General features: G+C 42.6%; 5 protein-coding genes across 7 annotated transcripts in view; 2 read left to right on the forward strand and 3 right to left on the reverse strand.

Annotated features, from left to right (window-relative positions):
• Positions 1-5723: 5723 nt before the first annotated feature.
• On the forward strand, positions 5724-6908 carry LOC118106344 (uncharacterized membrane protein C3orf80 homolog). Its single transcript, XM_035154791.2, has one exon. It carries the CDS (start codon positions 6120-6122, stop codon positions 6783-6785), a length of 666 nt encoding a protein of 221 aa, XP_035010682.1. The 5' UTR covers positions 5724-6119; the 3' UTR covers positions 6786-6908.
• Positions 6909-12383: 5475 nt separating this feature from the next.
• Positions 12384-40883, reverse strand: ift80 (intraflagellar transport 80 homolog (Chlamydomonas)). The gene is made up of 19 exons (XM_035153865.2): positions 40399-40883; positions 39632-39853; positions 37627-37737; positions 37418-37486; positions 35257-35366; positions 33857-33946; positions 33609-33746; positions 23777-23956; positions 21827-21945; positions 20439-20513; positions 19739-19902; positions 19460-19524; positions 18329-18464; positions 18047-18194; positions 16120-16291; positions 14049-14138; positions 13747-13919; positions 13467-13590; positions 12384-12999 (listed from the first exon to the last, which is right to left on the reverse strand). The coding sequence occupies exons 1-19, from the start codon at positions 40433-40435 to the stop codon at positions 12889-12891; spliced, it is 2334 nt and encodes a 777-aa protein (XP_035009756.1). The 5' UTR covers positions 40436-40883; the 3' UTR covers positions 12384-12888.
• Positions 39778-58681, forward strand: smc4 (structural maintenance of chromosomes 4). Of its 2 annotated transcripts, none has more exons than XM_035153863.2 (24): positions 39778-39915; positions 42943-43100; positions 44105-44295; positions 44871-45062; positions 46100-46276; positions 48102-48266; positions 48778-48905; positions 49140-49280; positions 49498-49648; positions 51361-51525; positions 51621-51854; positions 52037-52222; positions 52341-52502; positions 52628-52853; positions 53258-53334; positions 53916-54068; positions 54210-54336; positions 55094-55283; positions 55724-55868; positions 56221-56394; positions 56849-57031; positions 57455-57687; positions 57778-57961; positions 58388-58681. In XM_035153863.2, the coding sequence occupies exons 1-24, from the start codon at positions 39908-39910 to the stop codon at positions 58550-58552; spliced, it is 3915 nt and encodes a 1304-aa protein (XP_035009754.1). In that variant the 5' UTR covers positions 39778-39907; the 3' UTR covers positions 58553-58681. The 2 variants fall into 2 exon arrangements, with proteins under 2 accessions (XP_035009754.1, XP_035009755.1); XM_035153864.2 differs by lacking the exon at positions 39778-39915 and adding an exon at positions 41234-41486.
• Positions 58682-59760: 1079 nt separating this feature from the next.
• On the reverse strand, positions 59761-65181 carry trim59 (tripartite motif containing 59). 2 transcript variants are annotated; one of them, XM_035153868.2, is made up of 5 exons: positions 64813-65181; positions 62810-63093; positions 62445-62666; positions 62126-62335; positions 59761-61426 (listed from the first exon to the last, which is right to left on the reverse strand). In XM_035153868.2, exons 2-5 carry the CDS (start codon positions 63062-63064, stop codon positions 60860-60862), a joined length of 1254 nt encoding a protein of 417 aa, XP_035009759.2. In that variant the 5' UTR covers positions 63065-63093; positions 64813-65181; the 3' UTR covers positions 59761-60859. The 2 variants fall into 2 exon arrangements, with proteins under 2 accessions (XP_035009759.2, XP_035009758.2); XM_035153867.2 differs by having other exon boundaries at positions 62810-63126.
• Positions 65182-65314: 133 nt separating this feature from the next.
• kpna4 (karyopherin alpha 4 (importin alpha 3)) overlaps positions 65315-70804 on the reverse strand; it is a 13776-nt gene continuing 8286 nt past the window's right edge. Inside the window, exons 10-17 of the mRNA XM_035153866.2 lie at positions 70469-70513; positions 70193-70324; positions 69649-69777; positions 68820-68924; positions 68638-68709; positions 68090-68252; positions 67907-68001; positions 65315-67628 (exon numbers count right to left, since the gene is read on the reverse strand). Coding sequence (XP_035009757.1) covers positions 67533-67628; positions 67907-68001; positions 68090-68252; positions 68638-68709; positions 68820-68924; positions 69649-69777; positions 70193-70324; positions 70469-70513 — 837 coding nt within the window. The 3' untranslated portion in view covers positions 65315-67532. The remainder of the gene's footprint in view (positions 67629-67906; positions 68002-68089; positions 68253-68637; positions 68710-68819; positions 68925-69648; positions 69778-70192; positions 70325-70468; positions 70514-70804) is intronic.

Here is a 70804-nt window from a genome sequence, read left to right on the forward strand (position 1 = left end):
GTGTTTTGGTGGGAGGGGACGCAACTGAAGGCCACAGTCTAGTCGCCTTCTGAGACGCAGACCCCCACCCCAGCCACCCCACCTCCTATTGGAGTGACTCAGCAGAGTACAGTGCGGAGGCAGGGGGTCAAAAATCCCCTGCCTCCGCCTCCATTCAAAACATGTGGGAATGGGAAAAACTTTATCCTATATTTAACCTCCAGGTGCCTGTCTGGTGTGAGTGTGTGTGTGTGTGAGACCCAGGATCTGAGTCACCTGCAGCTGGGAGTTGGTAGACATGTTATCTTATAGGGGGAAAATGAGGTCGTCCTTATTTTTTTGGCTGGATTTGGGGGGCTTTCAAACGTCTTGGAAATGCTGAGTGTGTACCCCCCCACCCCCACCCCCCGCCCCCAACATTACACACTCTGATGAGAACTTTCCCCCCCATAAAATCCGTCTGAGGGGGTTGTCTCAATTAGATCCGTGTAAAATGCAGAGAATTTAAAAACTTGAGAAAACAGGCGTGATAATGAAAAGTGTCAGTCGAGTATAATTGTGCAATTACGGGAGGTCACTGCGAATCTAACCTGTCAGCGAAATAAGAAGACACAGTTTAATGCAGCAGAAAAACAGCTCTCCCCTTTCCAAGACCACAATGTCTAAATTAACACTTAACTAATACATCATTTCTCACAGAGAGTGGTGTGCTGGGGTTGGTTATGTCCGGCAGTGTGGAAGAGCAGTGTTTCCACAAGGTTAAGAGAGGCTGTTTGATATGCAGTATAATGTATAAGATGTTTCCTGGCAACAGTATGTTCCCATTTGAAAAGAAAGCAATGCTGCTGAGTCAAATCACTTAGTGCTATTACCCATCAAACCTGTATTAATGATAGCCGGTGTATTACGGCCTAAGATCATCACATGGGCGAGCTTATACAGTTATTCAGCGTAATGTCAAAAAGCTCCACTCAGCACAAACCTCCAAAGTCATCAGATTTATGAAGAGCAAAGAGAGAGAGAGCGGTTCCCAGGAGACAGAGGATGGATTTTTACCTCTCTCACTTCGACTGAGGATTTTTTTTGGGGGGGGGGGGCCTTCAAGTGCAGTTTTTGACTCTTTCTTCTCGAAGGATTCTGATTCATCTGCAAGCCAAAAACAACACAGTACTGGGGGAACTGCGCATGAAGCTAACAAGCGCGCTCTTTCTTCCAAACATATTTGCTCGGAGTGAACACATCCACACTCTTGTTGAGTCCCACAGCCTTTTGTGAAACGTCATTCCTTCTCGTCTCCGTTTGTCCAGTCCCGCTCTGCCACATTTTGTCCCTGGAATGCTCAAATCTGAAGAGGGGAAAAAAAAAAGAAAACGCTTGAAACTTCACAAAGACGCCCACACAAACAAACTAAAAGATAAATATAGTCACGCATACTCTCAACGCACACGCACAATCCCGTACACTTAAAGGCCTCCGAGCCAACTGAGCGATAAGATTAGAGGAAGTACGTGGGTGTGAAATAGCTGCGGTGTGGGACTTTCTGGATTCACACAATCTACGCTGACTGCAGCCCCCTGCTTTTTATTAGAGCTCGAGCTGATGGGAATACACAGGCGCTGATGACACCCACGCACGCATCCTGCAAAATCTGGGCCTAAAAGCAGCATTTACACTCCGATTGAACAAGCACCGTTTCTCCAGCAGTCTGCAAACCACAGCTTCTCTTACACACGCTCCAGGACTTTCTCCATGTTATGGTGTGGACACTAAACGCTGCTGGGATACTGTACGCTGGATGGCCAGAGAGGCCGAGGTGGGTCTCGAGGCAGTAACCCTGAGGTTGTGACTCCTGCTCTGGTGCAAACAAAGCGAAACCGAGAACCATCAGTGGGTCCATTAACAAAGCCTGCGGCCCAACAGTGCTCTCTTTGTTTCATAATTAATGCAAACGTAATAATCGTGACATTGACCGTTGGGCGGTCCGTACATCAGCGGCACTGACAGATGAAAATGAACGCTGCCATTCATCATTGCACAGGACTAATGGACCCCATAAGACTGAATTATTAAGCACAACACAAGAGACCTTTGTGCTGAATTAATGGAAGCATACAGCACACGACATTTACTACACTGATATACTGTAGTCGGTGTGTTATCACTTTAACTGTCAGGAGGCTGCAACTTCTAATTATTGGGTTAAGTGCGTAAAGTTGCCTTTGTGTTGCGTTAACAGATGTGTTGTGTATAAACTTCTCATTGTTTAACCTGATTCTAGATCTAAGTATGGAGGTCTCCGTGCAGCAAAGACTCACAACTTCCCTTTCTGTAAATATACAATGCAATAAAAGAAAAGGGGGGGGAAATGCTGCTGTTTTGTTTCCTTGGAATGGAGTTGGTTTCCAATTAGTTGGCTGTGTTTTCCTGAAAGCTGCTCCTGCATGGACGGACAACAAGGAGGGTGGTGGCGGTGGTGGGGCAGCAAAGAGAGATTTTATTCAATCAATCCATCTCAAACAAGAACAGCACTTTGTGGTGTATTTCAGGGGGAAGAGGAGAAATGGAGGCAGGATGTGGTGGATTAGAAACAGACTTCAGACAGAGAAATATTCAGAGAGAGAAGAGAAAAAAGGAAGTGACTATTGCTTTTTTAAATATATCGTTGTTGAATCCTTTTGATCAGTGAAAATATGATGTACTTTCATTTAATCTTTCCATTTTCTTTGTGGAGAATAAAGTTCTTTATTCTATTCTATATTATCTAAGCTCATACGGGTTAGTAATTCATAAGAGAGGGGGTCAACCTTTACTGAAAGTGGATATTGTGGTAATTCTCTTCTGTGCGGGCTCTGTGGAGAGTGGAAGCTGTGAACAAAAATAGCAGTTGTTCTCTATGCATGTCAATAAGAGCAGCAGAATAGCAGAAGTGCTGGGAAAGTCTTGGCAACACTGGACTGAAAAAGGGTTTGTGAGCTCGACACTCAGAGCCCGAGGTCCACAGGTTATTGATTGTGTGTTTAGTTATTTGGTTTGAGAAGGGGGCCCTGCGATCATGTTTCCCTAATAGGGGTGGATGACAGAAAGAAATACGATGCTGCATAAATTAGTCTGCACGATGCTACCCTTCTGCTGAATTTAATGTCATAATGCGCCAGAAATTAGATTTGGAGAATTGTGCATTAGGCCTGGTTGAGGACACAAAGGGATGCACACAGGCAATTAGTGACATGAAGACGTTGGGGGATTCGCTACATGATTTACACCGTGAAGACTGTAAAACATGTATCTCATCCCCAACATCCCCTTTATTCATAAGACTTTAGCTGTAGGTTTCTCTGATCTGTCTTAATAGCATAAGTCCTATTAACAGAGGAAAAGAAGCCATTATCCATTCGGATCCAATGAGGAAATGTGGCTCTTAAAAGTGACCCTGGTCAATCTATACAACCACAGCAGAAATCTATTTATACAATCACGGATTCTTAGCAATACAACAAAGGAATCGGAAGGATTTAATCAATCACTTCATTTCCAGTACTTGTGGAGCAGTGCGTGCTGTCTGTCGTTCTTGGATCTCATCCAGAGAGACATCTTTAGTGTGAATTAACACATCGGGGCGAGGAGACAACTGGAGATTCAGTTTTACGGTTATGTTCGTCAGCGATGCAGACACACGGTTCTCCGGGACGTTGCCCCGACTAATGGGAATCCCGACACTCGTCTAATGGCGGCCATTACGAGCCGCACTGCAGGAACGATTCATTTTTTATGAGAGGGGTAGATCTCTTGGCGCCTTCCATCAGGGGCATTCACCCTTATTTATTGGTTACAGTGAGCACATGCAGGATTCTGTTTGAAGAACGGTTCGGCCTTTTGGGGACGATGATCATCAAGTGCACGGCAAAAAGTCCTGTGTTGAATTAACTCCCACAGAGTTGATCTGAACACTTTTTAAGGGTTTTTATAGATCCACACCTTTTTGAGTTAAATTGACATTTTCAAAATACTTAAACATTTAACACTATGCCAGAGTTTCCTCTTCAAAACAGAGTTAAAGTAACACTTAGCGATGAGACAAATAACACTGCAGTGAAATAAATAATTGTTTACTATTGGGTAGTGCCATTTCTTGGTTGTAGGCTAGGAAAGTGTCACGCAAACAATAATGACTATTACATAACCTTTCTTGGTATGTGGATCCTTAGAGAACGAGAACAGCATCACTATCGCAGGAGCACCCCTTTTTCATGGAACTGCAGAAGGTCAAATCATCAAACTACACATACTTCTGCTGTTGGCCGTATTTCACCTTCACCAGCATTTTACTGTGAAAGTTTGACAGAGTAAGTTAACTTTTAAAGAAAGACTAATAAAAACAACGTCAGTGTCACACAAACAACCGACAAGTGAAACAGCATGTTTTTAGTGGCCTCTGGAAATTCAACAGCAGTGATGAAAAAAAGAAAGCGTTTGCTGTGGCAGTAATTGTTAAAAAAACAACAACATAAAAACCTTATTTTTCAGCGCAACCAGCCTCCTCCTCCTCCTCCTCCTCCTCTTTTTGCAGGTAAGGACAGGCCTTGAGGTGAGGCCTTTGCAGTTTCCCTCCAAAAGTTACTTCCTTATTTACTTCCTAATTTCATAAACATGAATCTTTATAGTCGTAGACGTTAAATGCATCACAGTGAAATAGTGCTCTACGGAAAACACATGTGTCCCCTTCTAAACAATGACTGTTCATTCCTCATTGAGCTGTTTGTTTGACCTGATGCTGTGTGACACACTCCTCTCCACAGGGAGGCGCCCTCATGACTTTTACTCTTTCGTATTTAAAGGTGGAAAGGCGGGGTCAGTCCAGGGCACGACACAATCTGATTGGCTGAACAGAACCAGGTGATGGGGAGTGGGGGCGGGGCGTGTATTTTAAAAAAAGCATCAGATGACACCATATGACTAAGTATTAGGACTACATTGAAGGAAAAAAATGACATTTCTAGAATAAAGTCGTAAGTTTGCGAGAATAAAGTCGTAATCTGGAACTTTGAGTATTTTTCTTTTGTGCAAAATTACACTTGTGTTTGAGTCCACAAAACACTTTTGGAGCATCAGCGGTAAACAGCGTCCATAAGTGTCCATAAGCCCCGACATTCAAATTCGAGTGGTCGCCATTTACCTTCAATTGTATTGGATTTGGCTGCTACACTGTTTACCCCTGAAACTCCAGAAGTGTTTTGTGGACGCAAACACTTCACCCACCCCTCCATTGGCATCGTGGTGAGTAGATAATGAGTGAATTTTCGTTTTTGGGTGAACCATCCAATTAAAACTAAAGCTCTTTTTGTATACCTTTCCCCCTCCTGGTGGAAGGGGCAGTCTCCCATTATGCCCACATTGCTGTTGACTGGCATTTTCGGACTGGTCTTTGGACTTCTGTGAATTCCAGGTCGTACTTTTTGTCGCTTTATGCAGTGGAAGCATTTGTATTGTTTGTCTTGTTGTGAAAAAGTGCCAATAAAACAGTCCCCAATAAAGAGGGAAGCCATTAAATTAAAGAAGAACACCATAATGTGATGCAGTGGAGGAATAATAAACTTGTGAAGTACTTGGAAGTACTCGAGTAAACGCAGGTTACTCAGTTACTCTCCACCACTGGGAGTCACCCCCTCCTCCCACCTGTGCATGAATCGGAACTGACACCAGCACAGACCATGGGGCTCTGCAGCAGACTTTACACCCATCAGAGAAGAGGCTGTTGATGTGAAGCAGGACGGAGCTGGGTCAACGTGACAATGTCAACTGCTGGAGACCAGATGTGTGGGCTGATTTAAGGACATGCTGAGAAACGGATGCTAATGATGTGAGATTATTCATGAATCTCATCATTGCTCCATCCCATCATCATCCCATCAGCCCACAGACAGGTCCTCACAGGGGGGAGCACCTGCTGTCCCGCTCCGCGCTGCAGCGTCTGGGTGAGAGCAGATGATTAGTGCACATCTGGAGAGGAAGGCAGACCTGTGGGCTTCACACACACACACACACACACACACACACACACACACCCCTTATCGGACTTTAACAACATCACACGCACGGGGGAGACGTAACGCCCGTGACTTTCCATCCCGGGAGATCCAGACATGATGCCCAGTTTCCCGGGCGGCGGCAGGACAACGCGCGGGGCCACGGGCACCCTCCTGTCGGCGTGTCTGGTCTCCGCCTGTCAAGCGCTCCGGAGCTGCGGGGAGGTCCAGTGCGGCGACGGCCAGCAGTGCTGCCCGCCCATCGTGGCCGGGAACGGCAGCGCCAGCTCCGCGGTGCGCTGCTGCAAGCTCCCCATCCACATCTTCTTCGACAACGTGGGCTGGTTCACACGGAAGCTGTCGGGCATCCTGATCCTGCTCCTGCTCTTCGCCATGGGCTACTTCATCCAGCGGATCATCTGCCCGCGGCCCCGCCGGCACCCGCACCAGGACCGCAGCGAGGAGCCCTCCCTCTTCCACGGGCACGCGTCAGCGTCAGCGTCCCAGGACTCCCTGCTGGACCGGTACCCCGAGTACAGCCTGGGGGACTTCACCTCCCCCAGCCTGCCGGCCTACGACGAGGTCAAATACTTGCCCACGTATGAGGAAAGCATGCAGGAGATGCACAGGGACCGGTCGGATGATAACTTGCTGGCGGAACATGAGAGGAGCGGTCGGGGGAGAGTGAGAGCGGCGGGGCCGAGGGCTGCAGAGCAGAGGCGGGATGTCCTGGAGGTGTCAGGACCGCAACACAGCCCAAGGACATCACGGAACTCAGTGTGACGGAGAACGAGACAATATAGTATTCTTATTTTAATACCATCAGGGTGATCATCCTGCTGAGATACAAACTCAAGTGCAATTATAATCCTGAATGTCCAGAATAAAGGAGGAGGCTGAGAAAAATGTGCGTGTTCTGTAAGATTATAGGGGATTACGCTCCTTTTGTATGCAAATGACCGCTTGGGTTGAAGTGATGGAGATTATAAAATAAGCGAAGGCGCCTGGAATCGACGCTCTTTGTGTTTGGGGACAGCTAATTTGGCTCCGGTACAATCGCATTAAGTTTTACTTCAGCACCTCGATTTTAAGTGGCACCGTGAAACAGTTTTTCTTCTGTCAAATTCTCCTCCTTTCTTACTCTAAATATTCCGCTGAGCTCCGGAGACCTGCTATTCTTTATTTATTCTTTATTGAATTTGCATCCAAAAAGAAGAAGATTTAGATTTTTTTCTCTCTCAGTAACCTCAGTAACCCCTGACGTGGTGCTGAAAGTGGGGGAAGGAATGAATATCAATTTTAATACTTGGTCAGTCTGTTAATTTATACATTATCAGCATGGGAGTGTAACATTCTGGAGAAATTACGCATACATGCTCATGTTGGCTCCACCTAAGACAATTCTTAGACATTATTTGGCCAATAAAAAGCCACAGAACAGTGATTATGTCCATAAAAATGTTCCTAAAAAACACTGGTTCAGAAAATAAGCAAATATTTACATTTCAGAAGCTGGATCAAGTCCATTTTTTGGCAATTTTGCTTTAAAAACTAAACCAATCAATTATCAAAATAGCTGCCACTTAATTTTTTTGTCAATCAACTGAAAATGTTTGCGCTGTGTAACTTTATTTACTTCTCAAATGATGCATAAGACGGTGCTTATATCGTCCTGTGACACTGAATCCTGTTTCTACTGATTGTAGAAAGCTAATTTGTTATGGCGACATAATACCAGACAGCTTTTCAAAGCTTTCACAATAAGTAACATTTCCATTTCTGTCAGAATATACACAAGAAGATGCTTCCTGGGCTTCAGGATCCATAAAACGTTTGAGCTCCTCTAATGCTCCTGACTCTAAAAGTCTGAGTGAGATTGTGGTGGTGGCCTGTGTAATCCAATACAGGCCAGAACATGATGGCAGAGCCGACAGTCAACACTGATGGCTTTCCTTTCCAGAGGGACATTTGTGGGTGGGTGGAGTTTGCACTTAAAAGCATTAAATCCATGATTAGAACCCACTGATGGGTGGATGGGGTGTGACCCCAGGATGCAAGAAGCCATGTGTGGGGAGCTTCTTAAAAGAATGAGGGGTGTGATTGTTTGGTTTCGTGATCAGTGCAGTTCATAGTGAACCGGCTCCAATATCTAAACTGTAAAAGTGAGTCTGCGACTATGAGGGAAAACGTAGTCTTCTACATTTCCCAGAATGTAATACGATAACATAAAGCTGGGACATCCCCTGGCTAAAGGGAGAGGACGCTGGTTAAGTTGCAAGGACATACGGTGGAGAGAGAGAGAGAGAGAGAGAGAGAGAGAGAGAGAGAGAGAGAGAGAGACAGCCACACACAAATACAGTGCACACACATACACACAAAAATGGATTTGGTGTGAGCAACATCAGAATCTGCATCAACAATCCAGTTATTATATTACTCACTGGACGGATCAACTATATAAAAAAAGGTCAAATCAATGAGTATTATCCTCCTCATAAATTCTACATTATATCTGGGGAATTGAATTTATGGAGGAAGCTGCATTGTATGGCCGGAACATTTAATATATGAGACTTCGCAAGTCATCGAATGTGTGTATATGGCTCTGGGGTTTAATAAAAGTGAAATGTCTGTTTTGTATTTCCTAGCCTCAAAAACGTTGAATATTTACAGTCTAGAAATCTAAATGTGACTTTTCTATTCTTTATTTACGGATAAGGCTCAAAATGTCTGGTGTAAAGTGTGGAATGTAGTAAGAATACCCAGAATGGGTTAAATAAACACTAAACCCATCCAATAAATTGTTTTTCATTAGCAATACGTAAAAGGTTTATTCACATGACTAAATTTGGTTAGTATACGCTGTGATGTTCAAGCGGGAGTCCGAGGACAACACAAATATTAGTCCTCATTTTCCACCGTGTGTGGCCACTCTCAGAGGTAATGCATGTGCAACCCGACTCCTCGCTGATAAGTCTTAGCAAAGATTAATGATGTATGGTCTGGAGGACCATGGTTTATCACACTGTGAGCATAGGCTTAGAGAGAAGGGATGAATAGGGAATAAAATAAAGAGAAAGAAGTGGCTTAAAGTGCAGGAAAAACAAAAACAACAACAGCCTGGGAGAGGGAACCCATCAATAGGTTTTCCTACATCTACCGTTTACTTTCAGCACCGGTGTCCACTCACAGTTTCTTCAAGATTATGTTGATCACGTTCTACCGCATCGGTCCACATCATCGGGATATGGTCGAGGACACAGCCGCTGTCAGTGAGGGAAATAAAACCATGAAAGAGGGCATGTATTTCGTGGAGGATCTATGCACACCACTGCTGATCACTGCAGCACGACATCAGAGGATAATGTCAGTCTGGAATCTGTCCAACAGGAGCTGTTCTCCGGACTAGGGAAGATGGAGTACAACGTTGAAACCGGGGGCACAGCCTTTTTCCCTCTCCCCTCCCAGGTGCCTCACCATCCATCTCCAACCAAAAACTAAGGAAGAGCTGAATGGCATGGTGCTGAAAGGTGTTGTCTCAAAAGTGAAGAGGCCCTGGCACAAGAGTAAGATTATGCTCTGACCTCCCCAAGCGTAAAATAAATCAGTTTTCAAAGGTACATGCCAACACCGAATTTTTGGCAGATTCCTCCATCCCAGGAGTCCTCCCTTGTTACCACGTTCATCACCCCATTTGGTGGTATTCTTACAACCATCTGTGCTTTGGAATTTCGTCGGCCCCACAACACTTTCAGAAGTGCTAATTCTGGAGGGGCCTGGGAGGAGTTCGGTGTAAGATGGACGACTTGCTCATCTGGACAGCGACGAAGGTCTCCGGAGAGGATTGTCATGGCTGCAGGAGGCAGGAGTTCTCAAACAGGTCTCGGGTCGAGTAAACATGCGCAGAGAGACCTGCTGAGGAAGTCAAATATGTGGGCCCGGGTACTGAATGACCCAAATGCTGAAACACTACAGTCTCTGCGCAGTTGCACAGACGAGACAATGAGGAGTGGAAGTCAGTGGAGTATGTGTCAGGAGGAACTGCTGGTCTCCACATGGGCCTGTGAGAGGTTCCTCATCGGGACGAGTTTCTGGTCCCAATGCTTGGCTCGAGGAACATAGGTGAACTGCCTCCACGTATACAATGCCATTATACGTGATTAATGTGATTTTCCTACACCACATCCCATGTGGCTGGCAAAGAGATCGCAACTGCAGATGTGCTGTGCCGAGCCCCTGTAAACAGCACAACAGAGGGTCTTCAGGAGGAGGAGATCAACCTGGATGCTGGCTCATAGAACTTGGAACGCACCAAGACAATGATGTCATACTGCAGCAGCTGAAGTGGAACTGTGCAGTATGGCCAGACAAATATCAATTGGAAGAGTGTTCCAGACCGTGAGCTCACAGTTCAAGATGTTCTGTTAGGTTTTGGCAGCAGCGAAGTGAGCGGACAGCATCACCAACTGAGGTGGCCGGGCCCAAGCAGACAACAGAAAAAAATTCCCATGGAGTTCCCGTCAAGGCCATGGTCTACTGTGGGAGCAAAGCCGTTTCAGATGGGAGACAAACCGTACTTAGTCATCACGGACTATTTCCTGAGATTCTTTGAAGTAACCAGACTACTTCTGATGACCCACATCACCAGAAGCTCGGATCAAACACCGCAAATCTATCTTCGCACATCGTGGGATTCCCGAGGGGGTGTACTCAGACAACGGACCCGTCGTGTCTGAGTCATTCGAAAAGTTTGCACATGATTGGAGATTCAGACATGTGATATCCAGTCCACACTTTCCACAGAGCAACGGGAAGGTGGAGCGGGCTGTAAGGACAATCGAAAATCTTCTCAAGATGTCCACTGATCCTGATCTGGGCCTCATGGCCTATATGTGGCTGCTCCTCTGGCTAATGGACATAGTCCCATTCAACTACTTATGGGGAAGATTTGAACAGCAGTCCCTGCCAAGATACAGAGCACATGAAATGTGACGATCATGTCTGGCTCAGAGAAATGCACCAGAGAGGTACATTGGTGTCTTCAGTGGACATGTCCAGGTCATATATCGTCGAGATGCCCAGAGACAACCTGCAAAGTTACAGATTCCACCTCTCACCAACGTCTGTAGCACCACAAACACCGGGTGACTTTCCTGAAACATCACAGGAGAAGACAGCTCTACGAGAGTACACCTATCACACGTGACTCCAGCCAACAGACATCAGTGTGAGAGACCTCATCCTGCAGAGTCAGGGCCATTCCAGCATAAGTAAAGGACTATGTGAGGTGAACAGTGACCCTGAGTGAACTGATACACACACACGCTAAAGGAAAAGACACTTCAAAATAAAAAGAAAGGAAAGAGTGGTGGTGGCAGCTGACCATGGACTATGATTGCAGCAGGACTGCTTGATATGTAGTATTTCTCCTCAGATACTCGACCATTACTGACAATAGTCCATCAATTCAGTGACCTTCAGTTATGTTTCAAAATGTTTACCCTCATCAATGCTGCTAAAACCTTTATCTTGATGATGTTCTCCTTTACACTTGACATCTATTGCACTTCTGTCCGCCCTGGGAGAGGGATCCCTCACATGTGGCTCTCTCTGAGGTTTCTACCTTCTTTTTACCCTGTTAAAAGGTTTTTTTTGTAGTTTTTCCTTATTCTTGTTGAGGGTTAAGGGCAGAGGATGTCACACCCTGTTAAAGCCCTATGAGACAAAATCAAAAAGAAAATCTGGTTGTTACTGTCATATCTGTAAATGTTTGCTGAGGTTTACTTTTGTTGATGTTTACAGGGAAGTGTTTACAGAAGCATAGGGGAAGAAAACGTTTCATGGCCGTCCTATGCATAAGCTTATGAGTAAGTGGAAGGGGGAAGCCATGCATTCTTATTGAGGCTGATGATTTGTTTGTTGACAGGAGGCTATCTGCTAATAGCTTAGTATGTTACTTGAACTGTTAACTGCTACAGCAAAGAGTAGGGCTTTGCATTACTTATTTATGCATGTTGACAGGAAAGGAGCTTTACCCAGAAAGAGGGATGTTGTGATCGCTCTCAGCACGTCAGGCTGTGGGTCGGACAATAAAAAGGACGGTTGCCTAATGACAGCGAGCCAAGCGGCCACGTGTGTCTCTATGCTTCTTAGACGGTTTCATCATAGTACCGATAAACAATAGAACACATGGCGAGCAGTTGGTTTCACACCTCAGTAGAAAAGGAAATACAAGAATAACTCAGGGAGAGGTTCAGAGATATATTGGACCCAGAAACACATTTTGTGTCTATAAGCAAAGCTGAAAAAGAAACTCTGTATATTACTCTGTGAATAAAACCAGTGAAGCATCAAGACATTAAGGAAATAGAGGAAGCAATGTCAGAGATGATATTTGGGCTCAATATATACACCATCTGTTTTATTAATAGATTTTCTTTTTAGTGTTTACAGAAGGAAAAAACGTATACATTAACTACAAAAATATATTTTCATATAAAACACGACACCAAATATCAGTGACAAAACTAGAATGACTGCAGTGTGGTTGTATGCCTCCACCAACCAGTGCAGTTTCAGTCTACATACATTTTCTTCCAGACTCATATGAGGTCCCTGTGACCTTTGACAGCTGAAATCTAATCAGTTCATCTTTGAGTCCAAGAGACAACTGGTTAAAATATAGGAAAATAGGAAATTTCCTAACAGGCAGAATAGAGTTATCATGTTCAAGAGGCCAAAAACACACTTTCTGAGGCCACTGTGACCTTGACCACCCAAATCGTATCCACGAGTCTTTGTGAACATACATCTCAAGGCACTTCAGAGAGACAGAGAGAGAGAGAGAGAGAGAGAGAGAGAGAGAGAGAGAGAGAGAGAGAAGAGATTAACGTCGTGCTGCCACGCTGCTCCTCACAGAGGCGTTCGCAGCTTTCTCCCTTTCTTTGGACAACTCCATCTCGATCTTCGCCTGGATTTTCTCCCAGTTCACCTCAACCTGGCAGAGACACAGGGAGACAAAAGGAAATGAGCTACTCCACTTTGTTTTGATGAGTATGGGACTGATCATGCAAAGCAGCTAACTTGGCCGAATGACAACATAAGGCAGGGATCAAGCTGGAGGGCTGTGTTTTAATGTGTGGTACTGATGATGCTAGTTTTGTATTTTATTAAAGGCACCACACTGATGCTCATCCAAGAAATCTATGAGATTAAACATCAGTGGACAGCAATAACAACTTTAAAGCTTTCCACCATTTTTTTGTTTTTAGCTCCGCAGTCTATTGTGATTGAACAGCAGCAGTTTTTTTTCTTTTGGAGGAGTGTATAAGCAGCGTATAAAAAGCTAATGAGCTGAAACCCAACGACAACAGTTACAAAAAGAAAAAAACACCCTCTGCTGTTAAAAATGCATCATACCCCAAACCAAGTCTGCAGCACAGCAGACAAGCTGCCCTCACTTACCCCTCCAGCGTACTGCAGGAATCTCTTGTTGGTCTCCTTCCTGCCAAATGTCTGCAGGAACTTCTCCCTATAGGCCAGCACAGTGTCCACATGGGTCTTGTGTTTGACAGCCAACTCCAGGGCCCTGCACACAAGACGATTAATTGTAGATACACATCCAGCCTCTATGGACTTCTCACTTGCTCGTCCTCAAAACTAATGGTTGACACTCTCCTAAAGATAATCATCACTAAGCTGAGCGGACGCATCCCCGAAAACAACAGAAACACCTGAGTCTTACCTCTCCCAGTTGAAAAGGTTAATGTTGACTTGTATGGCCTGGTAGATGAGTCCTGCTTGTAGCAGAGTTGCCTCGGCCTCCTGGATGAGACCACTGAACAACAGCATGTGGGCCAAGGACGACTCCTTCGACGGCTGCGTCTTTATGAATTTGATGTACTGCACTCTTGGTAGCTAAAAGAAGAGAGGAGGAGAAAAAGAGCTTTGAGAATGAGACACCTGATACTTTCAATCTAAGACTTATGTCGGAATTGTTCGAGTTAACTGTTCTAGATTGAATCAGCCATTGACTAACGCCCTTACCTCTCCAATGGCAGCGTAGGCCATCTCTGCTGTGGTCAGCTCCCTGTTGGCCATTGACATACCAGCCAGACACGCCCACAGAGATTGGTCCTGTAGAGATGAGGAGCAGAGGCTGTGAGCACAATCTGCTGTTTTTCACACTATCCATGTTTTCTTTTCGGATATATATAAGTTATTGATTAATCGATATGAGTGCAGTATATACACATTACTACTACATTTTCTAATAAAAGCAAACCAGTTTTAGTGAGCAGTGATTATGATTACAGCAAAGAATCTATCTGATATTTCCAGAAATGCTTTTCTCGAGAACCGTTCTCTTTGCACCTTCAGTGCCACAAGCTGGTCTTTACTCGCCACGGCTCAATTACTGCAGGTCGCTTTTAAAGTTTCAGAAAGAAATCTGCAACCAGCATCACCATGGGTCAAGCAAACAGCCCATTCCAAAAAGGCAGGTTTAGAACGGTCACTGCAGTAGTGATGGGGACTGCTGATTTGCATTTGAGAGATATACAACATACACACATATGAGTGTGTAGGAGTCTGAACAGAGACCGGGTATGATGGTGTCTTTATTACATCCTGTTCATATCCTGGCAGACTTCACTGTAGTCACGCTCCGAGCCATTAAAAACATGGATGACACACATGAAAACAAACAAGAGATATTTGCAGTACACAACATCTGGTGTCACCACTTTATTCATTGCAGCTGTGTCCATCAAAGGGAATCTTTAATCACCTATTGAGCGACAGCTAAGCAGACTGGATTCACCACTCTGTAATTCCCCCTTTAATCGATGTCCATCACTGAGACAAACAGCTTTGATTGGAGACCACTCCTGGAAACAGCAAATAACTCTGACTACCACCACCTAAATAAACTTGATACAAAAATCGGACTCTGTAAATCTCCCTTCGTTGTGCCCATTACATAGTTAGATTAATGTGGTCCATTGTATGTTATATTCCTCTATGTGTGCACGGTTCTAAACCATTTCGTGTGTCAACTCTAATCAGCTGACAGTTTACCGACAACGTGGAGTGGGATTCTGGGAAAAGCCACGCTGCCACCAAACTTTTACCAGAAGTCGATGGGGGAGGAGTTGAGAAAAAAAAAATCTCTTTAAAAAAAAGTCTCCCTCTCGCTCTCGATCCGTTCTGTCCCACCCTTGTCTTGTTACTAGCGTCCATTTTTTATGGTTGTGGTTATTGCATCATCGCCCAAGCAAATGTAGTCTCATGCTGTGTTCATGTGTGTGTGTGTGTGTGGAGAGTTTTAGCATGCATATAGTGGAGTGTGTATTTATGAGTGAGGTCTAGGGGGCTAAATCCGGTAAATGGTGTCACCAGGCTAATTGAAGGCTAATTAAAGCCTGCTGCTCCGGTCCCATAAACCTGTCTACTACCTTCTCATTTCATGTGTGTGTGAAGGTGACACACGACACGGGATCCTGGACTGTTCCAGAGACTGCAGCACTAAGTCACATAGGGTCATACAGTCATATATATATTCTCAGTAGAAAAGACATTTAGTGAGAAGAAGCAATGGAAATATGTTGGGAAATCGAATGTAATGTAAAGAAATCATTTAAAACACTAAGATAAAAGATATAAGAAAGATTGAGTTCCTTCACTGGAACAATTAGTACACACTGTGACTTTTCTGAGAATGACTAATCATCATTTATTAGGAAAGACTTCTTGTAATGATAATCATATGATAACAGTGTGTATATTCATCCAACAATATTTAAATCCTTATGGGAATCATAATAGGAAAATTGGTATCTGGCCGCTCTGACCATCATTGTCTGTCTGTACCACCTTAGTAGGTATTAGTATTTTATTATTATAGTATTAGTATAGTGCTATAGTAAAAATTTGATATAACACAAAATTAAAAATGAAGCTGACTGACAATACTATTATTACGAGCAGTAATTATAACAATATTATTATTATTAAAATAAATCAATTGTGAATTATTTGGGCCACGACAATATTTAAGTGAAAATCCAATATCCTGACAGTCGTAACAAACATGAATAGAGATGTGCTGGTTATTGACCTTGGCAAAGCGGCAGAGGCGCAGTGCATCCTCCCAGCGTGAAGAGGCGCTGTATTCGTGAAGCAGGGCCGGGTAGGGAGGTACGATGCTGTACACCAGTGAACCGTCTCCCTGGCGTAACGTCACCTTGGTGCCAACGTAGTTCAGAATGTGGGGGGCTCGGCTGAACTCACTGTGAAGAGGGCAAACACACACACACACACACACACACACACACACACACACACACACACACACACACACACACACACACACACACACACACACACACACACACACACACACACACACACACACACACACACACACGTGAAGAAACGTATGTAACTACATCGTTTGTTCGCAGCAAGGAACTGTGTGACTCTTGCAAATATTTATTGTTACATTAAAAAAATTAAATGACTGAATATAACAAAATATCTATCATGATTACATATGCAGGATGATGGATTGTGCTAATTAAGAATACATTTATCAACTTATTTATCCCACAGGTATTGCCAGTTTGCATGTGTGCAAGTGCAGGTGCCAAAATGTCTGATACAAAGAGTAATTTGTGGGAGCTCACCACATACACTATTTGGCTGAATTGATGAAATAACACAGTGACAGTGGTGCTTTTGTAACGAGCACTGTACGTGGTCCAAACTGCCTTCCATCAAAGATATCCTCAAAACCTACACACATGGGTCAAAATGGAGCGTTTGTATTCATTTACTTATTTGCTTCTGCCATTTAGTATCTGGTGCATTTAAGCAAACTTTTAATGACTCCCGGGAAAACATTTGCTTGCAAGAGCCCTGATAAATTACAGGCAAAAAAAAAACTGCAACAGAAATGGAGGTTGTGTAAATGCAACCAACCCATAATTCCAAAACTTCCATCCAATAAATAGGAAATGTATTCCGACTTAAAAAGTCTGTAAAGTAAGAGTTAACAACAGTGAGCTATAAACCTCAGAGAGAGGCAAAAAAATCTACACCAAGTGCAATATGATCATAAAAACCCAAAACCCACTGCTCAGATCAGTGTAGCAGAGATGTGCAAAAGTAGTCCAGCGCTGCCTGTATTGATGTGCAGGCACTTTGCCTTAGCGCCTCCTGCACTGGCTGAAGCTGAGGACTTTTGGGAAGGAAGCATTGTGCAGTCTGACAGCCGCTGGCAGGGAGGAGAGCCTAAAGCGCTATGTGTTGTACCTTTGGGAATGAGCTGAAAGGTACTAAAAAAAAAACTGCCTCTATCGCTCTTTTCCTACTGCTGCTCGTCCATGACTGTTTTAAAATCACATGAAAGTTGTCATGGCAGATTTTGCGCTGACTGCTGAATGCTTGTAATTATGGTTTTGATTTTAATTTAAATCACTGCTTCTGTAGTAACCTACCCATCGCTCTGGAGAACAGTATGAGCTGTTTATGCTAAAATGCATCCGTAATCTCTAGGTTACACCTGTTTTACAGGTATACGCAGGTTTTTAAATGCTCAAAAAAGGCGATTGCTTCCTTTTACATTTCCCAAAGAGTCATGCTCGATGTCACGATCGAGCCGGATGCTGAGAAGCTCTCTCACCTTGCCGTCTTGCCAGTGTTGCATTTTGCACGATACGAAGAAAAGAAAATAGCTGTTGCATGCTGTTCCCAAGTACAAGGACACAAGCATTCATAGTTTTTAAGCGCCAACGCCCTGAAGCTCAATGCACGTCATTACATTGCACAGAAAAAGGAGCATCGTTAGCGTCTAGACTGCCAAAATAACAAAGAAGAAGAAAATGGCGTGTTCACCCGCCTATCGGAGCTGGACTGCAGAGTCATTTGACCCCGGAGTGAATGCTGATTGTATCCATTCCCATTCCAGACAAAAGTCAGGTGTTAGTGGGGTTTTTGACCAGTGGAAAAGGGGCTTTGAAGTGCAAGAGACTCTGAATATCTACCTGCAGTCCTTTGTGTACAGTGTTTTCGGCAGCAGCTCCTTGTCAGTGAAGACAACACTTGGGTAGTACCACACTGTTAACTGCTTGTCTTGGATTCCACACAGGAGGCTAGCAGTGTCATTCCATGCCATACTGTGAACCATGCTGCCTATGGGACAGGAAACACACACAACAGTCTTGTTCAGCCGGTGTTTTCTACAGTAATACTGGTGTATAGAAACAAAGAGAGTCGCTGCACTTTTTGTGACTTTTTTCGTGAGCCCTCCCTCCTCCCTGGCTCACCAATTTTGCAGATTTTGGGCTCTCGTCCAAGATGACGCACAGAAGTCAAGTAAAGGTCACGGTTCTTGTCTATGAAGGCGATCTTCCTCTCGGTGGATGGGCCACACTGGTTCAGAGCGATCTCCGCCACCTCCAGCTATGTACGCACACACACACACACACACACACACACACACACACACACACACACACACACACACACACACACACACACACACACACACACACACACACACACACACACACACACACACACACACACACACACACAAAGGTAAGAGGCAACAGAGTGAAAGATGGAAGTACGACAAAAGATCAGGAAAAGGGGGAGAGCAGTTTGTACCGTGACCCAAACGCCTTTCTGCCAAGTGTGTGCGTCTGTGTGTAGGAGAGAGAAAGAGATAGATAGACACTGAGGGGGTATATGTGTGCGTGAACCTGTGTCTGTGAGTGTCTGTGTGTATTTGGCCAGAGCCAGCTGGCCACGGTGCAGTGTCTTGGAGCGGTGGAGTCCTGGCAGACAAAGCCATGCTGACAAACAGTAACTACTGCTACCTCCACTTCTTTTCCTTCTCTTCTATTTCTTTCCTTCTTTTTGTCTCTTTCCCTCTAAGTTTGACCTCAGAGCCCTTCCCCCATTCTCTTTACTTCGTTTTTATTGTCCCTCTTCAATCTGGATGTGTGTTCGTATATTTTTAGCACAGTCAGTTGCTCTGAAAATAGTGTTTCCCTCAACTGGGTCTATTCAGATTCAACATCTTGAATAATCATGGCCAAAAAAACCCCTTGGCATCCTCACCATATGATTCATATAGAAGACATGGATAATGAGTATTAGCATCAATTTCATGATCATTTTGTCAACAATGTGCTTTAATTTTTAAGAAAAAAAGAGACTTGAGGAATAAAGATCATCTCGTTGAGCCTGTGCCGATTGGAGGGTTTTCAAATATAACCTCCAATGCTATAATACATATGCAAATTGTTATATTGCTGGTACTATGCTAATTACTAGACATACAAATACACATTTGCTCTGTGTTTTTTGGCTCTGGAAAAGCAAACCATGAAAAGAGTAGAGCGGCATAACTGGCATCTTCACTTCACTATAAAAAACAAAGGATTACACACCTTGTGGGTCAAGGGCTTCCCATCGTCGAGGGGTTTCCCGCTCAGCGCATCGAAGAGAAAGATGACTAGAGAGGAACAACGAAACAAGAGTTTAATAGGAGGCACAGTCGATGCTATTTATAAGACAGGGATTTGTTTTTAGACAGGGATTTGTTATTTAATATACCATACAAAAAATAATCAGTGATTGCAGCTCTGGAGAACCTCTCCCTGAAATCAAAATGGGTACGTGATGGTAAAATGTTGTAAACACTTTAGCTGTGACAGTGGTTCCCTCACCTTTTTCATCACTCTGGTCCCGGATGGCAATGGTGTCGTTACTCAGTGAGACACCCTGGGAGTTTAGGATGTCAGCTCTCATACCAGGGAACTTAGGGGAAGATATGAGTCGACCTTCATAGGAGAACACATACAACCCTGCTCCATCCACAAGCAGAAAGTGTCTTGGAGGAGGAGACAAGAAGATGTAGAGGATGAGAGCAGGGTGAGTATTTATAGATTCATGTTTTAATGTGTGGAGAAGTGGGATAGCGGAGAAGTGGGATAGCGTAATGTTAAAATGTTAAAAAGTAAAAGAATGAAGAGATGTTAACGTTTTAATGAACTGGCACAAGCAGGTAATTTAAACATGTATTGCACATAAAGACAGTATTAACTTACACAGAAAGACTCAATTGTGATGACAGAATGGCCAGTAATCCATTTAGTTCTATGCTGAGTGTTGAAGACGCTGCACTGGAGTATTGCACAAGAGCTTCTCCATATTAATCTAATTTCCCCCGGTGATTTCACTCTCAACCTTATTGTATGACAGCGCCGGCTAAGCGAGAGCACAGTGCCTGTGTGTGTGTGTGTGTGTGTGTGTGTGTGTGTGTGTTGGCTGCATGATGAGTGGTCAATGCAGAGTAATGAAGCATTAGTGAAGCTGATGGATGATCCAACAAACTCCTGTTGCTCTGCTCCTGGAATAGACACTCACTTCTCCGCTTGCAGGATGAGGCTCACTGTTCCCTCCTTCAGGTCAAAGATGAGGGGAGTGTTCCAGTTTCTCGAACTGCCACAAAGAAACAAGCAGCACACACAGCTAAATTAGTGAAAACACAGATGTCAAATAACAAAGTATGACATCTGTTCATAAAGTTTAAAAAAAATGTTGATGGAAAAGAAAAAACAACTTCCCGGAAACTTGAGCCGTTTTCTGACATGACCTGCTAATAAAGTCCGGACCTGATTCTCCGAACTTTATCCGCAGTTTGCCTTTCACATATCCACAATACAGCCAGACGTTTTCTGCACAGACTCATTTACAACAACAACTCCTCCGCACTATTCAGGCGAAGGAACCAGGAAGGAAGCAACATATTAATTCTGCTGTGGAGATCGCGTGATTTTTTTTTACAGCGATGTCAGCTCTTATCGCCACAAACCTTCCTGACATCTTCGTAGGTGTCTTCTACATTTATGGCAACGCTTTTTAACCAGAGATACCAGACTTCCTGCTGACTTCATACTAGGAGGCCAGGTGGAGAAAGTCCGAAGATTATCCAGAGGACCTCACTCTGACATTTCATACATGCACCTCCTCCGGAGAATGTGCGGAGAATCTTTGGACTTCAGTGCATGTCTGAAAGCAGCTTTGGTGGAAGGATGATGATATGAGTCAGGAAAAAAACCATTCGATTTTGGTGCAGATCTGGAACAGGAGTCGAAAGAGTTTTTTTTTTTCAGCGTCTTTAACATTGCAAGCGTTTTTCTATATTTCTTTGAATTTGTAAAGAAATAATTAAGAGATCTTGATGAAAAAAATCTGCTATATTTACAGTATAGGACTGATATATGGCTAGACTGAATTTAAGGAGACTGTCGGGCCTTTGCAGAGTTATGCGCTCCCTGAGTCCCATTCGAGTTTGTATTGTCTTCTCGCCATTTGTAGCAACTTTAGAAGTTGTCTGTGTGCTTGCAATGTTGTGCTTGAAATAGTGCAAGTTCATACATTCACTGAATTCTGGGAAATCTTCTGAAATAATCCAGTGGGGCTGTATATGAGAAAATGTCAGTAAGATGCTGTGGACATTGTCCAGAGTTTCTCCTCCCGGCCCCCTGATAAAAACTGCAGATAATGTCAGAGTGAGTTTACGTGAGAAAACAGCAGGTGATTGTCTTGAGGATTCACCGTTAGCAAGTGGGCGTGTTGATGATGTTTCACTTCGGAGTCTGACAGGAGAATCTCCTGCTGTGTTCTTCATATGTCAAAGTTGAGAAAGTCTGGACCCGATTGTGTGAACATTCTCCGGAGTTCATGTGTGAAAACGGCTCAAGTTACCTGGAATACGCCAAAACACACAAAAGTAGGAGTAGGCTACTGACTTGTAAACATAGCACTGGAGGGAGGTGGCGACCACCAGGTGACCACATGCCAGCGAGGCTTTGATGACTCGATCTCTGAATTCCAATATGTCCACCGCATCGTTTGTCACGTCCCTCACCTGAGAACAAACAAAGAAATGACGGGATAAGTTAATTAAAAATTAGAGAAGAATAAAGTTCTCAGAGTTACTGGATTAAACTTTTTACTGCCGAGCAAACGCTGCATTTAAATACACAAGCAACAAAGGGGAGACACTGACTTTACCAACAGAGGCTTGAACACACTCGCTTAGTGTATTCACATTCACAGAGTGTATTTATTCTTAATATACACAGGAAGCAGTCTACAGTGTGTCCAAGTATACGTAGGGCAACTGTGGTCAGAGAGACGTCTTTACTGCTTGTGCGAGCAGTGGTCGCTGCTCATTTTTTCACCTGCATAGATAAATACTTCCTTCCAGCTCTCTCTGCGATTGAATGAAAGGCCCTTTTCCAGCACCAGGTGAAAGGTGGGGTTATTTTTACAGCTTTACAAATCTTCCTCCTCCGTTCCCTCCAGTGAGCCGAATTTACATGCAACACAACCAGGAATAAAAAACATTGGACCGCAAGGTGGTAAATTTAGCTGGCTGATTCACAAACCGCTGGCAGATGTGCACTTTTTAAAACGGACTGCGAGGAGGAGAGGGGGAGGAGGGAGACAGAAAAGCGCCTGCGAGGCTGAAAATAAACGGATGATGATCCAACTTTGTTTGGCTTAGGAAAACTGCACTTGGTAAAGATGTCTATGACAAATGAGCACACATGCATGTGCACGACCTTGTTGCTGTAGGTGTGTGCGTGTGTATCCCTGTCTGAAAGTATACAAGTGTGTGTATGTGTGTGTGTGTATGTACATTAGGGTGTGTTAACCGCATTTAAACACTACCTTGTGGTTAGCATGAGTTTAAACAGTAGAGAATGGTGGATTGAGAGAGGCAGCTACACAGGCTAGTCATTGTCATTGCAGGGCTGCGCACTAGCACACTGGGAGGGTCCTACTACACAACGAGCCCAGGCCTGGGAAGTGTTTGCTTCTCTACATCACACAGTCACTAATACTCTTCTTAAGTAGTGTCATCAATCAAATCAGGTTGAGAAAACTTAACAAAGCATAGTTCTGTTAATATTTTTTCTGGTGAAAATCTGTTCTTTTTTTTCTCCCATACATGATTTCAGAGATCTTTGTTTAACGCTGATGCAACATATGCGTGTATATATCTTTAAGACTGGGTAAGACGTTTGTGTGCTTCTCCTGGGGCAGCAAAAGACGCATGCAGGTTTTATAAGATGTCTTTTTTTAGAAATACATCACGAATCGTTGAAATACTAGTTTGTATTTTAGTGCTCTTAGCCTGCAAAAAAAGTTTTCTAAGTTGCGGCTGCCGATCAAAGCGAGGGGAGCAATATTGAAGCAGATTACAGCAGTAATTCACTGACCTGAACAACAATGAATATAACAATGAAAAAGATTCTGCTGACCCACTGACCAAGGCTCAGTTGGTAAGAGAAATAGGTGGTGAGGAGGAAGAGGAGGAAGAGAAGGAGGAGGAAGAGGGGGGTCTCTGTGAGTTTGACAGCTTCAATGTTGTTTTTTTTAAGGCAATGGCAATTCTGTCAGCTCTATAGAAACCCCTCAGGTTTCAGGTGGTTGTTTGGAACAATGCTCAGGTTTTAGAGAGCTCTTTTATTTGGCACCTTAGGGTTTAATGGGTTATGGAGACCTTCAACCTTTCAAATGTTTACTCTTATGATAGACCAGGAATCAAGATGGGCTTCCATTGTGACCCTTTTAGTAAATGGATATAACAGCCATATACTTTAAATGAGATTTACTAAAAAGTTCTTACTTCCTCATGTTTCTGTCATTGATTTTGAAGTGTGTGTGTGTGTGGGCATGTGTCTTTTTACCTGCATGGCTCTCCTCTTCGTAAGAGTGACCACAAAGTTCTTCCACTCCCAGTGCTGCTCCACCACATGGGCAAAGATTACATGCCCATTGCCACAGGCCCCGGCCAGCTGGGTGCCGTCTGCAGACCAGGACACGTTCATCACACTGCCCGTGTTGGGCTTCTCCAACGCATAGGACCACTGGAGGGGGAGAACCGGAGAGAGACAGCGAGAGGAGAGGGAGAGAAACAATATGGTTAATGGCTACAGACATTTATCTACAATCTTAAAACAATTACCTGGGGGGGCAGCTTAGGGGCAAGAAATAACAAGAGGTTTAGAGAGGAGAAGCAGTGAGAGCGTATGAGTAAGTGTGTGTGTGTGTGTGTGTGTGTATATATATATGTGTGTATATGTGTGTGTGTGTGTGTGCACATAATGTAAACTCTGCAAGAAAGACAGGGGCCCAGTCAGTCAGTCATTGAGCTGTGATGACCTGTGAGAACTGTGAGACATTGAGGGAGTACTCGGCCCTGCCAAGTCCAGCACTCGCGCTCGTAAACATACACTCTGCTATCCTCATCTATTACATACACAGGGGGCAGGGGTGCATGGAAGAAAACGGAGGGTTTATATATGAGCCCCCAAACTGAAGCCAAAAGCTGATTAACAAGACCTCTCCCCCCTTTTTATAAGAAAGGGTTTAAAAGAGGTAGAGTCTCAAAGGGGGAGAGAGAGAGAGATAGAGGCAATAAGAGAGTAACAGACACACAGTAATAGGATTTTTCCCCCCATGTCCGCTGTGCTGCGTCAGCCAGACTCTGCACTGAGAGGTGGAAGACACAACTGAGAGGTGTGCGGCCCCTTCACAGTATCCAAGACAAGAACACTTCCCCCATCTTTCCTTAAATTATCCCTTTTCCTCTATATAACTCCTTTATTTTTCATCTGTTTCCAGCACTCTGTCCTTCTCCCACTATTGTCTTTCCACACCCCTGTCCCTAAATTATTCACTCAAGCATGACAATACCTCATACACAATAAATAAATAAATAAATAATAATACATTGAGGGATGAAAAAGTTTTTTCCTATATATCTACATGTATTTATTCATTTCTATCTACCAACATTTATCGATTTATGTATTTATGCATGTCTGTGTCAGTATGTTATTAGGTAGGTGGACTTAACTCCGTCCAAAGCTGGATTGGTTGTAGCAGTGTGATCATCGGATCTACTACTTCTGTCTTGAAGCACACAGGAACTTTATATTTTTTCATTTATTTAATTATTTGTTTCTGCAACTACTTATTTATTTATACTTATGTATTAGTAAACATGTATATATGTATTTGTCCATATACTGTGTTTCTGTTTCATACATATATAACTATATAATATTTTCATTATTATATATCTATTATCTTCTGTTATAACTAGCACTGATTTTCTCACACCCTCTTCCAACCTTCCTCATCCCATCCCATCCCCCCCCCCCGACCTACCCCTTGCCTTGGGTGCGAGTGGGCCGGCTGACCTGAGCTAGGCTAGGTGGTTTCTGTGTCGGGGGAGGGTTAGAGGGTCTTCCACATAAATGCGCCCATTCACACTGTAAACTGCTTATGAAGGAAGAAAATTGCTAATGTTAGCCTAGCGCTGCCTGCTTGCCCTGAGATGGAGAGACAAGTGTGGCACAACAGGCCAAGTGCTGCGGTGAAGCTCGGAGAAAAGGCCTCAGTGTGTTCGCTGCCTCGTGCACATGCAGCTGCGGGATGTGAGGTGTGGCGTTATTTGGGTAATTTGGGTATTTGACTGTGTTTTGGCATGCTATAAACGGCACAGCACATCAAACTCTTTACCTTAAAATGGACCTACTGCACCGGTGTAGGGAGGTCTAGAATAAACTGTATCACTTAGTTCATGTAAAGGTTTTCACACAGGTTGAAGGGTCTGAAAACGAGGATTGCAGCATTTCCAAACGTCTCTGTTTTAATGGTTCTAAAAATCGGGATAGAGTGGACGCCGGGCGTATCTACAGCACAGGTGATGGGTTTGAAACGAAAACTGAGTTATATGGATGTAGACTAAATGACAGAGCCCCCAAATAAATTGGACAATGACAAAGTGTAGCACCATTCTGATCCATGTGGAAGCCAACAGATGAGTGGAGGAACCCTGGGGTGCATCCAAAATGAAACCTTTTCAAATCCTCCTTTTCTAGACCTCGGTCCACTGCCTTCAGCCCAGCCCTCGTCGTCAACAGCCTTTAATGAACTCTGGATTGGCAGACTGGCTTCAAGTGATACCCCAGTTGCACACATGCTCTACTTTCTTTTTCTTTTTTTGGGGGGCATGCACAACCAACCAGGACCCTCTATTTGCGCCTTGCCTTCATCAGCCTCACTCCTCATTCCATTTTATCCCTCATTCTTCACTTTCTCCCTTCTTTCTCTCCACAAGTGTGACATGTTTGCCAAGCTGGTAGAGGTAGTGATTTAGTGCTGTTAAGAATGATGACTCTGCCAGAGGGGCTGGCAGGGCACTGTCTCACTGTCATATGCTTACTCCTGCTGGTGGGGGGAGGGAGAGATGGAGGGATGGCGAAGTAAAGAGGAGAAAAAGAAGGGAGCGGGAGAAGCGCAGAGCGAGAGAGTGAGAGACTTGAGGGAAAGAGAAACCACCGTCTTTTATGGAGACCAATACTCCAAGCCTCACTGCCCAGGCCAACTTTACAGGATATATTGGACAGTTCCACACTACCCCGCCCCCCACCCCTCCGATTGCTCTCTCTTTTCTCTGCTCTTTTTTCATGCTCCCCTCCTTTTGGGTTTCCAACAAGGCAAGCCTTTAGCCGAACTCTGGAGAGGTGTAAAAGTAATACCATGTCAACAAGTGCCTTCTACTCTAACCCACTTTACACACACAGACACCGGCTCGCACACAAACACACATGCGCTCACAAAAAAAGAAAAAAGAAATTGGGGTCAATCATCTGCAAGAAGGACCTCAGTATACACTGTTCCACAGAGTGTGCCTGAATAAGTCCGGCAACACAGAAAAGCAAAGCCTGTTCTGCACAAAGGGCCCAGAGTACAAAGGAGAAACCATTATCTTCACTTTCTGGGAAAGTAATGAGCTCCTTGGGATGATGGATTAAGTCTACATGCAAGTATTGCATCTAATAGTTTAACACGGTTTTGAGATTCTCACACTCTGAACTCCACCTCAATGGGCCAACAGGCAACCTCATCAAAATGTGTTATGAAGGAGTCAGTGAAAATATTCCTATGAGCACATGAAAGAGGTGAGGTAAAGAGAGCTCTACAGGGTGAGACAGACCCCGATTGCCCTTTTCAGAGCTCGTGCCCTTTCTACAAGTTCACAATGTACAGAGGGAGCACCCCCAATACAGCCAGAAAACAGCAAGGAAGAGAGCGAAGAGCAAGAAATAGCACGCAAAAGCACAGATTTTTAAGGAGAGGGAGGGAGGGAGGGAGGGAGAGAGGGAGAGAGGGAGGGAGGTAAAGCAAGTGGGAAAAGAGAGAGAGAAAGAGTGAGAGAGAGAGGGGGAGAGAGAGAGGAGTAGCCCTGCCCAGTTGCCTGGGGAGAAAACTGCTCTGCTGCTGACTCAGGACTCTCTTTGTTTGACAATGCTCCCTCGCTCTTACTCTCTCACTCCCTCACTCTCCCGCTCTCTCTCTCTCTGACACACACACACACACTCCCAGACTTACTCGTCTTTTTTCAAATGCTCAGTCACCATCTTTTCTGTTGTGCACATGCTCTTTCTTTGTCAGACTTTTGCCAATGATTTCACTTGGACTTACTTTTCATCTTGTCTCCTGTGTAACTCTCCTGTTTTTGTTTTTCCACCCCTACCCTTTATATAAATGTGTGTGCGAGTGTCCTACTTCTGCTGCCGTTCTTTTACTGTGACATTTTCCTCCATCTGAACTACAATGCACAAAACGTCACTCTCGTGTGACAAAAACAGATAGAGGCTCACAGTCTAATAAATATACATTGGTTTCTTTTGCCTTTTCATGCTCCACATAAGCAGTTCACGATCAGGACCAGAACTCTGTGCCGTTTCATTCTCTTCCAGCAGCGGCAATTTCCAGATGTTGGCCAGCCAGTGGTTGGCAGCAAACTGCCAGCACAGGCTCAGGTATACAGTATCATTCACTGTGATAGAGGGGGAGAACTATTAGAGGGACTCGTTGAGAATACAGGGAAGTCTAAAGTCTGACGATTAGACAGAAGGTGGCATGTCACAGAGCATAAGATTCTAGAGCGAAGAAAACACTGAAAAAGAGACTATGAGAAGACAGGCAGTCTAATGGATAGTCAGAAGTGATAGACTCTCTGAGAGAGAATAATGGTTGGCAGCCATGAGGATGGCAGACAAAGATCCTATAGAGAATGAGGTTGCACGTTAAAGAGGGAGGGGAGGAGAAAGAAACGGAGAGCAACAGAAGCTGTGGGGATTCCAGCTGGACATGGACCCATTCCCAGAGTGGCAGTGCTGAGCAAGACTCATATGGACCCTAAGGGAACACCCCCTCCTCCTCCAGACTCACTCAGAAAAAAAGAGAGGTAAAGGGGGCCCCGGGAGAAACACTGATAAGCACAAGGTAGTCCAACACACAGGGAGGAGGGAGCCAATAGCAGCAAAAGGTGGAAATATATACCCTTTTTTACACCAACATTAGCGGGTATATGCAGGTTTTTTTAACACGGGTAAATAGGTTGAAAAAAAGGAGTATGCCTTTCATTTTTTTAACCCTGTGTCTCATGTTCGACGTTGCAAACCAAGACGGCTATGTATGTATGCAGAAAGTTGAATGTGTGTAATTACTTCCCACTAGAAAAGGTGCAGCAGCAACGTCAAGACTGTCAAAATAAAGAAGCTCGCTGTGGTGTCATGTTTCCATCACTGCCAATCGAAGCCAGAGCCGATAAAAACCTGTGTCTGCTGCAGAGTCATTTGACCCGGGAGCGAATGCCGATTATATCAATTCCCATTGCAGACAAAAGCCAGATGTTAGCGGGTGTTAGTGGGTTTTTTGGCGAGTGGAAAAGACAATTATGAGTCAAATGTGGCTCAATCTCACACTTAAGTTCATTCAGATATACTGGCACAAAGTACTCGGGATGGATGGGTAGATAAAGAAAGAAGCAGTTTGTTCCAAAGACAGTGCATTTGGCAAAAAAAAGAAATCACAGCCAGAAATAATAAATGTATGATAGTCATGATTGAGGGGCCATTTGGCCACTGTTTAATAGGCGGTACCCACAAGTAGATACCAGTGGTTTTACACTTTTCCAAACCCTACTCTTGAAAACAATACTGCCATTATGAGGGATAAATTTAATACATGATTTATGACTACACATCTCCCAAAACTGTTTGAGGGTGACAGCTGTTATCAAAGTGTGTATTGAAAACTATAAGGATGTTGGTAGGAACCAGGGTTCAGCCTGGGGCAAACATTAAACCATCTGATGGTCCTGACTAAATTGACAGTGGTTAAGTATAACCTAAAACTAGTGGAGTAGAGTGAGGAGTGGCAAAGAGAAGAGGGGAATAGTATGACACGAATCTGGATCGCACCAGGACTAAGCACAATCACAACTTCAATAAGATGGAAAGCAGACCAAGAAACAGGGGGGAGTAATAATCGGCAAGTTCAATGAAGCCTGGTTCTGTGGCCACGTTTAGATTGACACTAGCCCTGCATGAAAAATACAGGCTGCTCATTCATTTGAATCCAGTCTGGCAAATTCGGAGGCATCAAGCAAAAAAAAACTGAGCCCGGCTCAACTTTTGCCACAGCGCAATGTGACGTCTTCTGGCCAGGCACTGTGTTAGCCTGTGTTGATTTAATGCAGGGCTGTTTTTCAGTCTGAACACCCGCTAAGTCCTGAATGATCTTCAAACCACGGAGGAAGAGTGGCAAAATAATTACGAAATTTGGCTTTGATATTTTGTTCAAGCTTTGAAATTTTTAATTTGAATAAAATCTTGTTCGAATACAAGATGTATCTATGTTTATAAGAATTATTAATAAAAATCAAAGATCTATTAGCTCTTGGGACAATGTCCTGCCGTCTGTCTTGTAAGAGAGGTTCAAGTTTTAACTGTAAGATTTCAGGTTTATGATCTAACCAATCAAGTTCCAAAAAATGAAAAGAAAACTATTATTGGACAAGAATTTGAAAAGCAAAACCAAGCAGCTATTGCATTCATACATGTGAGCATGGGTGTACAGTGGAGAGAGAAAAAAAACAAGTGCAGGGAAGAGAAGGGGGAGGAAAAGAGGGGGGAGAAAGGGGTGGGGAGAAAGCAGCGAGAGAGTGCTCGCCTGGCACAATGAGTCCTACTTGTTAGCCAGTGACAGTGTCAGGGATCGTGACAGGGTCCAGACGCTAGACACCAGCTGCAGCGCCTCGTAAATAGACTGCTGTCTCGCAGGCGCATTTGCACAGCAATGGTTGCACACACGCGCACACACACACACACACACACACACACAGGCATGTGGGCACATGCATATACGATGGCAGGCACACAGACAGACACTGACTTATTGTCTCTCCCAAATCTTGTAAAAGGGACAGTGAACCTCTTTGTGTCTTGTGTGCTGTTAAAACTCCTTCATACAGAACTCCAAACTCAACAAAATCACACCAAAATCCTTAAATATGTATTAATCACACAATATTGTATTTAGTAATTACTAAATGTTGATGCTTTGTGGAAAAACTAAACAGAACAAACTTGCTGGAACTGCTCGACTAATCTTTCCCAGTACGTTTGCCTCGATGTAAACTTTGTGCATGTGTGATTGTGTGTGTGCATGTGTGTATGTTGCCCCTCTCTCTACACTACATCTTCGCCGTGGTGTATGGAGGGAGAGAACGTTGAGGAGAAGAAGGAAAAGAGCAGGAGCGAGTTTTGAATTTTGGGTAAGAGGGGAGCCGAGCTGGACGGGAGGTGAAGGGGTTAAATGCGCGGGACTGATCCTGCTGAGCCAGCAACAATACGTTAAAGTGCAAGGTTTCATTGTAGCAGATACAGAATGAAACTCCTTCCTATTAGTCACGCTAGTAACTGAAAAGACTCTTTGCACTCCTTAACCCTTAGCGCACCGCAAACAAACCGCAGCGACAACACAGGTAAAGCCCCTTAATTAGTTAATGGGTCTTGTGTTTGTGTGTAAACTCAAATTGCACAGCAATATTACAGTAAGTGTAGTACATTGACCAAAGTGTGCATTTGTGTGTTCATAACACTTTTTCTAACTTGATGCGTGAGAAGAGTGTATGTCTGAATTCACACATATGATTCAGAGTGACCTTTGAGGGGGATTTTGTTTTTTTAAAGTCAACCCCCCCTCTCTTCTTGAGCAAGCCTCCCACGCCATGCTACAGTACACACTGTCTCTGAGGGGCTTAGGGAGGAGAAGGCAAGCATACCCTTCCTCCAGTTAGAGCAGGGCAGAACCATAATCATCATAATTATCATCATCATCACACTGCTATAACCAAGACACCACAGCAAAGCAAGTGGTGCAGTGAAGAAACAATGGAACAAACTAACTACGTAAACAAGCCCATAATGTGAGGGCGTAAGGTGAATCGGGTCGTTTGGTTCGGGTCTGTTACACTTTTACTAGCACAATAAATGTATTTTTGTTGACACAAAGAAAAAAGATGACTAAATAGATTAATTTGCATAATTTAATTAACTCACAACTATATTTTGGGAACTGCTCTGAAAACTACTGAAATCCCAGGTCAAGACAACCAAAAGGTAATGACAAAGGATTTCCCTTCAGATGATCGTACACTGCACTTTACATTAATGTAACCTTTCCAAAACACACACCCTAACCCTCTGGAGAAGATATATGTGTTGGCTCAGACCTCTCTACAGCCCATTTGGTTTAGTACTCCAGAAAAAAAGCCATTGGATCCTAATTAAATCAAAATGGAGCATGAAATGCCTGGTGATCAGCACACAAGAACCAGCTCTGACTGTTTGTTTTCACTACAACAGGCCTGATACAGCGATACACCGACAACTCCACGTAAACTCAAAGTGGCCCAATAAGCGTTCCATGAGGGCAGAGCGGGGAACTGGTAATATTGTTCCTGGCCAACGGCTCAGCAATAATAAAACACTTACAATTACCATTCATCATTCTCTCATTTCCCCTCTCATTACAACTCCAGTGACCGTCAGCGGCAGGTAGTAAGAACTTGTGGCATGCAGCCGCACATGGTTTATGAGACGAACAATGTGCAGAGAGCCAGTAGTACCGGTAGTTTGCAACACCAAATCAAACCAGAGAGTGGGGAACCTCTTTGGCAACGTGTGTGATGTCAGATGGTAATGATGGTGATACCACTCACCGCTGTAAACCAAAAGAACTTCAATGGTGATACTACGCATGGCTTGTAAGGACAGCAATTCTGCCTCCTATCAAACTCAGCAGGGATCCCAGAAACAGCAATGATGAGTTGTTTAGTCAGTTAATCCAGTTTAGCAGCCCATTTCCAGCTGTAATAATGGTCCAGATTGGACTTCACTGGGGTCGCTTCCTCACTAGACACACTGGCTTGTCTTTTACTTAAAAAAAAAATGTTTGTCCATTTCTCTTGGAAAGCCTGACATTCTGCATCTACTTTTCTTTTCTTGACAGTTGCCACGGTGCTTGTCGGTGATGACATGTAATAGCTACGTGTGTGTTTCCTTTACCCTGACTGTGACCTGCCAGGCATACAGCCGGAAGAGACCACCCTGAAGTACATGTTGGTCCACGATTTTATGTTATTTTCTTTAATCGACAAAAAAAAGGTAATTGCCGTCATGAGAATTGTTTTGTATTTCTGAGTTGCTTTTTTTGTATTCATGAATTGTCTCGCGGGCAGGATCAAATTCCAGAGGTTCCCCACCCCTGATATAAACCATACTGCACTGAAAAAGCTGACAGTGTACCACAGATACTGTATGTTTTAGGGAAAAGGACTTGACTGACCACAAAGCATAAATGTTATATTGGTATTTGAGAGTAAACAAAACCACGCTTACAATATCTACAGCTTCGTAGTCTCTGCAAAGGTCCCTTCAAAGGTTGTCAGAAACCGTAACTTATAACAGAGGTACAGGGGGTGCTGGGGTCAGAAATACACTGCTCAAGTGTATTTAGTCTGAAGTGGATAATCTTTCTATAGCTGCCTTTAGACATGCACTGGACTCCGCAGTTCCTCAGTATTTTCTCCGGAGAAGGTGCAGGTGTGAACGCAAATGACCCAGAGAGACGCTCCGTAGTTTCTGCAGACTTTATCTGCTGGGCCTCCTAGTATAATGTCTGTAGAAATCCAGAACACAGCAGGGGATGCCCCGCTGGATTCACCGCGAGCTGTGTGATTAAAAAACCTGTTAAGATAAGGGATTTGTTTAAGTTCAAAGTACTTATATCATTTAGAAGGATAGTCATCTAGTATGCTGAAAACAAAATGTTAGTGTAATTGCTTTTTATATTAAGTCATAGCCCCTAATAGCATTTTCAGACATGAGTTAGTTATTTAAAATCTCACTGAGCAACATTATTTTATAACCTAGTTCATCTACTCGCAAGATATTTTGGTTTCTTTTTTTTTCGCAAACACTTGCTTTTAGTAGTAAACTCCACTTCTCCGATATGTATAGTTTTGAGTTTCTACAGCTGCTAATTGTTCACATTCAATCTTAGCAATGGACTTACATCACATTCTATTGAGAGAGTCCTGACGAGACTCAACCACTAAGAAATAAAGTAGAGTTAGAGTCGTTTTTTTCTTACTCCGGTCTTGTCACAGAGCCGCAGGGTGTTGAAGGAGCCCACGGCAAACACCTCTCCATCTGGAGCCCAGGACAGGGAGGTGATCGGGTAGTCATGAGCTGACGAGGAGTAAAGCAGACGGCCAAAGCTGTCCCATACCTGTCAAGGGGCGAGGACATGTTTTCTGAGTTGTATCATGTTTTTTCTTTTAGGAAAACAACAACACACCACCTCAGGACATCCTAAGGTAACTCTCAAACAGTGCACACCTTATATTTACAGTCTTCTCCACCTGACAGTATCAGGTCATTGACTGAATTCCAGTCCACCTTCAGGATAACCCCATCATGAGCTTTCCACTGAGAGAGAGAGAGAGAGAGAGAGAGAGAGCAAGACAACTTCAGCACAACATTATGATGCTATCCATGCAATGAGTAGAGATCTATATTTTCCCATTTTAACTAGTCTAAAAAGAGAGCAAAAATAAAAATTAGCACAGTAAGAACCAGGAGTGGCATTTATTTTTGGACTTCTACACAGTTGTAAGTGTATGAACACCGACCTCATTGAGAGTTTACTCACTCCATTATGTGTCACAGTGTAACAAAGAGCAGAAAGCCTGTCACCAGCCTTATCTTACTGTGTTCCAATCTTGTTCCTGCTCACTCTACATGCCTACACTCTATTTTTTTCTACCCTACTTGCTCACTCCATGCGCCCAAGGGAAACGCACTTAAATACACGCACATGTGTTGTGCGTATGTGTCTATGTGTAAGCAATCGCAGAGGTCAAAGTGGGTCTTTTAGGGGCCCTTTACAAGTAGTTGATTTTCACACCCCACCTCATATCAGATAGCAATGCCAGGCAATGTCCAGCCCATGTTTAACCCGCGTTTCCTGACGCACAGTGTCTGATTCAGATTAGCCCCCCACACAGCTTCAACTCGCATCACTGTGCCGTTCTTCAGGCGTTCACAGGGAGAGTGGATGAAGTTTTTTGTGTGTGTGTGTGTGTGCGTGAGTGCACAGCTGAGGGAGAGCAAAGGGTTGAGAAGGCGCACATTAAACCCTCCACTGTTTATCTAAGGTCCCAGGCGCTATTCAGCTTCAAGAAGAGTAATAAACAAATGTATACGTGAACAAGACAAATGACTGGTGCGCAAACTCCTTAGTGCTGCACCCTTCCTTAATGCAGAGGCACTCACAGACACATAGGTCTACTGCACTTTTATGTATCCATTATAGTGCAATGCAAATAAATAAACCTCAAGTTTGATTGATTTAGACCCTAAAGGGGTAAAGGGTCTGGTGATGTCAGACCAATGGTCAGATCAAGAAATAAGAACAATCTACACAGGAGATACAAAAAAAATACCACACAAAGATAAACTGTCCAATAGATATAACATAAGTGGCAAAGCAGACAATGAAAATACCTACAGAGCTCACAGACTCTGCAAAAACTGAATATTTTAACTCTAACCCATATTTCTTGATTCTTCTTCTATAGAAAAAACAGGCCTGCATATAGAAGACAAATCATAATGCATTTGCAACAAATGTTTTTGTGTGATTTTAAGTCAATTACTATTACTTTTTTGTCATTAACATAGTTACTTGAAAGGTATTGTTTCGAAAGTTGGACTCTGACAAGAATATGTGAAGTTACCTGTTGGACTTTTGCACTGGGTTGCAGAGGCTTGACGATGAGGTGTCTCCCTGATGTGTAGAGGACTCGGTCTGAGTCGGGACCCCAGGCCACAGAATACACAGGAGATGCTGGAATATATGCAGAAACGCAGGCAGAGAGAAAACTGTTATCTTGTGTTAATCACAAAGTCACGAGCAATGGATTCAGCATATGAGGATTTTGACGATTCATTGATATAATATTTATAGGATCGGAATTTAATTTGGATTTCTCCCTCTCTCTTTGACAAAGTAGTTGCTATTAACAATAGCTCTAAGATACAGCGATGCCAATTCCTCCTCTCACATGGTATCGTATTCCCTCAGAGATCCCACGTCATTCAGCCTATGGATCAGCACTTCGCTTCCAGGCAAACCAGCTGAGAAAACCTGCCTAACCTCTACAATATAAGCACAAATATGTGTGTGTGTATATGCGAGTGTTCTTCTATCTGTACAAGGACTAAATTCACTACTAGACCTTACAGAGTAAAGACGTTTTGGAGAAGCCGGTCCACACTTTCTGACAAACATTTAAAGGCCAGTTTTAGGGTCGGGGTAAGTTGCGATAGTTAAGATTAAGGGGTTAGGGCAAGTGTTATGTCGATGAATGTCCTTACAAAGATAAAAGGTACAAGCATGTGCACGTGTTTGTGTGCCAATGTTCACATGTGGGAAGATGTGAGTATATAAGTAGAGTTGTTGCTACGCACGTGTGAAGGATAGGGAGGGGGGGGTGGTTACTTTTAACTCTCTCACAAATGCTAACTGGTCACAAGACCTAAATCTGACCAGGCTACGAGGGGTAAGAACAAATTCCTCTCACCGTCCTGTCACTAACTCACCACCAACCTCTTCCAAGAGCTCTCTCATACATACAAGACACAAAACACAGTTACGTTTTTATTAGACACCCCACACTTTCACACAATCACACATTCATTGTCATTTAAAACTTCTGAGCAAATAAGGCAGTTTAACCAGAGAAGAAAATCTTGCAGATCATCCTGAGTGAGTGCTACATTGCAGACACATGTACAAGTGAGATACATACACACATGTAAGTTAAAATGTACTGTGTACTGTGCGATCTGGAACAACATTTAAAGTGGACTTGTAAGACGCATAGTGAGTCATTTTGTGTCCTGTGTCAAACGGGAGCCAGCTGAGGAGGTGAACATGTGCGTCATAGCCCTCGGGATAAAATAAGGCTTCCCTAATTCACACAACTCATGCATGTCTGTGTGCCAGGTCTTCATCATCGGGCCTCTCTGCTTCTTGCTCTTGTTCACTCTCCATCTCATGAGCCAGAAGGTCCAGAAGCAACCGTTACTCGTTACTCGTTACTGTGTGTGTGTGTGTGTGTGTGTGTGTGTGTGTGTGTGTGTGTGTGTGTGTGCGCGTGTGTGCGTGCGCGTGCGTGTGCGTGTGTGACGGTGAGGATGTAATTGGTGGCAGAGTTTTGTGTTATGTTTACTAAACGCCTGCAGCTGGCTGGTCAGTGACTGCCTTCACATGGCTCCTACTACTGGCTGCCAGCTGCTTCAGTTGTGATCTCTTTAAATTTCTGTCAGTCTAAAAGTCGATTGGTTCTTTCTCACAGTGCCATTCAGATCATTGTAAATCAAGAGGGACATGGACTATGGACTCTTTAGATGTATTGCTCTAAGCCTCATTGTGTACACGTTTGCATGTAGTGAGGGATACTTAAACTTGATACTTAAACTTGATACTTAAACGTTTTACCCAACGAGCTAACTTACTACTTACGTGAACAAATTTAATCTCCATCTTAAATATCAAAACAACTCAGGGTTGTATTTTCTTTTTCAAGAAATCCTATTTGGCCAATTGAAACTGGAGAACACACACACCCAAAACAATTTTAAACTCACAGAAATGTTATTTCCTTAGGTCCAGCTGATTAAATTTGCCAGCCATTCAGGCGGTAAAACCAGTCACTGGCCAAACATTTATATCTTGCGGTTGGAAAACTGCAATCGTTAAAATTGCTATTTTCCAGGATAATAATTATTGCTATTTTAGCCCTACTTTTTCTATTCAGTTTCATACAAGCAAACACAACATCTATGGTAAGTAGCTTAACATAAGTGAAGTAAAGCAAGTGTCTTTAGGCGTACCTTGGCTGGCAAGTGTTGAGCGCAGCATACCACTTTTTGACCAGATCTTGATCCGCCCATCTTCTCCAGCTAAGATATTAGAAAAAGAGATTAACCAGATGTCCGGGATATAAAGAGTATAACAACTGAATTCACAAAAATCTAAATGTTTATTCCAATTAGGATGGCAGGTTCATTAAACTAAAATGTGTAAGCCCTGTCTTCTTTACCTGTGACGAGAGCAGTTCCATCAAAGTTCCATCTTCCAGCCAAAACAGCTCCTTTGTGTGCTTCAACACTCTTCTCAATGCGTCCTACCTTGGTGACCAGGTGGAACTTTCCTGTTAAAAGACCATCAATACAGATATTATTTAGGAATCCGACCCTCTAGGCTGCAAAAACATTATAATCCAGCACTATAAATAAAAGTATAACTATCAATCCCATAACATGCAATTAGCAAAGGAGCTATATTATTTCCTCCCTGCTAAATTACAAAGTTGTAGCACAAAGTGGATGAGGGAAACTGAAAAGGTTTCTGTCGGTTAAATTAGGGCAATTTTCTATTTCTAGTTGCTAGAAGGGTGATCAGGCATGGAGACGGTTATTGAAGACGCAAGCCTAACATGTACTTTGTGGCAGAGTGTATTAAAAAAATTCTAAATGTTCTATGTAATTTCTGGCAGCCTAAAACTGAAAATCAGCATGCTGCTGCTCTCTCCCATTTCTAATTTTGGACATCCCAACAAAAGTGGATGTTTCTGGTCCAGCAGGTAGCGAGTATAAAAGACATACACAGCAATAGAGAATTACTATTTCTAACTGTCAAAGTATTACAAATATATTTTCTATTATTACATTTGCACTCACATTACCAGTCCTCATTTGTGTTGGCAAACATTGTTGTCTGCGTACTTGTTATTTGACAGGTGTTTTCTTTATGAACTCTTATAATGGTAACATATTATCCCCTTTTTATTTTTCTTATATTTATATATTGTTTGTTAAATTGTCAATGATACATCCGTGTGAATTTATTATGACACCACAATGTAATTAAACAGGGAAAGAGAGCATGAAGCTGACAGACTGTTGTTCAAAACAAAAGGACCAGCAATATTCTTCATGCTTAATTTGGTACTTTGAAGTCGACTTCCACACAATATCCTTTTGATAGAGTGGCATATGATGCATCTACGCAATGTAATTATTTCTCTTAGATACAGGTCAATATTTGCCATCTCAAAGTAATGAAGGATACTTAGCCAATGATCAGCATTTAGTTTGTTTTTAAAGCAGAAGCAGATATTAGAACTACAGATTATTACAGAAAAGCCAGTGTTACTCTCTAGAGGTCACACTAAAGAAGTGCTTTACAAAAAAAAAGATATGCTGTGAAGGAAATCCAATAAGGCTCAGTAGACCTTCAACAAGGTTGATTAAAATGTATCTTTTAATAAAAAACATAAATAATAATAATTGGAGCAATGCAGAATTTCATTTAACTTTAGCAATATAAGAAGCAGGAGAAAGTTTCAAAAAGTGAATCGTAACAAGAGTTTACACTACTCTCTGGTCTGCCAGAGAAAATTGCTGCTTCAGTTTGTGGGTGTGTTTATGCAACCCTACACTGCCATTAGTGTTGTGACCACATGTTGCCTGCCATAACAGTACATCCATATCCTATGTGTTTATATCTAATATAGGCCAAAGAAGTGAAATACAAGGCCATATAGATGCACATCATCCAGATTGTATCGCCAAGTGTCGTATTACAATGTTGAAAAACTAAAATCGACTTTTCTTGATTTGAATGTTGAAGGTCTACTGAAAACTAGAGGAGAGATGGACTCGCTCTTTATAGTGAGAATATATTAAAATATATTTTCTTAAGTGAAATTGTTCTAATTAAATGCTGCGCTCATAATAGTGAATTCTTTTTAGAGAGAGATCAATTTTACTGCATATCGGCATCATGGTGATTATGGTTTTCCTTAACCATGAAGCATGAGAATTATGAGTTGATGCCTGATTGTTATAATGTCTAAAAAATGATGTTATTGTGTTTAGCTAGTTAAGTTAGAATGTGACAGTTACTACTCTACATAAACACAATGGTGTTAAAAATGTGATCTTGATCATGTGCCTGTTCAACAAATAAATAACTTGTTGAATAAAACTGACAGAAACAAGACACTGTAGCCCACTGAGAAGGGGAAGAGTAAAAACACTTACCATCGGTACTGGTGAGGGCAAAGATTTCAGCCTGGGTCTGTCTCTTTCCGCCGATGGTTTTGGGTAACCAGTGTAGGTCAATGGGGTAAATGTCATCTGGCAATTTGACGACCAGAGTGGTCTCACTGGTCAGCAGGTTCCACTTGAGGATCTGGTGGTCCTCGCTGCACGAGTACAGTTCATCTGCTGTGGTCCAGCCGACGCAACTCACAAGTTCCTTATGTGATCTGCTGTTAAGGAAAGTGATGTGAAGTGCCATGGCCGCCACAGCAATAAATGAAAAGGTAATTCACAGATTCTAGATTTCTTACAGGCATTAGGGAGCAACCAGTCATCACAGGAAATACTCAATAATGTTGATGCAAACATTAGCAATGATAAAAACTAGCTACGTGTTTGAAGCTGTGTTAAATAATAACATGAAATAGAGCTTTACACGTGTAAAGCTAAACAGCTGACAACATTAGAGAGTGACCAGTTACTTCCAGAGTTATTTGATAACGTTGGTGCTAACATTAATGATGGTAAAAACAGCAGGAGTCTTGAAGTTGTGTTACAAATCAATATATACTGTATACAGAGCTGTATAATAATATATGTTTGAGCTATAAAGAAACACATATGTGAGGTTAAACATCTGACAACATCAGGAAGTTACCAGTTACCACTAGAAACATTAACATCGTGTCACTTAACAATATACAATGGAGCAGTACAAAAAACACACATGTCAGGTCTAACAGCTGACAACGCCACAGAAAGGATATGTTTGGATTCCTTCAACAAAGACGTTTTCAGCCTCATCGTGGATAAACCCCTCCGGATTCCGCGATGGTGGAAAAAGCTCCGCTGTTTGTCGGTGGAGGAAACAAGCGTCTGCAGTTGCTACGCCACAGACAACTGTTGCTAACGCGAATCCTCTGATGTCCCCGAGCACTGGCTACAGCTCGGATGCTAATGCTAACTCGGTTTCCTGGCCAAAGCAGGACATCGTGCTGCGGGTTACCGACTCTACTCTGTGAATGTGTGCGTGTCGTTTGCCCTAAAGCCGCCCGAGTGGTCGCGACGACACGAAACGAGCCCGTCCGCCACTACAACGCGTTTAATCGCAGTGGTTGTCGTGCTAACTGTCGGTTAGCCATTTAATCTGGGTCACAATAAACAGTTTGAAAATGAGTTATCGCGACAGTTGCGAGTCTCGTTTCTTTAACAGCCAATATAGTGAACAGTAACATAGAACACACTACATATATTGAATGGATGTATTAAAAGATGAATAGTTAAACTCAAAACAAACGAATATTAACAATAATCGAAACTTTATCTCCTGGAACTGTTCGCAGGGGGGGGCGGGGGCGGGGACTTTGCTCTGCTGTAACCAAGGCAACCGTTTGAACACGTAGAAACATTAGACTTTGAATCTGACAATAATCTCGCTCGGTATAAAACAACGTGCAGAATGTGGTTCTGATTCCTGTGTGTGTGTTTTTCTTTTTTCTTTTTTCTTTTTTCCTCGTTCTTCTCGTTCTCCTCCTCGTCGCGTCGCCGGGCGATCGCAGCGAGGCGGAGTTGGCTGCGTCCCCCTTTTTTTGAATCTCGTGTTTTTTTCCCCTGCCCTTTGAACGGTCCATGGTGCCTTGCGTCAGTTTCTAACGAATCTGGTTCGACGGCACAGTTTAGGCGCCATTTACAAGTTGTGAGTTTTCGAGCAGGGCAGCGACTCGGGATGACACGGGGCTAATTTTTGAGGATTATTTTCGGCCGAATTCTGGATTCGAGGACGCTTTTCGCTTTCCTAATCGCGACCCGGCTCGGAAAGGCAGACTTTTGGCGGACCGCGTGCATTTTGTAGAAGGTACAAAGAAAAGCTTTTTTTTTTTTTTAGCCGAGAGTTGGTGGCTGGGTTCCGTCTATTTGCTGAAGTGCGTTGCATTAGTTTTCAAATCGCACTTAACATTAACAGGACTTTAACTTGCGTTTAAACATTAGATGCGGTGGGAGAAGTACTGGCAAAAACTTTAATGATACTCCTGAATGGAATGAGAGTGGCGGCGTTTACGATTTATTGTACATTTAATGCAGCGTTCGCCTTTTTTCAGAGACAGACGCACACTACAGTAACGTGCAGTAGTCTTAGCTCATGTTAATGCTGTAGATGGGCGTTCAACTTTTTCACCACAGCGCCTTGAGTCTGGTTAACGTCAACTTCTTCAGCTTGAGCTCGCGCGGAGTTAAACACTCAATTCAATTCAGATAAAGCTAACTTTGAGTGTGCAGCGTTGCCATGACGTTACACATCCACCGATAAATTCGCCAGTCAAAGTTAGCCGCTACGTTAGCCTTAGCCTCGCTGCGCAACTGAACCTTAGATCGCTAGCCACGGCGGCTAACTTTATCTTAACGCTAGAAAAAATGGGGGAAATTGCGCAGTAACGTGGCAAAGTTGTTTATTTCAATCCGGGGGTGGGGGGGCGGGGGTCAAGCTAGCGGCGCCCACGTATTAACGCGGCTAATATCCGTGTTATTACGACGCTGCAGTTACAGTGAGGATACAGTTTGAATGCGCTCTCCCACTAGCTAGCGAGTTACGTTGCGTCGTCTGCACCTCCGCCCCCAGCGTAAGAAGAAGAAGAAGAGAGGATGGGAGCTAATCTCGGTGTCACTTTTAGACTTCGATGCTTTTAGGATGTTGCGTCTTCGCCACCGATCGGCGAGTCCGTTCAGATGCGTCTATTCCGCAAAGATCGTTTAAGATAACGTTAGGCAGAGCTGCGACGACTTTATTTAATCCATCGCATATTCATGGGATTTGTTTTACAGTTTGCGTTAATCTTATTTTCACGATTTCACAACATCGCAAGGATTATTATTACACGTTCAGCTCTTTTTTTTTTCTCCAAATCCCACATTAGGGTGCACGAGGTTATTGAAACGCAGGAGGAGGCCATTAATAATAAAAAAAAACTTATCTAGGGTTATAATAGCATCTTATTCTCTCCAATCACCACATCTTCCTCGGGGCCAGAGGCTTTTTCACTAACCCACTTCGTTCAGGTCGTGCCCACTTGTATCCATGTTGTTATCTATTAGTGAAACAACTGCGTTACTTTATGAAGAAAGAAAAACAACCCTGCGGACGACCCGGTAGATGGGCGGTAGTTAGATCTGACTGGGGTGATGATTAAAGCCTGACAACAGGGGAGCTGCGTGTGTGACCGACCAACAAAAAAAAAAAAAAGTGGAGTTGGGAGATTGACAGGCACGAAACCCACTCATGGATATTCCCTTTTTTCCACCAATGACCCATTCAGATTTCAAACCATGCCATCTAAAACTGCAAAGGGCTCCACTGCCTCCGCCAAGCCCAGAGGGAAAGGGTCGCAGCCTCGGGATGACTCCGAGGACGAGCTGGATGTACCCCCACAAGCAACCCGCTCCAATGGCAAAGAGGAGGCACCGCCGACAACTGGCAAGTAACAAAGGCTGTTTTGGTGTCTGTGAATCTAAATAAGTTGTGTTCACTCAATGGCGTTTGCGTGCGTTGCTGTACTTGCTAGTTTTTGCCAATTGGCACAGCTGTGGAGCCTCTTTTTTTTCTTGCTTAGATCTCAACACGTAGTTACAATGGCTGATGTATATTTTTCTAAAGTGCCTGCCATCAATAAACGTCTCATGATTTTTGAGATGATATCGTCGAGTGCACTTCTTCCTCGGATCTTCTCAACAAGCGAGGTGATTTATTTCGTGTTTTTATATAGTGGATCAAACAGGGTGTTTGACTTTGTTCTTATAACTTGATATTATGTAATTTGAATGGGACGCTTGTGATGCATATTGGTTTCCAGTGATGTTTGTGTCCTGTGTGATATGGTGAAATGCTAAGTATTTAATTTACAAGCATCCACCCCTTGGCTTGTTTATGCTTATGTGAGCACAATAGGGTTTGGACAGGTCGCTGTGGCTCGGTGTGATGGCAACACACATCGGGCTTTTTGCGTTCTTCATTTAGAATCACAAAACAGGATTTTCCATTTGTGTGTTTGGAGCACAGTCCGGCACGAGTGAAAATGTGACGTTGATGGTCGAAATTCACACTTTACTTCTTCGCCATCGACGGAATGAATGTGGCGCATCCATTCTCACGTATGAACGCTTCTCGTGGATTGCGTTTGTATAATAATGTGCTCTCGTCATACGCGGCCATGGTAGAATTCTGCCTTTTTCTGAAGGAGGGGGGGTGGGGGGGTTGGCTCGTGTTTTCAGAACAAAGAAGAAATAACCCCTGTCAACTTTCTCGGGAGTGGTGATGTGACTTGCTCCTTCAACTTGCTTCGCTGCCTGTGTTTTTGTTTGTTTGTTTTTGTCCTGCTCCTCCACCCCTCCCCCATGCACCACTGTCCCCTCCACCTGAAACCTCTCGCACAGAGGAATAAAAGTTTTGCTTGACTTTTTTTTCCCCCCTTCATGCCACAGGTCCGTCTCTCGGTGAGGCTGCCGAGGCGGCTGATAATCGAGGTTTGGAGGAGATTCTCGGTAGCATCCCTCCACCCCCGCCCCCAGCAATGACCAATGAACCGGGCGCTCCTCGCCTGATGATAACACATTTAGTCAATCGCAACTTTAAATCGTACGCAGGCGAGCAGATTCTGGGGCCTTTTCACAAGGTACGACCGAAATTACTTACAAATGTAAAACCCTGCGTGGGGAAACACTTTGTTAATGTGTTTACAGACTTGACATCATTTGCAGTGTTTCTTCCATTTTATTTGTCTCAATTTTTTTATTTGATGCAGCTGTAAACATGCTGCCTCATTGAGTAGTGGAAGACTCAAAAAGTATCAAATTATTGATAGTAGTTTATTGTAACATTAAGTAAGTTACAAGGATTCCAAGTGGAAAAAGTCACACTCCTCCATTTTGATTTAGTGAATGTATCTTACAAAGGGCAGTGGTATAATGGTGTGCTGACATTTTCCCTAAATTGAGACTTTCTTTAAAACTCTGTCTTTTCACCTTTTTCTGCTCCCCTCATAGCTGTGCAAGTATGGCATTATAAAAGTAAACCTTAACTACACCCACTCACACTGCCCTAGCTGTCACAATCTTACTATGCTAAAATGTTAGTATATACTTCTAATAATGTCATTTACAGTTTTTTGTGTGTGATTGCAATATATTTTGTATGACTATATTTTATATATATATTTTTTTTAAATATTCACTCTTTCCTTTCTCCTAGCGCTTTTCCTGCATCATTGGTCCGAATGGAAGTGGGAAGTCCAATGTGATAGATTCAATGCTCTTTGTGTTTGGATACAGAGCTCAAAAGATCAGATCGAAAAAGCTCTCGGTGCTGATTCACAGCTCTGATAAACACAAAGATGTCCAAAGCTGTACTGTGGAGGTGCATTTTCAAAAGATCACTGATAAGGTATATATATCTATCTCTGACACACAGATACACACTGCACCCACTCTGACCTCTCCTAAATTAATCAATATACAGTCCTAATTGAAGAGGAGCGATTAGAAATATTTTCTGGTGAATAGATATTTTTCTGGAATTTTTTTAATATTTTTTTCCCCCCTCAGTGCTCTTTAGACACTATTGCTATTCAGGTATTACACTAATGACTAAAACATGATTCAAATATGTCATGAAAGTTACAACTAACACCCATGGGAGCCACAACCAATTCATAATGTGCTAGAATTTATCTGGTTATTTTTAAATAATTTTTTTAATACACCATGTAGGGACTTGGCTCTAGTTATTTGATTGTATTGTGAAAAGTCAATAAACTGGGTGTTTATATTAAGAGATAATTTTATTATATTGAACAGATCACAGAATATCTTAAACTACCTGCATTTTAGACAATTAGAGTTAAATTTGTCTCTATATTTGATCTTCCACCATGGGTGTGAGTAAGTGTAGCTTTGACCTCTGTTAAATATCTAAACCTTTCAGTTTGAATACACCAGTTAAAATCAAGTTGTTAAACTAATGGCATAATTTTGTCAACTTCACTGGTGCTACAATCTTCCTTTTCTGAAACTTAATTTTTTTTTTATGAAGTGGTGTACACAGCTCAAATACTTGAAATAGACTTGGTTCTAAATCAATAAATTTCATGCATCTTTTTCCATGGTATTGATAATCTCATCTTTCTAACATGTTCTTACATTTTATAAATGTAATAAGATAGAAAATACTCAATTATTGATATGTGTAGATTTTTTATTATTTTTTTTACATGTCAGTGTAGTTTGTCTAAATCTGCTCAGTGCTTTTTAAACAAACCCTTTTTGAAATAGTTTTTTAAGAGGGCTGTTTTTCTCTACCCCCCTCTGTAGATTTGTCAGTATTATGAGTGTTATCAGTTGATGTGTGGAGCTGTTTGAGTTTCTTCTGAACTGTTCTGCTCTAAGCTGCTGTGTCTTCTACCCCTCCCCCCTCTGAGCCAGGAAGGAGATGACTACGAAGTTATTCCCAACAGCAAGTTCTATGTTTCCAGGACTGCCAACAAAGACAATTCCTCAGTCTACCATATCAATGGCAAGAAAGCCACATTTAAAGAAGTGGGGGCTTTACTCCGAGGCCACGGTATTGACCTAGACCACAACAGATTTCTGATCTTACAGGTAATTTTATTTTTTCTATTTTAACTTCCTGCTGTGACCATCTCATTCTGTCAGATTTCCTTTTCTTCACCCTCTGCCCATGTCCCAGTTCTGTTTTAGTCAAATGTTTTCACGGCTATCTTAAAGCCATGTCTCTCTATGGAAATAACCTGTTGCACTGGAATTGGAAGAGAGAGGATGTGCCCTCTGCTAGCCCTTAGACTGCTATAGCAGCGCATCATGGTTTGAAACAATGTGGAAAAGTTGCGAACCATAATTTGCTGCTTTAGAATTTTAAGGAAAATAATTCAAATTGACCCATACATGGACCTGGACATGAAGAGCTATAGTTTTTATAGAGGCGGGCTTCTGTGACTAGGTTGACCCACCGGTGAGGTGGGTTGGATCTCCCTTCCCCTCCCTTTCCCATCTACCTGCCACGCTTTAGCAGCACGTAAATATTGGCGTGTGAGAATAAACCCCAACCCCAATATTGGCAGTGCTGCTTCAGTGTGGCCGGATCAAACACCCTTCATTACCATGGCTTTTATATTGGTTCAGCTTTTTTTTTTTGCCTCCACTGAATTTTATGCATTTTTGTATATTTTCATCTTATTTTTCTTATTTTTCTTATTTTTTTTAAAATTATTTTTATTTAGCATGGTGTTGCACTGAGTTTGAACCAAGTAACTTGTTACATTCCTACCCCTTCTGATTGTATTACATGTGTGTGACCGACCCATTATTACTGATTAACCCAAGGTTTACGGGGGGGATGACTCATGTCAGCAAAACCAACGGCTGATTAAATCCTTGTTGCCGTATTTCCTAAATTTTTATTATTTTTTTTACAGTATGTGTTAGTTTCAGGTGAACACAAAGTTTATATCCTCTTCTGTGGTTTTGTGGTTAGCTGGTTGATTACGTGTATCCTGCTGCACTTTTTTTGCAAGTGTGTGTGCATGTTCCATCTCCCTCTCGTTGGATGTTAAGAGTTTCAGCTATCTGTCTGTGACATGGCTGCATGACTATGGGAAGAGGCTTCTCCAAGGTCACTTTTCTAGGCCTCTGTCTGAGGGGAAGCTGTCTATTTTGTGAACTGGTCAGAGCAGTGGATGACGTGGGACACCCCTTTACTTTCCTCTACTGGCTTCTCCTTTCTTTCTTACATAAATATAATATGTGAGCCGCTTTTTCCCTTACACATAAATGAAAAAGAATTTGGCACTTAGTTTTTTTTACCATATCACAATTTAATTTCTTTTTAACTTGAAACTTAGAATATTATTCTAAACCAGCCTAACAAAAAAAATAAAAAAGAACACATGTTCAGACAAATATAATTTCAGCAGAGAGTTGTCTCTGACTTGGGGCCAAAGTATACATGTACAGTATACATGGTGTAGCTCCCAAGAGGTGAAAATTAGCAGGCCATCAAAGTGTTTGTATTAAATCACTTTAAATTTAGCAAATGTAATTTTAACACAAATTCTGCGATGGTTTGTAGTTTTTGTTTGGGCAGAGTGGTGATGTGATGTGTTATTACTGTATTAATATTTCTAAGTGATTTAACTTCAACACATGCGATTACACTTTTTACTTATTTATCAGATGAAATCAGATCTAATATATTTTTGGGTGTTTGTTGTATTTTAAAATTTTGAATCAATCTTTTTGTTGTCTTACTTTCTCTGTGCTGGAAGATATTTTGTGTTGTAGTCACAGTGAACCTGTAGAAAATATTTTGTGGTACACAGTATATGACTGTGTGTGCAGCTCTGTGTTTTCTATGAATGACTATGTATGACATGTATGTCTGTCCCTGTTGGGCCTGGACTGTACTTAGGGTGAGGTGGAGCAGATTGCTATGATGAAGCCTAAAGGTCAGACAGAGCATGATGAGGGCATGCTGGAGTACCTGGAGGACATTATTGGCTCCTGCCGCCTGAAGGAGCCCATCCAAACCCTGGCCCGTCGCATTGAGCTGCTCAATGAGCAGAGGGGAGAGAAGGTGACATACACTCATACAAAATCTGCTCACACATTCAGAAGCTGACCTACTGTACAAGTGCAAATGAAGATTTTAGAGTTTGAAGATGTTTTCTTTTGTGTGAGAATGTTTGAATGTTTTTGATGCAGATAATCTGTGATGAAAATGATAAGTTTTTGTTATCATGTAACTGCAGTATGTAAGATAAGTTAGTACTTGGCGAGGCCAACTGTCCCAGGCATGATTCATTGATTTTTTTTTAGGAAACCTTTAGTGCGTGGACATGTACTTCTGAAGATAATGCTGTCTTAGTATGATTTTATTTTACTTTTACTTTCATTTTATTATACTATTGTTACTGTAAAGTAACACGGTACAAAGTTATATTGATAATTTAAAAAAATGAGGGAAAAATCACTAATAGCTTTTATAATGGTATAAATTTTATATATATAATTTTTTTACTCATGTTTATAAATTGTGATTGTTCTGTCACCTGATATTAAGTTTTGCAATTTGTTAACTGTCCTAGCTAAACCGAGTGAAGCTCGTGGAAAAGGAGAAGAATGCATTGGAGGGAGAAAGAAACAAAGCTGTGGAGTTCCTCACTCTGGAGAATGACATTTTCAAACACAAGAGTCAGCTTTGCCAATATTATGTGTGAGTGCACCAGCATACTGTAATCTCTCTGTTCTGTACATGATGAATTAAACAATATAATAACCTCATTAAATTTTATGTAGATCCAACAGTAGCATAAAAAGAAAAAAACATGTTAAATGTTGTGATCTTCATAAGCACGACTCTTTTCTGGTGTTGGATCCCAGAGGCCTTTCTTTTATATGTAGTTTTATATCTCACTGTTTTTTCCCTGATACATCTCTTTGCCATTAGTCATGATCTGCACAAGCGTGTAGTGGACAAAGAGCAGGAAAAGCAGAAGATCCTGGAGGACACAAAGGAACTGACTGAGAAAAATACAAAGATTTCACAGGAGATGGAGAAAATGAACCAAGAGCTCAAAAATGTAGAGAAGTAAGACATTTTTGGGTTCTTCCCTTTTATTTACCAATGTAAAATGCTAACTATCTTATTTGAATCATTTTGCAGAAGTAAGTTGTACCCATTATTTGTATAATGGGTAGATCATTTTGTACCGTTTTGAGAATGTCAGTTTATTTGCTATTTCAGTTGAGTCCCACTGGACTGACTTGAATCAATGTACTAAGTAAAAGTGCCGTTCCTCCACCAGGAAACAAAATAAGCTCAACAAGTACATTGAGACCCAGAAGGAGAAGTTCACCCAGCTGGACCTGCAGGATGTTGAAGTGCGTGAGAAGATTAAACACTCCAAGAGCAAGAACAAGAAACTGCAGAAGCAGCTGGAAAAGGACAAAGAAAAGGTGTGTTGGCCTTTAATCTGCAGTCCATTATTACACACAGTTCTACAACTTAATTTGATTTGGTTACTCTGGTTTTCACTTATTTCACTTTGACAGAATCACAGTGGAAATGCTCTCTGTGTTCAGAGGCACACCCACATTTGTTAGGAGAGCATATCTTTAGCAAAATCTTTTTTCATAAATTTCTTTGATTATTTATAATACAGGTCCATTATCACATACAAGGTTCTACTCAGTCAAGACAAGCTAGCACCAGTGGTATTAAGCTCCAGTGTTATTGTGTTGATTTCGTCTCATGTCCAAATAAGTGACCTTGGCAGGTAAAATTAAATATCAATTTCTTATAGAAAACACAAGGGCTGTTGTTTTGAGGTATGGAGAAAAATATGGTCAAGACTTTATAGAAACCTGCATATAAATGAAATGCAGTTATCAATAACTACATTTTAGCTCATCTGTGCCATGTTTCTTTTGCAATCACATTTTTAAGGGGTAAATTTAAAGTCGTCTACCCATTTAAAGTGCAATAGGCATTATTTGATATATTAAATGTATTCCCTAAAGATCATGCAGAGAACTTAAAATTGTTCCTAGCCTTTTTCTTTTTTGTGTTTTAGACGGAACTATTGTTTCCAGATAAATGTAACTGATATTCTGCATGATGGCTCCGTGTCTTTCATACAGAACACGTGTACATTGATACTGACATGGAAAATCATGCTGTGCCATTTGTAGGATTGTGTACAAACTATGCTTTAGTTTTAAAATATTTCTTATCCCTGTGTTTTCTCTAAATTAATTGACATCATCCAGAGAGAAATAAAACGATCAAATTTCATCATCTGTCAAATTTCATGACAGGAAGGCCAGACACCTAAACTAGCCACTAGGGGGCTGTCAAGTAACGCACTGGTTGATTATCAGTGTGTGTGTGTGCTCGGTTTCAATCTTAACAATGCCCCTGTCTACTAAACTAATGTTTCTCTAACTTGTGCACTCACTGAGAACTGTTTTCACACAAACCTCAAGTTAAGAGTTCCCTCATAACTGTGGATATATCTTCTCGTCATCTCCCCTGCTCTAAAAGCACATGTGCTCCACCTACAATGACTGTGCTCTGGAAATGTCTTGGTCAGAGGGGGAGCTGGGCAGAGGCAGGCAGACCTCTGGGGAGCAGTGTTCTACTGTGTGGTAGTCAACTATGGCCTGGCTTGTGTAACACTCCCAGCAGCCACATTCACCCGCAGTTAACCCTACAAAACATAGAAAATGCACCACACACACACACACACACACACACACACACACACACACACACACACACACACACCACTCCTTGCCTTGTTTCAGCCCTGCCAAGCAGCAGATTGTTGTGCCAGTCTTAACCAGGGCTCACTCAGTCCTGAATGTGTGTTTATAGTTGATTACAGTTGTGTGTTTTGGCCTGCTTCTGAACGTGTAGCACAGTTGCTCATAACTGACACTGGTAAGCAACATTTAGTGTAGTTACTGTCTACCTCTTGTGTCAGAATGTCTTTACCGATCTCTTTCAACTCTCGTCTAGTTCAAGAGGCAAAGTTCTATAGGTCTGTGGTTGGTAGCAGTGTTAATTAATGTACTGTTTCCAGTTTTAACAGGTGTAGCCGTTGTTGCTTAGAATCCAACACATCTCATCTGTTTTTGTACGTTCTCCTGTCTGGCTCGTCTTTCAGCTGGAGGAAGTGCGCGGTGTACCAGCCAGCAGTGAAAAGGCCATCTCTGAGGCAACTGTTAGCAAGGAAGAGCAGGAGAAGCAGAAGATGAAAGAAGAGGAAAAACTTAAGGAGGTCATGGAGAGTCTGAAAGAAGAGACCAGTGGCTTGCAGCAGGACAAAGAGGTGTGTGTGCTTCCTAATGATAGTTTGTTGCAATCTTTGCTTAACTTAGGATACAAAATGTTTTCTAACCCCACCTCTCTTCTTGTATTCTCCAGACCAAAGAGAAAGAGCTGATGGGACTCAGTAAGGCTGTAAATGAGACACGTTCCCGTATGGACATTGCTCAATCGGAACTCGACATCTACCTTAGCCGCCACAACACAGCTTTGACACAGCTCAACACGGCCAAGCAAACTCTCCAAACCACCTCGGATACTCTGCGAGAGCGCCGCGCTGCCATCAAAGATTTAGAAGTCAAAATACCCCAGAAAGAGCAGGAGCTCAAGAAGGTAAAAGCAAATATCAACATTGTTGTTTGAATTGCATTTTATTGGATCAGCATTTTATCACATCTTGTGTTTTGGAAACCACAACGCACACCTTTGTACTCACTACATCTGTTCAATATATCTGCACAGCAGGTGGTGTAAATTATGTGAACTTTTCCTTGAATTACTCCCCCTCTCTGCAGGACGAGGGAGAGTTGGAGCAGCTGATGAAGATGGATAATGACACCAGAGAAGTGGTGAGGGAAATGAGGCAGAAGGTGGATGAGGCCAAGAGCTCTCTGTCGTCCAACCGCAGTCGAGGAAAGGTCCTGGATGCGCTCATGCAGCAGAAGAAGAGGGGTGTAATCCCTGGCATCTTTGGAAGATTGGTATAAAAAAAAAAGTCATATATTAATATAAAGTTTTTTTTTTTTAAGGATTCATTATGTGGAATAGAAACCAGAATCCTATAGTAGGTTTTTTTCTGAACCTTTTTTGTGCTTCTAGGGAGACCTCGGAGCCATAGAAGAGAAGTTCGATGTGGCCATCTCCTCTAGCTGTGGTGCTCTGGACAACATTCTGGTGGATACCATCGACACAGCTCAGAAATGTGTCACATTTCTCAAAGAACAGAACATTGGGGTCGCCACCTTCATTGGTCTCGACAAGGTAAAGAAGATTGTACTCTGCCTAGAAGTCTCTTTAACCACTTAGAGAGTTTCCGTTGGGCTAGTTATTCATTCAATAAAATGAGTTTCTGTAACGCCCTCTTCCTCTTCCCATCCTTTTTTCAGATGAAGGTGTGGGAGAGGAACATGGCTCCCATTCGTACTCCAGAGGACTGTCCTCGTCTCTTTGACATGGTCCAAGTGAAAGATCAGAGCGTGCGTCCAGCTTTCTACTTTGCCCTCAGGGACACGCTGGTGGCCCAGGACATGGACCAAGCCACGAGAATGGCCTTCCAGAAGGACAAGCGCTGGAGAGTGGTCACCCTGAGGGGACAGATCATTGAGATGGCTGGTGGGTGTTTTTCTCTTTCTATCATAATTTAAACCCAGCTCATGTTTTTTATTTTTTTCTCATATAGTTTGGGCTTTCTATGTGAATATAATAAATACTTAATTTACAGTGTTTCTGCAGGGTGTTAAAAAGTCTGAAATTTAATCATCAGAATTTTAGGCTGTAAAAAGTCTTAATATGTTCAAATGTTATGTACTGGGTCATAAACACATTTTGATAGGGTATGTTTAACATTCATTTAACACCACTTCCAACACACTTTCAAAATAGGGGTTTCTTAAGAGAAATGTTTTGGTGGAATGCTTGTTTGTAACGTCTCCATGTGCTGTAGTTCTTTCAAATTCTTTCAATACTGTTCTTTCTAAATATGTTTTCATCTCTGTGGTGTGATGTGTAATTCACAGGTACCATGACTGGAGGAGGAAGAGCGATGAAGGGCAGGATGGGCTCTTCTCTTGGCACCGAGGTCTCCCAGGAGGAGGTGAGGGCAAAAGACACAAATATGAACCAGTTGTTTATCCTGAAGTAGAAAACTGTTCCAGCAGTCGGATACATATTTAGTGTCACTTTTAACTGAACCTTTTCTAGAAATGAAAATGTTTTATTGAAATACTTCGCATCTATCTGTTAACACAGGAACTCAGATAGCAGATTAGATGTTATAATTGTTTTAGTTGAGAAAAATTATGTTAAGCTTTACCTATATGTGTGCCTAGCTTTAGCATTTAGTTTTACTGCATCATTTAATTACTGCATCTAACAGAGTGTTCATTTTGTGAATGTGTTGATTATAAACCACAAATGTAGAGATTAACAATAGGAAATGACCATTAAGTTCTTACTTCCATTAAACTATGTTGTTATTCGCTCTCTTTATTTGCTCCACTCCAAGTGGGTCAAGTAAGCTTCATAAATAATTCCTGCTGTGAACTCGGAGAGCTGAAGTTTTATTTTGCTCTTGGGATTTTGAGACGCTAGATTAATATGAGCCCTTCTGTCACATAATCACCACAGTGGGTCGTTAGTGTACGAGACATGATGGTTTTCATGTGTTCTCTGCAGCTCGATCGTATGGAGAGTAAGCTGAGCGAGAAAGTGTCAAAGCTGCAGGGCTGCCAAGAGAGAAAGCTGCAGCTCGAGGAGAACATCCAGCGCCTCCGGCCGCAGCTCCGGGACATGAAGAACACCCTGGAAAAATACGCCAAAAGCATGACTGTACATAAGATACCTTTTCATTCACTGTTTTCCTGTCCCACTCATTTGTCTGGAGCTCAGTAATAAACTCTACAATTCACAGCCAACTTAAATGTAACTTTCTTTGTGTGACTGAGAATTTTCCTTTTTTCCTTCTCTCAGAGTCTTGCTGACCAGGAGACTCACCTGAAACGTCAGATGAAGGAGCTTGAGGCTAACGTGATCGCAGCCGCCCCGGACAAGGCCAAGCAGAAGCAGATGGAGAAGAGTCTGGATGCTTTCAAGAAAGGTGGGATCCTCCTGAAGGAACGTAGAAACATTGTTACATAGGTTATCAAAGATAATGTTGAATCCAATGGTAATCATTAGCTGTATTTGTGGGAAGGATTACACTCAACATAAGAAATTTGTCAAAAATGTCCCATTTTATTGTTACTAGTTTTAGTGTCTAAATAAACCTACATTTTTATCACTTAAACTGCTTTCAGACATTCACTGAACTCTGGACATTTTCCTGAAATGTTCCGTAGGGGCTGTATGTGAGAACGCAAATGTCCGTTGCTGCCGACATTTTATGTAACTTTTCCTTCCAGCCCCCTAGTAAAATGTCCGGAGTGAGTCCATGTGGGAATACAGCAGGAAAATTCCCAGCGAGTGAGTGGGTGTAATGATGACATTTCTAACATGAAACGAAACAGAAAAGTATTAAAATATCTCAGGATGAAAAAGAGAAGCAGGACAAGTAGAAAACGACGACAAAAGATGTCAACTTGGAAAGACAACGAGATTCGAGAGCTTTTGACGACAAGATTTTGATGTGAACATAAATGTCTGATTTCCACAGCAGAATTTATCAGCTTCCTGCCTCCTCTACCCAGAGGCCAACCTAGGAATTTTTTTCCTGGAATTTATGTCAGAAAATGGTTTTGGATTAATACAAAAAAAGGTTCTCTCAGATGAATCCCTGTCTCTAACATGAATTTAACTGTTCTATCTCGTTCCTCTCTCTGTGTTCTGTCCCTCTACTCCACCTCTTGCTCTCTCAGACTTCGAGGCAGCTTCTAGTAAAGCTGGAAAAGTGGAAAATGAGGTGAAGAGGCTCCACAACCTGATTGTAGACATCAACAGCCACAAGCTAAAGGCTCAGCAGGACAAGCTTGACAAGGTCAACAAGGAGCTGGACGACTGCTCCTCCACCATCACCAAGGCCCAAGTAGCCATTAAGACAGCTGGCCGGTGAGGAACTGATACTGTGTCCATCACATCTAAGACCCATTAGGTTACAGGAACATTCAGTAAACTTCTTTACCTCCCTGGTTTAGTCGTTCCTTCTTTGAGATTATCAGTCAGACGTCTAATCAATAGTATCTGTAGCAGGAACATTAAGATTGATCATGTGCTCAGGAGAGGCTGAAGTCTGCGGAAGCGAAACCACAGCGACGGCTGCAGGTGCTGTGGCTTGTTCAGCTTCATGAACTATCCAACCAGCTCAGGACAGTGGAGACATTATACTAGCTGGGTTCTCCAAATCCCTGTGTCTGCACACACAAAACACAGGGGCCGCTGCACCCACCTTTACTCACTCAATAACAGTTTTGTTACGACTTAGCAGTTTTACACACACACACACATTAACCACGACCACACAAGGGTTAATATCTGTGTCTCCTCTGCAGCAACCTGAAGAAGTGTGAGGAGACTGTGAGTCGTGTGCAGCTTGAGCTGGAGGAGAACGGGAAGTCAATGGCCGAGTTCACAGAACAACTGAAGAAGCTGGAAGAGGAGGCTGGGGAGGTCATGATGGCCTGTCAGGAGGCGGAGGTTTGCACATTTTGAACACTTTCCTGCTTCAAGAAAAAAAGAGGAAAAGCTCCAACATGAATAAACTGTTGAAACACAATGGTTTTGAAATACGATTTAAAGCCAAAAGAAACTGATAAATTTCACCAATGCATGATAAACACCCTGTGTTGAATATTTTATCCAAGTGTGCCAGTGATTCCCATTGGAGTAGTGACAGTATTTTATTTTTTAAAAGTTAAACTTATATCTTTGATCTCATTAATATCTTATCCTCTTCTTGCTGTAGCTCTGTAAAATCACCACATCTAAATGAATCTTAAGGGAACACTGAATCAAGATGAGCACCACTGTTTTCTCCCTCGTCCTCCAGGCGGAGCTTCCCGAGGTGCAGGAGCAGTATCAGGGGGTGCTGAAGGAGATCAAGGTTCTGCAGCAGCAGGAGCACGCTCTGCAGGAGGAGTCCCTCAGCGTCCGGCTCCGCATCGAGCAGATCGAGACGACCATCACCGAACACAACAACAAGATCAAACACTGGCAGAAAGAGGTGGGAAGGGAAACAAGTGTGTGGGGGGGGGGGGGATTTATGTCTCTATAGCTTTTATTGGTTCATATATTATTAAACAATTATTATTATGAGGAAATAAATTATATACTCAGCAAAGTATTTGTCAAGACTGGACGTCTAGTGGAGAAGAAAACATGCCTCAAAACAATGTGTAGATAATAATTTATTAATTCACTGATGTTTGAATTAGTCATTTCACTTTTGGAGCTTTGCTTTAATTTGACACAAGTGTAATTAATCAAATTCATCCACGTATTTGACTCTGAGTTTCTTCTGACTCAATTATCTTTTTAGATACATATTTTTATTTTCTCTAAACTGATGTTTAATGGGATTTATTTGTCAGATTGATTGAAGTTACAGATTTTTCTGTCACAGACGTGAACTAATTATATTTTTGCCCTGATTAATTATTGTCGTTTATGCTCTTCAGGCCAGCAAGTTGTCCCTTCACACGATTGAAGACAAACCAGCAGAGGAACTTCCTGTTCTCACTCCTGCCGACCTTGAAGAAATCTCTAATCCCAATGTCATCATCAACAAGATGATGAGGTCAGAGACGCAGTGCGCTCAGATGAAGCCAAACCTCGGCGCCATCGCTGAGTACAAGAAGAAGGTGTGAACACACAAGAACCGGCTTCCTGATCTAACTTCGTAAATTCACCTCAAGCATTTATTGAACAGTATGAGGCCAATAGCAACTACAAGTGAGGGATGATGGAGAAACAAAATTTAAGAACTGTGTTTCAGCTTTTATTAAAAATTAGAAGGGCCCTCGGAGAGTGCATACCTCCACCAAGGCTACTACCCTATTTCACCATGTTAAAGAAAATTGAAAAACCATAATCCACGACCCACCCAATCTGGATCCATTCCAAATTTTAACGGGATCTTCATTGGTTCATGTCCCACCCCTTCACAACATTTCATGAAAATCTGTTTTGTAGTTTTAGCGAAATCCTTCTAACAAATGCAGACATAAACATATCCTACTTGTCGGTGGTTATTAAACAGTGTCATCGTGTGGTTATGTTTCCAGGAGGAGCTGTACCTGCAGCGAGTGGCTCAGCTGGACGAGATCACGACCGAGAGGGACCAATTCAAGCGCGGCTACGAGGAGCTGCGCAAACAGCGACTCAACGAGTTCATGACCGGATTCAACATGATCACAAACAAGCTGAAGGAGAACTACCAGATGCTAACGCTGGGCGGGGACGCAGAGCTGGAGCTGGTCGACAGCTTAGATCCCTTTTCTGAGGGCATCATGTTCAGGTGACTTTTCCTTTTAGGTTCCTGTCGACTCTTTTCTAGACATAGATCCCATCTTTGATTCGACATTGATTCTGTTTGTGATGTTTCTAGTGTTCGTCCTCCAAAGAAGAGCTGGAAAAAGATCTTTAACCTGTCGGGAGGAGAGAAGACGCTGAGCTCTTTGGCTCTGGTGTTTGCTCTGCACCACTACAAACCCACACCGCTCTACTTCATGGACGAGATAGATGCTGCTCTTGATTTCAAGAACGTCTCCATTGTTGCCTGTTACATTTATGTGAGTATGACCGTGTGTTGTGTGACCAGACAAGCTGCATGTTAAAGTTATGTTCTAAATCTCTCTCCAAAGTATAAAAGTACATTTGTAGTAGAAAGGATCATTTACAAGCATCTGCCTACTGTTCGTGTCCTTCACTAAACCTATGAACACAGAGCTGCTGTTGGATGATAACAGTATTTTAATTGAATTACATTAGCTTGTTCATTTGAGGAAATGCTGAGTTGATCAGTGCACTAATCACTGACTCATGAGAACCCAGCGTCTCTGTTGTGTAACACTGAATAAGCTTCATTCTTAACTTCCCTATTGGACAGCAACTCTGTAGCAGCTTTTAACTAAAAAATCCTCAACTGTGAAGAAAATCTAAAATCACAATCTCTCTTCAGATCTGTAATTTTTGTTCCTCTCTCTCTTTCTGTGCAGGAACAAACAAAGAACGCTCAGTTCATCATCATCTCTCTGAGGAACAACATGTTCGAGATCGCAGATCGCCTCATCGGCATCTACAAAACTCACAACACCACCAAGAGCGTGGGAATCAACCCCAAGACCATCGTGTTCAAGGAGCATGATGCCGTCACTGCTTAAACCTCAACAGGCTCATGTTTTCAGGGGGTTTTCTTTCACCCCCTTGTAAATATGTGTATCTTGTTTTCTTTTACAATGAAATGCTGCTATTTTCTTACTTTCTGAGCTAATAAATGTTTCCTGGAAAAATCTTTACCTCAATGCTTGTACTCATCACCGCTCACACGTACATACACATCTAATATCAAGAGTTCAATATATTTTGGTTAAAGTTTCTCTAACTTGTTCATTCTTTTGTTCCAATTTAATTAAAATGTTTTGTCCCTTGGCAGACTAGACCACAGATATGGATTTTTGGGAGCAGATAGATATTGGGGAGTAAAAATAAACATAAATTGGCAGGTGTATATATATATATATATATTTCTTAAGAAACAATTTGGCAATGCTTTCTAAAATGTCATTTTTAAACCTTTAACAAACAAATGTAATACAAGTTTCATATTTTAGTTTATAAACTTTGTTGAAAACATTCAGGAGTTTCCTCCACCAAGGCCCCACAGTCCCTTTATGAAAGCACATTTAAATGTTCTATAGATTTTTATTTGGATCTGCACCAAATTACACTTAAATATCAGTCCCCTAAATGTCTGATTTCTCTGATCAAGACCCATGAACTATTCAGAGAAATGAATGTTGAATATCAACTTAATGTTAAAGAAAGTGAAAAAGAATTCCTGGATCCACACCAATCGGTTTTGTTCTGTTGTGTAATTACATTTTGATGGCAGTGGACGTCCTGGGATGCAAGACCAATTTCATAAGCGATTCTAACAATAAATTGTAATCTAATTTAAAAGTCATGCCTCACCCCTCCTGGAGTTACATGGAAAATGGTTGGGTGGGTTTTGCATGATCCTGCTTAAAAACAAATGCGTGACCTCTTTGGTGGAGATAACTATAAATTTAAAAGAAAACACAAATACAGCCAAATATGTAGAGCTTGAATTAAGAAGATTAAACAACACATCTTGGTGAAGGTTTGTATTCCGAGTCATTCGAGTTCAAAGTGCTTTTTAAATTCAGCCAAGTCATATTGTCCTCATGTGTCCACACTGGTAACGTCCTGCTCTGCGGACATGTGGCAGCTTGGATACATGTATTTATACATTTCACACTGCTCAGCCAAGTGCGGCAAACATCTGTTAATCGAGTTCACTGCACCACTGACACACAGACAACACATGAACATTAAATAACACAAAGACTTAAAGAATTCAAACACATTTATTTTAAATACAGGAAAAGAGAAAACGTTTATAAAAAATACAACAATACAACATTTGATGGAAAGTGAAAGTGTGCTCGAGTTAAATGCTGTTACATTTGAGGGATGCAGAGTTGTGCTGCTGAAGCTTTTCCCAAGGCCGTATGTTTTAAAAATAGACCGTGTTCCATTACGCTATTTTAGTCCTGAGGAAGTCGTTTTGGTCCTGATGGAAAAATCAGCCCACTACTTAAAACTATCAGGTGCGGCTGAGGTAAAGGCGTGATGGGTAAAAGGCACAGACTGGGAGCCGCTCAGCATCACTGCAACATGATCTGTGGAGGCTTCCAGTCCGATCCGCTGTGCGGCTGCTTCCACTCAGCAGGATCCACGTTCCACATACTGCTCCGGTACTGAAATGTCCCACTGCATGATGGGAAAGGCGACTAAAGAGTCTCTAGGCACCAATTTCATATCTAAGGCTCCAGTTTGCTTTTCTAAAACCTTTTGTCTGTGTTGGGATTATTATTTCATAATTTAGAAGTCAGGCTGTGTTTCTATAATCTAACATAATAGAAACCAAAGCACAAAACACTTATCAACACGATTTGGTTCATAAAATCATTATAACTAAATTCATTTTCTTTAGACTGTAAAAGCATTTCTCACACCCCTGGGAACCCCTGGAAAACTTTGAAATGACGCTACAGGATAAAATCCACCCTCAGATTAAATATTAACACCGGAGGTAAATGTGAAGGTTAATAATAAAAGATATTTTGTGATGAAATTGTTTCGACTCATTCTGCTTTCAGTTATATTCAGTTACGTTTGTGATGTTTACTTAATGATCCTTTGTTTATTATTAACTGAAAGAATGGAAGAGGACCTGCAAGGCATTGTGGTCTATTCACTGTAGTGTTGCTACATCAGGGTCAGTGTTGATCTTCATCTAAAATTAAAGCCCAAAGTCAGACAACCATGTTTCTACTGTCAAGGACCAAAATAAATAGCAGCTGTTTCAGATATTTTTCTCAGTTTCTAAATAAAAGGTAAAATGGCTCATGTTTCACTTTGGTGTTTCAATGGATGACAGAGTTTTAAATAATGCAGCAAAACTGCTGGAAAGCCTTCTCCCAGGCCGAGGACAGCTGTGTGCTCCAACTCTCCACAGCCGCCTCCATCACTGTGCATGCCGACAGCGCCGAGTCCCAGACAGATGTGGCGAGTTCGCTGCTCAGGCCGTGGACTAACTGACTGAACCGAGACAACAGAGAGAAGCCGAGCGAGGCGCCTCCCACTGGGTCCAACCACAGCGCCGCCAGCAGCAGCAGCAGCCCCAGCAGCCCCAGCAGCACCACAGAACAACTGGGTTTGCACCACAGCTCCTGTACCGGGCTGTCGGCCTCCCCGCCGCCACATCTGCCACAGCAGCTCACCTTAGGGACAGGTGCTTCCTCCAGGCTCCCGATGGTCACAGCAGGCCAGCGCTGCTGAAGGTAGTCTGCTGCGCGGGGGGTGACGCTGACGTTGATCACTGGGGGGAGAGGGGTCTTCAGAAACTCCTCGACCCCCTCTCTGAGCAGATGCACCTTCTCCAGGAAGACCAGCGGCGACTCCTCCTCCTCCACCGACGAGCCCAAAGACACCAGGTCCAGCTGTTTCTCCTGCAGAACACAAGACTGATATCAGAGCTGCTGGAACTACGAGTCAACTCATCAATTACCTGCTAATGATTATAACAATGTTCATTTAATTTTACATATGTTTGGGCTGTGGACAAATCAACCAATGTGAGGATGTCAGTTTGGGCTTGAGGAAGTTAAACATTTAAAATATAATAAAATATATTTCAAAGCCAGTTTTCTATATATATATATATATATATATAACAGCTCGTTTTCACCCTGAGATTTGTGCATACTTTGTTTTTGGTTTCAGTTTTGCGTATTAGAAACGCGTCTACTACTGAATCCTGCTGCATCCTCACTCCGACATTTTACAAGGGGGCTGTGGTGGGAACATGTCTGAAGAATGTTCTCGGACATTTATGTTCTCACATACAGTTCCCCTGGAGAATTTCAGGAGAACGTCTAGAGTTCAGTGCATGTTTGAAAAAAGCTGAAAACTGATTCTGAAGAACGACTTCACCAATTCATTCATTTCTTTATTCTTGAATTGCAAAACAAACTCTTCCATAATGAATGACAGTGGTGCACCGCCATCTGCTAAAAACTTTCCAAAATGCATTCGTTCCTGTGGTGAGTTGATCATGTTTAATAAAGTGTATTATAAATGCGCTCTGAACATTGTAAATATTCACCATCTAGTGGCAATGCTGATGTTTGCTCTGAATGGAGACACACCTGTATTTCCTTCACTCTGTGGATGAGCGGGTCGTAGGCCCGGGAAATCTCAGCACCAGCTTTATCCAGCGCCTCCAGGTACGCTTGTCTCTTCTTGGCCAACACCGCCTTCAGCGTCTGAAAAAACTGATTCACTTCCTGTCGGTCCTGCCTCACCAGAGCCTCGCAGCGAGCCTTCTCCTGCTCCAGCTGCTCCGCGAGCTCACACATCTGACAGAGGGAGAGAGGGCAGTCAGCGCAACTGAAGGGCTTTCTTTGGCATTTCTATATTCATTATTTCCCCAACTCAGATAAAAGCCGTAATGAGGCGATTCCCAACCTGTGCCCATCTCTGCCCAGAGAGACTGGTCAGCAGCAGCGATGGCGTCTGTTTCTCTCTGATGAAAGCCGCCTGCAGGTCGTCTATGGGATGACCCTGGTGCTGCCCGACGGTCAGGCACAGCCCACAGATCAGCTGGCGATCCTGGATGCAGTACATATTCAGAGGCTGCCTGCTGTGCTCCGGACAGGACGGAGGTCGGGGATCACAGTCACTCTGGTACTGAGGCAGCAAACGAGCAAACAGACAAACACGACAGATGAGCGCACGCTGACGCAGAAAAGGAACGGCCAATAAGAGGATTCCAAACTGACAGGTGGTCAGTGGGTAAAAGTTTAAGCTGAACACAAGTGGCTCTCTCCTACTTTCTCGATGATGGCCCGGAGAGACACGTTGGTGGGCAGAGCGTCGACGCCGGTCACGGGCAGCTCCATCACGCTGCGACAGTTGGGGCATTTTAGCGGCTGACGGAGCGGACGCCAGATGGAATAGTTTGTGGACGCCCGGAGCAAGTTGTCCAGGCAGGCCTTACAGAAGGTGTGAGAGCACGCCAGCACTCGAGGGTCAGTGAACAGAGAGTAGCACACGGAGCAGGTCAGGTCCTCCTCGAGGTTGTCCATGGTGGAGACTCACACTTGAGGGAGAAGATCTAGCAGGACGGATGAAAAGCTACGTGTTGCACCTGTCCAGCAAAACATTTCAACTTGGCACAAATGTACAGTGAATAAATCCTGGAGACTACTTGAAAAAAAATAAAAAAAAGAGACAGAATGTGATTGGAGAGTGAATAAAGAGAAAATGATCACCATCTATTTGGTTAATCAAAAGTTTCATCACATTTCCAAGCAACAATTAAAGGTTCAAGATTTTCAAATGTGATGATTTAACAGTTAAGTCAGTTTAAAAACAGGCATTTCCTCATTTTACCTGTTCACACTGTGTTGAAGCAGATTATATGATGTTTTTTTTAGCTGAGGTTAAGTCGAGTTGTTGCCACTCGGGTGTGGCATTTTCATGATTGTGTAAAACCAAAATTTCATCACCATCTCCAGACATCCCAGCTGTGACTAACACTGTTATACAACCAGTGGTCACAGTCACCTGTTACATACAGAACTGTTTTGTGGATTGTAAACTTAGAATTCCTTTAATTCATATCCTCATTTATCATCATAAACACATTCGTCACTTCCCACTCACAGTACTGACTGTTTCTCACTTAACCAATTTCTTTGAATGTTATCCTGTTTATCTTGATTCGTATGAACAATTAATTATGACCTCAGTGGTAAAAGAATCAAAAAGTGCATCATTCTAAGCATCATCAAAATGACTGATACAGACTTGGTTGTTTTGGATTGAATTAGATAGTACAGGTGTATTTTATAATTAGTGCTACTCGATAAAAGAAATAGGTAACAGTAGGTGCTGCACGATATGACCAGAAATCTGAAGATTAAGTCAGTCGATGTTGATAATTGACACGATATCACATTATTCCTTGAAGTGTTGAAGTATTTACAACTAACACGTAAACATTTTACATATCAGAGGTGGATCAGTGATGTGTTAGTTTCTTACGGCCTTGCTTAATGCATGAGAAAGATATTGTGATGTACATGTTGGACTTTAGTTGAATTGTTATTGATGAAAATGTTGTGATAATTATCGATATGGTTTTATCGCCCAGCTCTAATAACAAGCAGAGAAGATCTTTTATCTGGAAAACAATGAAACAGCCCAAAACACAGTTGAGCTCCTGTTACAGGATCAGGTGTGTGTGTGGGGGGGGGGTGTGTTGTCTCCTCTTGTTACAGCCTGTTACGGTGCCAATAGGAGGCCTCACGCCAGCACATAGCCGGTCCCCGCGGCCACAGACACACAATGTGGTTCAGCTGTGCAACAACTAAACCTGCAGCCATGTTGGCGCCCAGATTCAAACAGGTGACCGGTGTCCTGCTGGGGCTTCGTCCTCATCACACTGAACTCTGTGGGAAGTGACTCCGCGTGTGAAGAGGACGTTTAAACAGGAGTTCTGTTTCCACATGTAAGCTAACGGTCACTTTGACCCCGTGTGGTCACTTTGATCGTTTAGATGTAACGCACTTTGAAAAAGGTTCATGAGGCGAAAACCTCAATACACGCGTAAAGTGATTCTCAAGAGTAAAAGTATTTTATCTTGGAATTGAAGCTAACTCAACTCTCCAAGATAAAAACAAGCGTCACGAGACACGTTACGTTTGTCGCGGACACTTTCTCAACAAGATGGCGACCGCTTGTTTTATCGTACAGTTCACTTATAGGGTTGAAGACAGAGTTCAAACACGATGAAGGAAGTTTGAGCGAGACATGTTGGATAGAAACTCACCGTCTGCTCGGAGCTCCAAGTGTTTCTCCACAACACAGCCTTCATTTCCTGTTCCTCCTGCTGCCTTTAAGTGCTCGCAGTAAATCCCGGCTCCGTAGAGCAACAGGAGGCGGATATATTACATTATATAAAACTTTAAGAGCACGTTTGAATCCTAAACGATGTATAGTGCGTTCAGGATTTAATACGATTGTTTCCCTCTCGATATATAAAAAAAGAGAAAGCCTTCAGTTTAACTATGTGACGTTTTCTCCTCGATCACTACTTTCGACAGCTGCAGCGAATGCATCATTTCCCTGGTCTGGTAGGACGCATGCGCACAAGCGGTCTCCCCGGCCAATCAGCGTGCGCCCCTTCTCGATTTGAATTCCAGCGGCTGAGGGGGGGAAACGAGGGAGTTTGGATGTTTTATGTATTTTTTAAAAAGGTGGAAAATCTGAATAAGAGAAAAAAAGTAAATCACACCACTTCTCCACAACAGACCACACACGCACACACAGTCTCTCGATTTGGGTTTCACTATTTATTTTCTCCAAGACAACCTATCCTGTAGCCTATCTCCCCCCAAAAAGTTGTTTTTTTTGGGAGCAAATCACCTTTTTTCCTCTCCTTCCATTTAATAATTTTAGATTTGAAACCACATGTTTGCTAACAAGGAATGCTGCAAAAAAAATACCCCTATGTTCAACAGAAGGTTTATGAGCACAATGTGTAATCATTTACTACAGTGTTTGAAGTTAACACAAAAATGAAAAAGGGTAAGCTTGTACACCTAGCTGGTATAGGAGGAGAGAGGAGTACGGGGCTAAGGACTGCAAGGTACTAAATGTACAGCAAACTTGTTCATGGGTTTATTTATTATTCAGGAGAACCCATTTAGGACAATTCCCCAAATCCCCTTTGACCTTGAGAACCGGGAGGTTGAGTCCCCTCTTAGTCTAGCTGAGATACATTAGCAGATTCATTACTGCCTGCTCCTGAAATAGTCATGATTTTCTCAAGTATCACTAAAAAGCATCATTGGATTACTCTAGAAATACAACAAAGATTGTGGTTGAGTGATGCATATTGTTGAGGTTGCTGGCAGGTCAAAACCTATGAAACCGACCAACACTCCTTCAGAAAGACTTCAGGCCTCACTTTGCAGTACATGTGCAAAACCATAAAGATTATTTAGCAAATTGGACACTAGTGAGGGGTAAGGGAAGGGGGAACATGTAACATTTAAGCACAGTTTTACTTAAAAAGAAAATTACACTGTATCCACAGCCTAAGGAAACTAAAATACCCTAAAAATAACTGTGCTATAGTTTAGTACATGCAAAGGTTATGATTCACAATCCTACGTGAAATGGCCATTGTTCTTTTCTCCCTTGGTGATAAGTCAAAGCTATGGCAACAATACTGCAAAGCAGTGATTTTGCTGTAAATTGAAGGACAAATAATTCAGTGTCACAAGGGGAACAGGTCATTTGGTTGATTATAGTGATGGTGTCAGAATTTCACAGCATCAAGCCCATCTCTGGTGCGTAGGTTAGGTTTGTGGTGTGAGGGTGGAATACGATCGTCAATCACCTTTACAGAAGCGATGAAACTAAAAGCTGAAACTAAAAAGTATCATAAAAAGGAACACACTGGAGGCAAAAAGAAAAGCCCAAAAGCCACCAAATGCATCTTAATACAATGCACTGCTGCTCCACTCGTGCCAATAGCATTGTCCAGTGTCAATTTATACTAACATAACAATAATGAAAAAAAAAAAAAAAAAAAAAAAATCCTTGTGATGACGAATTTTTTTCATATCCAAAGTTCTTCCTTTTAGGGATTTAGAGGATCAGCCTCTCTTTCAAAGGCAGAATTTCTTTCCTGAAACCTTTGATAACCTCATTGTTGCGTTTCTCAATTTTGATTCTCTTCAGATGTTGTATTTGTTTCTTTTTCCACCCGTCTCTGCATGCGTTCTCACCCAGCCTTGCATACTCCAGTCACGCACGCAGCCAAGCACACACAACTCATCCGTCCATTCTCTCGCACATGCGACACGCGCAGTCGGACTCCTGGCCCCGCCCACCAGGGGGAGAGGATGGTGCCCCATCGGGGGGGCGTCTTGTTGGAGGAGATGAACCTGGCTCCTCAGCACTGAGTCCAGACATTCATACACAATGGGTCCATTCACACACATGTCTGATAGCGTGGCCGATTGGGGGAGGGGCACATTGAGGGTGGCGCCCTCTCGAGTCGGAGGACCGCAGAATTGTGATGGTTTGTGGTTCATCTCAGTTCATAATTATAGTTATATTCATTTCTTGATTTCTTATTTTTGGATGTCCTTGGTTCTCCCCGGGCAGACATCGAGTTTTTGTTGTCATTTGAAGTAGTTTTCCGAAGACGACAGCTCCAATAACACAGAAGTTATGTCGGCATGTCTTTCAACGCATTCGATGTAGATGTTTTGCTTTTTTGCAACATGTAGCCACTCATTCTCACTCGCACCCACTCGCCATCTCAAACTTCATTTGGGCTGGTTCCCCTGGAATGCCAAATGAAATCCACACATTTTTCTCTCAGATAAGATGCAGCCATGGATCCCACGAGCTAAGCACAATGGATCAAATTTCTCACACTCTCGCTCTCTCTCGCTCGCTCTTTCTCTCCTAATTTTTTTATGTTGAACAGAGTGCTGCATCGTGAACAAAACTCCAGAATACCCCAGATGCCGTCTAGAACTGGAATCCCTCGGCTGGCACGTTGGCTGAGTTAAAGCCGTAAGTTCCGCCCTGGATGGCTTCTGGGACCAGGCTGGTGTCTTCATCAATCTGAATGACAGACAGTGCAAAGCAGTATTAGCAATGACGGTGGATCAACACCAGTGGTGATCAACTCATTTTAAGAAAATAAAGATTCACAGCCTCATTGAGCCCAATGACTTTTAAATTAAGTGGCTAAAAGTCTTGGGTGGCTGACAACAGGGAAACGTATTTATTGACATCTGACCATTTCTACCATATGCTACTGGAACATGTCATTGGGCATGATAAATAGTTAACTAAATCAAAATGGAAGAATATAATATATACATTTAAATAATACTTACATCATCAGATGAGAAGAATTGATCGATTATTTCATAAGCCAATTTGTAGATGTCTTCATTTTCATGGTTCTGGAGTTGCTCCACCTTTTCCAAACCTGTGGGACAAAAACACCAGTTTGTACAACAATCGACATCAAATTAACACTTTATTTTAGTTAGTAAAAAATTAATTAAAAAACTCACCTCCGCATTCCTCAATGAGGTTTGCAATCGTTTCAGCCTCATCGTCAGCCATCTTGAGGATATTGCTGAGGCCATCGAGGACGACCTGCACGACCTGAGCATCCTTCACAGTCAGCAGGTTGCAGAACGGAGGGATCACCTGCTTCTCAATAAGGTGTGCGACCTGCAGACAGCAGAGGGACAATTGTACAATGTATGAGTAATCTGATAAGTCAGAGAAGGATGGAATACTTCATCTTTGTTGTTCTAAAAGTTCCCCATTTCAAAGTTGAGACTTTGGACCCAAATAATAAAATTGCTAAAAGTGGTTTGGCAAAAATAATCCCAGCACATTAAGTGTGCCCCAGTTGTTAAAACCTGTGGTTCTGCCTATTTTTTCTTTGCTTCATAGATTGTTTCACCATTTCTATGACTCAGAAGTATTTGTTTCAATTCAATAACTTGTTATTTATTACAGTTTTACAAAGATACTGTTAGGAAAGAAATAAGCATTTGAAAAGGCAGGGTTGTTTCAGGTTAAAATACTATAAAGCAAAAAGGTTTCTTACCTGATCTTTCCTTCCACTTATTGTCAGGTTGCTGATGGCCCAGGCAGCTTCCTTCTGAGTGCCGAAGTCACCCTATAATATGCGTACAATCAAAGTTAGACATATAAACACGTGACATACAAAGAATCGTATAGCACATATTTGCACATGATGCAGTACATTAAAAGGGAAGAGATACAAACCTTGTCAAGCAGATGAATGATCATGGGGACTAGCTTGGCATCAATGACGGCCTGCACCTGCTGCTGGTTGCCTGCTGTGATGTTGGACAGGAACCACACTGCCTCCTACAGGACAGAAAGCACGTTACATTTTTCTACCAAGACCAGAGAACAGTTTTTAAAAAAAATGTTTTGCAGACAGATTTTGTTTACAGGTTTCATTCTACCCCCAAAACCCAGGTGATCCCACCCTCGACCTGACAGAAGGAAGCAGTCAGGGAAATCCGATTGTGTAAACTGCACATTCCTCTCAAGGGAGGTTGACTTTTAGTATCTAAACTGGATCAGAACCCAGAGGTCCACTCAGGGAGTGACCCCTGGTCGAGACAGAGTGCTGTGGGCGAGGCGAGGGTGGACATTGAGGCTCTAATCATCGTCCAGGTCACAAAGGAGGCCTCGTTTTAAGAAGTGACTGGACTCAGATGCACTTCGATATCAGCAGGGACACATGGTCTCAGCACCCTTTGGCCAACAACCCAAAAGGTATCACACATTCAATCACAAGCACACAGACTAGTACCCCGCCCCCTCCCCAACCTGTCTCACTAACTCTAACCCCCCAGCTGCCGATGTCCTCTCCGTCGTCGTCGCCGTCATCATCCTCGCGATTCTCCAAGTTATGAAGTCCTACTATTAGCCATCTGCCATCTATTTTCACTCACACAGCATGCACACTGGCACCAAGTCTCTGATTTCATCACTTCCAGATAACTGATGTTGCAGTTCGAGATCGTCAGTGTGTGTGTGTGTGTGTGTGTGTGTGTGGAGGAAGAAGAGGAGAGCGGATTACCTTGTTGATTTTCTCCTTCGGGTGTGTGAGGAGGGCAGGGAAGTGGCTGAGGGCGTCACAGTTGAGCACCACCTGGGTCTGTTCATCTGTGCCAGTCACTATATTTCCAACAGCTCTCAGCGCTGCAGTCTGTGTGCGAAGAGGAAAACACATTTATTTCTAGAGAACCTCTTTCTTGATACTCAAAGATGCTTGTTGTAGCTCGTAGCTAGAATTCAGGAGTTTAAAAGTAAAAGTCCAATCACAGCGAAAATAAATTTACATTTCAAAACTCTTGTTATCAGAGTTTAGTTAGTGTTTGTCGTTTATCAATTATCCAATGTTATGATAAAACATGGAAATGACAGCACAGTTAGCACATGGCTACTTATTTGGATGTATATAATGAAATGTAATTACTACATGTTGGTTGATTCTTCTGTAGAGATTGTTAAGAATCCCTCAGTCAGCACTAACTGATAGAAAATGAACAATATGGCTGAAATCACCTTTTAAGAGTATTTCCAAAGTAGGTATATTAAAAGCACTATTCTCCTCTGCATACCTGAACTTTGACCTCCTGGTGACTGAGCAGAGGGACCAGGTGAGGGACGATCCCAGAGTCGATGACCATTTGGATCTGCTCATTCCCGGCGTCTGTCAGGTAGGACAGAGCCCACACTGTGTCTACCAAGATCTAGAGGCAGAAAAAAAACACTGATTAATATATTTTGTTTCCTTCTCACACTTCATGAGACAGTGATGATTTATTAGGGAATTTCTTCTGGAAATACATCAAAGGGCCATGGCACCACAGGCTGTTTAAATTCAGTATACTCACACTGACATCGGTGTGGTGGATCAGCACGCAGAGAGCCGGCAGGATCTGAGAAATCAATGTAGAAAAGAAAAAGTCACATGTGGAGAAAAAAACATTCCGATGTGATCCATACAGATTTGCTCATAGCTGCAGAGTCACTTATTCTGCAATACCTGCTGCACCTTTCTTCCTTTCTGCACCAAATAGCATCATAAAAACATTTTACTAGCATAGGTAGACAGCTCTAATCTTCCTCAACTTTCACTGACCATCAAAGGCAAATAAATACACAAATGCCTCTTAGATTTCAGGAGAAGTATGAAAGCATTCACTGCAATACTAACAAATACTGTAATT

The sequence above is a fragment of the Hippoglossus stenolepis genome, chromosome 4, assembly GCF_022539355.2.
Source record: "Hippoglossus stenolepis isolate QCI-W04-F060 chromosome 4, HSTE1.2, whole genome shotgun sequence".
Taxonomy (NCBI): Eukaryota; Metazoa; Chordata; class Actinopteri; order Pleuronectiformes; family Pleuronectidae; genus Hippoglossus; species Hippoglossus stenolepis.

Coding starts and splice junctions, on each gene's coding strand:
- LOC118106344 (XM_035154791.2), top strand. CDS start 6,120: ATGATGCCCAGTTTCCCGGGCGGCGGCAGGACAACGCGCGGGGCCACG.
- smc4 (XM_035153863.2), top strand. Junction 52,854..53,257: donor ACAGATCATTGAGATGGCTG/GTGGGTGTTTTT, acceptor TGTAATTCACAG/GTACCATGACTGGAGGAGGA. Junction 54,337..55,093: donor TCTGGATGCTTTCAAGAAAG/GTGGGATCCTCC, acceptor TTGCTCTCTCAG/ACTTCGAGGCAGCTTCTAGT.
- trim59 (XM_035153868.2), bottom strand. CDS start 63,064: ATGGACAACCTCGAGGAGGACCTGACCTGCTCCGTGTGCTACTCTCTG. Junction 62,667..62,809: donor TCCGGGCCATCATCGAGAAA/GTAGGAGAGAGC, acceptor TTGCTGCCTCAG/TACCAGAGTGACTGTGATCC. Junction 62,336..62,444: donor CTGGGCAGAGATGGGCACAG/GTTGGGAATCGC, acceptor TCCCTCTGTCAG/ATGTGTGAGCTCGCGGAGCA.
- ift80 (XM_035153865.2), bottom strand. CDS start 40,435: ATGAGGCTGAAAACGTCTTTGTTGAAGGAATCCAAAC. Junction 33,947..35,256: donor CCAGTGCAAAAGTCCAACAG/GTAACTTCACAT, acceptor TCTCTCTCTCAG/TGGAAAGCTCATGATGGGGT. Junction 20,514..21,826: donor CTCCAGTGCTATGTTTACAA/GTCAGTAGCCTA, acceptor TCTTTGTGGCAG/TTCGAGAAACTGGAACACTC.